The sequence below is a fragment of the Triticum aestivum genome, chromosome 1B, assembly GCF_018294505.1.
Source record: "Triticum aestivum cultivar Chinese Spring chromosome 1B, IWGSC CS RefSeq v2.1, whole genome shotgun sequence".
Lineage (NCBI taxonomy): Eukaryota > Viridiplantae > Streptophyta > Magnoliopsida > Poales > Poaceae > Triticum > Triticum aestivum.
The window spans coordinates 675665313-675737401 of record NC_057795.1 but is presented as its reverse complement, the minus strand read 5'-3'; the positions used below and the strand labels follow the sequence as shown (position 1 = coordinate 675737401).

At 48.3% G+C, this 72089-nt stretch overlaps 2 protein-coding genes and 1 pseudogene across 4 annotated transcripts; 1 reads left to right on the top strand and 2 right to left on the bottom strand.

Annotated features, from left to right (window-relative positions):
• Positions 1 to 4546: 4546 nt before the first annotated feature.
• Positions 4547 to 6101, top strand: LOC123148065 (uncharacterized). Its single transcript, XM_044567425.1, has 3 exons — positions 4547 to 5355; positions 5459 to 5593; positions 5691 to 6101. Exons 1-3 carry the CDS (start codon positions 4954 to 4956, stop codon positions 6069 to 6071), a joined length of 918 nt encoding a protein of 305 aa, XP_044423360.1. The 5' UTR covers positions 4547 to 4953; the 3' UTR covers positions 6072 to 6101.
• Positions 6102 to 27780: 21679 nt separating this feature from the next.
• LOC123148038 (disease resistance protein PIK6-NP) lies at positions 27781 to 52167 on the bottom strand. Of its 3 annotated transcripts, none has more exons than XM_044567397.1 (5): positions 49209 to 52167; positions 46967 to 47497; positions 46115 to 46789; positions 37224 to 37868; positions 27781 to 30084 (listed from the first exon to the last, which is right to left on the bottom strand). In XM_044567397.1, exons 1-5 carry the CDS (start codon positions 50259 to 50261, stop codon positions 27958 to 27960), a joined length of 5031 nt encoding a protein of 1676 aa, XP_044423332.1. In that variant the 5' UTR covers positions 50262 to 52167; the 3' UTR covers positions 27781 to 27957. The 3 variants fall into 3 exon arrangements, with proteins under 3 accessions (XP_044423332.1, XP_044423342.1, XP_044423339.1); XM_044567407.1 differs by having other exon boundaries at positions 51906 to 52167; XM_044567404.1 differs by lacking the exon at positions 46115 to 46789.
• Positions 52168 to 55292: 3125 nt separating this feature from the next.
• LOC123082316 (disease resistance protein Pik-2-like) lies at positions 55293 to 65482 on the bottom strand (annotated as a pseudogene).
• Positions 65483 to 72089: the final 6607 nt, after the last annotated feature.

The window sequence follows — 72089 nt, the reverse complement described above, 5'->3', positions numbered from 1 at the left end:
TTTGGTTAAAGAGAAGGACAGTGATATTTGGCAACCGTGTGACAGATTGCAAAAGTACCAACCCACCTCCCACCTTGCGATCCAACGTCCTCCCGAATAGTCCGCCTCCTTCCCGATTTTCTGGGCTGCTTGGATCCCGTGTCCTTCCCGTTTTTCTAGGCTGCTCCTGATCCCCGCACAAAAATAGGTAAAAGAAACGGCGACCTCCTACCCTTCGATACCACGTCCTCCCGAACAACCCCGTGCTTCGATCCCGCCTGTACCCCATGTATTAGGACTATACACCCTAGTTCCATATATTTTTCTACATGTTTCACACCGGTTGACAGAGTTCACAAATCCGAGCGTCCCTTTCCCTCCTTTCCAGATGCAAAATACCATGGTGTCTGCACGTTTATCATGTATGGGGTTCATCTTTTATCATGCTAATTACATAGAAGTTACCGGGGTATATTTTTGGTCAAATATTACCGTGGCGTTTGTACTTAAGTTATTAGGTATGCGGTTCGTATATTAACATGCTATTTAGATACAAGTTTTCGTGGTATATTTTCAACAACTCCTTCCCCCCTCCCCACAGTAAAAAATGTTACCGCAATGGTTGTACTTAAGTTATCAGGTATGGATTTGGTTTATTACCATATAGTTTACATAGAAATTATCAAGGGTATGTTTTTCAACAACTTTTCTCCCTTGGTCAAATTTACCGTGGCGTTTGTACGTAAGTTATCAGGTATACAGTTCATATTTTACCGTACTATTTTCGTACAAGTTACCGGGGGGTGTGGCTTTCAACAACTTTTCCCCCTTTGGTGAAATTTACCTAGGTATTTGTATGTAAGTTATTGTCCATGTTAACAGGGGTATGTTTTTCAAATAACTTTGTTCGTTTGGTATCCAGTGGCATCTTGAACACCTGCATGTGGAGCGCTGAATTTGTTTGAGCCGCGTCCAGACATGGGTACGATGGTGCCATTCTAGCAACAATGCTCAACTTCCCCATCTGGGTATCATTGTACTTGAACAGCCGCGTCCAGACTTGGGCAAGATGGTTCACCCACGGCCGCTCGCGAGCCCTCTAGCACTTCCGTCGTCAACCTTCCGCCGTCTCGAACCCTTCTCGGCGCTTGTGGCTGCGACCACCCTCGATCACCTCCGTCGCGTCACGAGGGCGCGGATCCGGACCTACTACAGTGGCCGTGGTGGATCTAGCCGCCGACTGACCTGGATGCTCGATTTGGGGCCTCGGATAGGATGATAGGGTGAGGGAAGGGGAGGTGGAGATGCTAGGGGTAGCGGCGGAGGACGGCGCAAGACGGTGAGGTCGCCGGCGTAAGCGATAGCTGTTGGTTTGGGGTTGGGAAGTAAATCGAAAGAGAGGATGAAGAAAGTGCGCGGCTGGGTTTCCCCCATGAATCGAGCGGGGATGGAGGAGGCAGCGAACATCGTGTGGATCTAGCGATCGGGATCGAAGGGCAGCCAGGTCATTCGGCAGTTTTGTCAAAACGATGTGGTGTGCCAGATAGATAGTTTGTAGATGTTATTAGGGGATATGTTTTTCAACAAATTTTTACCTTCTTGGTTGAAGTTACCGTGATTTTTGTATGTAACTTATCGGGTATACGGTTTGTAAATTACCGTGTTATTTTCACATATGTTATCGGGTGGTTATATTTTTCAACAATTATTCACATCATTGGTTAAAGTTATCGGGGTATTTGTATGCAAGTTATTGGGTATGCGGGACATATATTACCATACTATTTACACGTAAGTTAGCCAAGGCATGTATTTCAATAACTTTTTTCCCGTATCAAAAAGTTACCAAGGTGTTTGTATGTAAGTTATCGGGTATGTGGTGTTTATATTACCATATTATTTACACAAATTATCGGAGGCACGTTTTTAACAACACTTCATTGGGTCAAAGTTATCGATGTTTGTATATAATTTATCAAGTCTGTGAAGCATAAAATACCATGATATAAGCTTAAGTTAGAGAGGTTATTCCCCGCAAAAAAAGTTAGCGAGGTTATGCTTTTCAGCAACTCTTTCCCCGGAGTCAGTGTTACCACCGGATTGGTGTGTAAGTTATCAGGTGTGTGTTACGTACGTTATCACACTATTTATCCAAAAAATGACAGTGGATATGTTTTCAGCAACTCTTTTTTCTGTGTCAAAATCGTCCAAAGTTATCAATGTTTGTACATAATTTATCAAGTCTATGAGGCATAAAACTACCATGATATACGCATAAGTTAGCGAGGTTATTCCCCGCAAAAATAAGTTAGCGAGTTATGCTTTTCAGCAACTCTTTTCTTAAGTCAAAAGTTACCATGAAATTTGTGTGTAAGTTATCAGGTGTGTGTGTACGTATATTACCACACTATTTATTCAAAAAAATGACGGTGGATATGTTTTCAACAACTCTTTTTTCTAGGGTCAAAATTGTTACCACAGTAATTGTCAATAGTTTTTTTCTCGGGGCCAAAATGTTCCTCATTACCTACTGTTCTTTTTACCACCCACAAACTGCTCAACACCAGCATGGCAAAAAAAATCAGAGATACAAAAAAATTGGGCAAAACTACGAATCGATCCCTGGTGGTCTAGGCTATGATTCATAGCACTAGCCACTTGGTAGTAGTTAGTTTCATGTTGTTGTATCGGCGCGAGGTTTTTTATAGCAGACAGGCACCAGGCTTCACTTGGTCTGCAGCCATGGCTGCTGCTTGCAACGGAGCTTCACCCTGAATTACCAGGCTTCACCTTGGCATCTTGGGGGTGCGCAGGGGTGCGGATGAGCACATGCATGGTGCAGCGGGGCGCGGCCTTGCGTGCCTGCTGTGTGTGCACCGGCCGAGCTCCCATGCTCGAGCTCAAGCTCATGCATGGCGGCCTGCGCTCGGGTTCATACGACCAGGGCGAGTGGAGGAGGAACGGCGATTCTCACTGTGCTCGAATGCGAGATCGACTTGGACAGAGACAGACGAGGAAGCCGGTGAGGAGACACTGATTGCCGGAAACGGCTCCGCCGAGGAGAAAACAACAATGGCGTGGTCAGGCCCAAGCTCCTATGGACAGGCTGTTGCGCAGGAGGACGACGGACGTCGCAGCGGAGCTTCCCGTCGACGAGGTGGAGGACGGAAGGACCACAGCGGCGAAGCGAAATTAGCCCCACGGGTCAACGCCCAGGCCACTCACGCCCGCAGTCGAGCAACTGCCCCCGTGCATATCGCTAACAGTCGCACGATCCCAATCGAAGCACCCCGAGGTCGTGTGGTAGTTTCGCAATCTGCCACACGGTTGCCATATACATATTTCGTAAAGAGAATTATCTAGTCGATGGAAGCGACATTTTAATGTTTTTAAAGTAAGCGTAGCATCGCATAAATAGAAATTTCTTTTAGTAAAATCTGTAAAATCACAACATGTTTGTTTGCCATGGAGGCGAATTCACTGTAGATGGAAGCAAGTTTCACCGTGGAAGCAAAATATTTGTATAATATCCACACTTCCGAGATGGAAGCAAGTTTCTATAACATCCACAAAATGTAGATCGATGCAAGTTTCATGGTGCAGCCCAAGACAATATCCAGGGATTCCCTGCAGATATATATATCAGGCCTGAATATTAATTGTATCATATTTTGTTGTAATGTGTTGTGATTGTATTTAATTATAATTTGGTTTCATGGAAGCAGATTCCCTTTTCTTTGGAAGTAAATTATCGTTTTTTGTGGAAACAATGTATAGCTACAGTGGAAGCAAATATATTTATCCTGATAGAAGAAAAAATGAGTTGCAGCGGAAACAAATCGATGAGTCGATAGAAATAAATTGGTGCTCGGTTGGAAGCAAAATAAACATTTATAATCACACATTTTCATTAAATTGAAACAAACTTGGTTGTACGCTCATGACGCATATTATTAAGTTGATGATGGAAGCAAATATGGTTGGCTCAAAAAAGAATATCTAAAATAAAGAAATAAATCAGGTGGACAAAATGATGCACCAATCCTCTTTTTAGATGGAATGATGCATCAATCTTGGAAGCAAACTAATTGCACGGAGCCTATATATTAGGAAGCAAACAATTTGTTTGAAAGAAGTACATCAGTAAAAAAGGAACGACCACCAGGCCATGCATGCGCACGTAGCAGTTATGAGGAAGCAGCCAATTGAGGCTTCAATCCAGCAAATGATGCACGGGGTTTGCTAACAGATCGAGCGTTGGGTATAAGTTGGATCGGATGGTCTAGGACTAGCTAGTCTGATGCCAAGAGATCATCTGTAATCTGATGCCTGGCGCTTCCCCTTTCTTTTTTCCCTCTCCAAACGGCCGCACCACCTCCGATCCGCTCGGAGGCGAACCCTACCCCGCCGGCGATGGAGGTGGAGGCGAGCGGCCCGTGCTCGAAGAAGAGGAAGTCGGCGGCAGAAGGGCGCGGCCCGGAAGCTACGGCGGATCCGCCGCTGGACGCAGCGGAAGGTGGCGGGCCGGCGACCGCATAAGCGGCCTCCCCGACGGCGTCCCCGGGGACATCGTCTCGCTCCTCCCCACCAGGGAAGGCGCGCGCACGCAGATCCTCTCCTCCCGGTGGCGCCACCTCTGGCGCTCCGCCCCTCTCAACCTCGACTACCGTCCATTCTTATTCCACGCGGAGGGCCTCGACGCCATTGTGTCTCGCATCCTCACCTCACACCGAGGCCCCGGCCGCCGCTTCTGCGCGCCCGTCTACCACCTCCCCGTCGACCGAGCCGACGCCTGGCTCAGATCCCCCCGCCCTCGACAACCTCCACGAGCTTGAGCTCTGCAGCTTCAACTACAAGTACAGCTTACCGTATCCACGGGGAATACCGCAGCCGGCGCCGCTGCCTGCAGCTGCCTTCCGCTTCTTTGACACCCTCGGCGTTGCCACCATCGGAGAGTGCCACATCCCTGACAGCATGGCCCAGGCGCTTTTCTTCCCTAAGCTTAACAAGCTCGGGCTTGAAAATGTCACCATATCCGAATCCTCACTACAAACCATGATTGATGGTTGCCCCGCTCTAGAGTGCTTGCTGATTCGCCGCTGCTCTGGCTTCCGTTGTGTCCGAATCAACTCCATCAGCCTTAGAGGCATAGGTGTGGAAGCTTATCGGGGAGAGCTCATCATATTAGAGGAAGTCATCATCGAGAATGCCCCTTGTCTTGAAAGGTTGCTCCTATTTGGCTCAGCTGAATCCCGACATATATCGGTAATCTCCGCACCTAAATTGGAGACCCTAGGCTGCCTATCTTCCCATTTATCTGATTTTTGTCAACATGATTTTAGTACCACACTCACGCTATACTCGACAGTTATTCAGGTACCACTTGCCTTCTAGATCAATTTCTGCACTTATGGTGATGAATTATGTAATTTCTGCACTTATAGATGGTTTATAATGTCATCTTCCATGCTTCATCAAGGGATTGCGTGTTGATAGCTTGACGAAGACGGTGCGCACTGTCAAGATTTTATCTGTTCGTATGATTGCTCTTAGTTTGGATGTTGTTATTGACTTGATGAGATGCTTTCCTTGCTTGGAAAGGCTGTACGTTGAGGTAACAATTCTTCCTTAATGGTTCATAGTATTCATTTCTCATATGATCTGCTTATTGTTCTGAACTGGGCGTTTTTCATTTGGTTATGTTTTGTCAGTCAATTCAGCCAGGGAAAAAGAATTTGTGGCGCCGTAAACACCAGAATCTAATAAGATCTCTTGACATCCGTCTGAAGACAATTGACTGGCGATATTATGTGGGCACCAAGTCAGATGTTGACTTTGCCACATTCTTTTTACTAAACGCGAGAGTGCTAGAGTTAATGACTCTTCAGGTTTATCATAGTAATTTCAAAGAGGAGTTTTTTACACGGCAACGTGAGAAGCTTCAACTGGATAAGAAGGCCTCAGGAGGTGCTCGGCTTCATTTTACAACGGATAATTTTCATGGCAGTTTTACGGATTTCTGTGTCCGTGATTTGGATCTAGCTGATCCCTTTGAAAGGAGTTATCCGTACCAATTTCATACTTTGTCCTAAAAAAGTTTAGTTCTCATGTTTGTAATTTGTTTAAGTTTGTATTATCCTGGAATCTAGTGACACTTAAATATGCTATTTAAGCTGTTAGTTCTGTTGAAACCAGCTTGTGACGATGTACACTTATTTTATGAGAAAATACAGACCTGTGTGGCTTCTGAACGTCAAGTGTGATGTTATCTGTTAAGCCGATTTTAGGAAGCCACGCGAATTGATGGGTCTGAGTATCGGTATTGCTCCATCTGGTGTGCCAAGCACTTCCTCAGATCAAGGTAAAACTGTGGTGCTATATCGTGTGGTGTCTCCGCTTTACATCAGCTGTCTGCCTGTTTGGTGTGCGGATCTACCGCTTGTTAGTCGGAACGAAGAGAAGAAAGGGGTTTCACTGTGAAGGCAGGGAACTATTTCTGTTTCCATCATGAATTGTCCAATGGTTCTGATGTTGAACTGCTTTTGACTCTTTGCTTGATGCTTTGCCGGGAAGACCGAGTTGAGTCGCCGTTTTCTTTGTCTTTGCCCCGTTTGTATCCATTGCTAGAGTTCCTTGTACCGCATAATCTATCTGGCAATTTGTTGGATTCTGGTGTAACTAGATGGAACCTGTTATTGTGTCAATTGTGAATAGTATATGTATTATTGCACTTGTCAGTGGATCAGTAGTACAGGGTATCTATCTACACACAATATTTCTAGTTTTTGTTTGCTGTGGTCATTGCACGACCGTCCTGAATTACCGTAAGCAATACTGGTAGACCCCAAACATGTGGTAAATCAATCAGGTTAATCTACCAGCACCTAGGAAGGCCAATGCGGCGGTGCCATTGACAAAATCAGGTTATACAAAACTAATCTCTCTCCAGGATCTCCCTACCATCACATAAACACACGCAAGTAAGTTCACTGTTCCAAGCAAGAAGAGGATCACCAGCCAGATAAACTGGCAAGCTGTCCAGAAAATTGTTTCTTCAGAGGCAATTGCACTGGGGTACACATACTTGCACTATGTTTGTCCCTGCACATCCCATGGATGCCCAACTAAATCTATCTTCGCTTCGGGTTTTTCTGGTCTTCCGCTGGCGAATCCATTTCTCCAACCATATACAGATGACAAAACTCCACTTTGTTAAAAAGGATAATGAAATAACCACAAATAGCAAATATAAGTGGCCAGAACACAAACACAGACACCATAAGGCAATCAATTTCTTTGTCAGAAGTTCATACTCCTATAGGAATTGTTACAAATTTACAAGTGCAGAAATAACACATGATCAGAGAGCCTATCAGGACGAGCGGCGCTGCGCTAGCTTCAGGACAGGTTTTTATTTATGCTCAGAAATTTGCTGTTGCAACTCTTGCTTGAGCTCGTCGCCGGACGAATCCTTTAGCCACACTTCGTCGAGACCACACAGATACGCTGGTCCAGAAATCCGCAAAGACGCCCTACCAGAGCAGTGAATCTTCAGCACCTCAACTCGCACCCAAACATTACTTGCAGAAGTTACCTGTAACTTGGAGGCGCAATCGATCTCTAGGACCTGCAATCTCCAAATGTTAGCATCTCCCAGGGTGCTAAAATGGAGTTCACCATCTTGAATCGGCTTCTCACAAAGGCAATGTAAGCAACTTCTATTTGGCCATCCGCGAAGGGAGTGCATGTCCTCTTGCAATAGTATATTGTCAACTCAAGATCAAACTTCTATTTGGCCTGCTGATGAAAGAGCATGGAGCATTTGTCCAAGCGATGAGGGGCTGGACTGGGAGGAATTGTTGCTCATGCCCAGTGCTACGTGATGCTATCCAAAGCAATGCTTGCATGTGATCTAGCAAGGCATTCGCGCCATTTTCAGTGACGCAAAGAATCTGCTGCTAACCAACTTTATTAGCCGTTTGTTTTCTCCCTTGCCCAGTGGCACGATATGTGTACAACAGTTTGTTGCGGATTCGGAATGTTGAGCGATGTCTCATCACCTGTCAGTCGGAACAAGGAGGAGATGGGGCTTCACCGTGGAAGTAGGGAACTTTTTGTTTTCAACATAAAGGTCCAATGGTCCTGATGTTGAGCTGATTCAAGTTGTATTCATTGCTAGAGTTCCTTGGACTTGTTAGTGGATCAATAGTACAGTACAGGGTATCTACCTACACTTTTTTTGGTTATGTACCGTTAGTGTAAATAAGCCCCAGACATGTGACAACATATGCGTCGGCACAGCCAGGGAGGCCGTCGGCATAGAAAAGCCGTCGGCATATATGATACGCCGACGGGGGCCGTACATCTATACCGACGGCCCAGGCCGTCGGCAACTATCACGCCTAATGGCGACGGCCGTCAAGTCTGCCCAACGAATGGTCGCCATGTGGCGACCAGCCACTGCTCTAGGACCAGGGCTATGCCGACGGCCTGGCCGTCGGCATAATTTGAACTAAGCCGACGGCCTGGCCGTCGGCATAGTCCTTCATACAGTGCTCCCAGTAGCCGACACGTGGCGCCTATGCCGACGGCCAAGCCGTCGGCACAGTTTTTTAACTAAGCTGACGGCTAGGCCGTCGGCATAGGCGCCACGTGTCGGCTACTGGGAGCTCACGCTAGCCCTATGCCGACGGCTAGGCCGTCGGCATAGTTTGCATTTGCTTTTTTCTTTTCTTTTTTCTGGTTTTTTTCAAATCAATTCAATTCAAATAACAGCACATATCAGCAGATATATATGATGGGATAGACATATAAAACACAACGGGATATCATCCGGCACCATCACAACAATATATGCATAAGCATCATCACACACAAGTCTCTAATGAACATCATCACAACCAACATAAGCATAGTCATATGGAGAAGCACACAAGTCATCTAAATGATCATCACCACACACAAGTCATCTCAAGCATCATCACCACACACAAGGATCATCGAGCACCACGGAGGTCGTCACCGCCAAGAGGGCCGAAGCCCAGGTCGTCACTGCTAGCGGCAGCGCTACCGCCAAGACCGCCTCCACCTCCGCCTCCGCCTCCGTGGATCGGAGTGGTCGGGCTCCGTGACTCGTGAGTGCTGCGAAGACCACCGCCAACGGTAGATCCACCTGTTCCCTGGATGTTGAAAAGACATATTAATGGGATATATGACTGTGTTGAAAGGCATGACATGCTTTGGTGAATAGATTGGGGATGAACTAACCGGCGAGGGGCCAGCGTTCTGTGCCACAAACTCCTCAAAGCTTATCAGCACTGGTTGTGCTGGAGGGCATTGTGCTGGAGGTAACCCCACGAACCTGCATCTGGCTATCCCTCTGCACTTGGTGTTCATAAAGCCTCTGATGCCATGCAGCGGTCTCCTGGCATGTGTACTCCAGGTAGGCCTACGGTATGACATGATGGAACTCATAAAACTACTAAATGCGGAAAATAAAGTGAGCAATGAAGATAAGAGGGAAAATACTTACAGATTGTTGCTCCTGAAAGAGGGACTGTGAACTGGTCACTGGCTGGCTCGTGCGCTGGGTCAGGCTCGGGTCGATCCGACGAAGCTGTGTGTAGGAGATACTAGGAGTGATCACAGCATCGAGAACTGCCTCCCGACCGTGCTCCTTGGGCCCCATGCTCACCACCGCCATGTCGTCCAGAGGTGCCGCAATGGGGTTAGGTGTGTCAGGATGCAACTTCAGATACGCTTCAGAGTAGGCCTGCTTCCTCCCCGCGGTATGCTTGCCGTAGTACCGGGGCTCGCCAGGCTTGGAGTCCTTCCGCGTATGGGCGATCTCCCATGCCTGCATGTCTGAGAGTGGCCGCTTCAGTTTCTCCTCCTGCACCACCAAACAGAGGTTAGTCATACATAAGAAAGTGATGGTAAATAGAAGAAGAAGAATGTTTAATGGGGTTAGTCATACATTAACTGCCTTGTGGAGATAGTGGTTTCGGTTTCCCTGAGCATGTACTCCCTCCTTCCCTCGGTTAGCCTTATTTTTGATTCTCATAGCCGCCCAGGCTCTAGTCGGGTCACACCAATGATCCACCAATGCCGCCCAGGACTCGTCTTTTCCATAACACCAATTTGGACACACCTACATAATAAAAGCATAATGGCATGTAGGTGTGTCCAAATTGGTGTTATGGAAGCATAAAGCATAAAGCATAAAGCACCACAACGTAATGAAAGCATAATGAAAGCATAATATATGAAAGCATAATGAAAAATCTTTTATACTTACCGCCAAGAACTCGGGCCTCTCCAAGGTAATGCCCATCCTCCGCGCTTCTTCCTTGGTCATCTTCACACCAAGAACGTCGTGGTAGTATGTGGAGATGGCCACATAGCGCACCTCGTACTGCATCTGGCGGGCCTTCTTCTTGCATTGGCGTAGCACGATCTGGTCCGCTCTAGCCCTGTGCTCCGGAAGAACTCGATAGAATTTCTACAATCATGCATGAAAACAAGAATGGAAGAAGCCATGAGTTAAATCATTTTCATGAAACTAGAATGGACTTGTTCTTCTGAAGAGAACTCACCCAGAAAGTAGTGATCACGGCCTTGGCATGGGTCTCATGGTCCGCGTGGCGGGCCGCTTCCCAGTGGTCCCAGCTCGTGGCCAAAACCCGACGGTCCGGCTGCCTGACTGGATCCGGACAGTACAACCCCGGCCAGTATAACTTCAGCAAGACGGTGATGAGGCCGTTGGGAATACGGACCCCTTTAGAATATATCCAGTTGCTGCAAAAGAATGAACTATTAGCATGTGACAAGCAAAATAAATAACAACCGGAATAAGCATGTGACAAGCAAAATAATGAACCACTTACTCTTTTCCCGTGGGCTCAATGAGCCACTTCTGCTCCTCAGTAGCCGGAACCTGCTTTGGTAGCTTTGCGTTACCACGCAGCCACCCCTTATTGTCAACCCCCTTCCCGTCACCACCATCATCCCCGCCACCACCCTCCTCCTCGCCTTCCTCCCCCTCCCCAACCTCCTCCCCAACCTCCTCCTCCTCCTCCTCCTCCTCCTCCTCCACCTCCTCCTCATCCTCCTTAGAGTGTACCTCACTAGAGGAGGGTACCTCACTAGAGGAGGGCCGCGAAGACAACACCCCTAAGTCGGTGAGGGTGCGCTCTTTCTGGCCGCGACCCCCTGTAGTGGCTCTCCCGCCAGCACCTCGTCCTCTAGAGGCTCTCCCCCCGCCCCCTCCTCCTCTAGGGGCACCTCTCCCTCGACCTCCCTGTGAGGAGTCATCGTCAAGTAGCCGAGGGGGAGGATTACGTGCTCGACCACTCCGACTAGGCATGCCGACGACCTTGCGTAGGAAACCCACGCCGTCGGCCTTCCCCTTGCCCATGTTCCACGAACCTGCATTGAAAAGAGAAGAAGCAATTAGTAAATTAATGAAATGAATGAAAAGGCATGATAATAAACACATTAATAAAAAGGCATAAAAAGGCATATTCCTAAACTATAGAAAAAAAATACTTGAAACGTACATCTGCTAGAACCCATATGAATCATCACTGTTGTAACCTCTTTCTCGGTCCGTCTCATCATCACTATCAATCATATCATCTTCGTTGTCCGACGGAGGTGGAGGCTCTTCCTCGTCGTCAGCGTCTTTGTTTAACTTTTCTAGCATAAGTATGTCATTTTCATTGACAATGGTCTCACCATCATTCCGTGCATCGTCGACGTTTGGGTCCACATCATCATCACTCAATGGTCTAGCGTCATCGTTTCTAACCACATCATCATCATCATCATCAGGTTGCTCTTGATAGAACACTCCCTCGTATGTCATGGGGTTAATGTTGTAGTAATCGTCTTCATTCGGGTCTGGTAGCTTACCATGTGGCGACACCTTGAACACAACTTCCCAACCCTTTAGATACGCTTTTTGGCATGGGTAAGGCAGATAATATACTTGTGTAGCTTGGGTAGCCGCAATGAAGAGATCGACTCCGGCATAGACGGTTGATGGTTTAACTTCGACCAAACCAATGGAAGGCGTATGTTTTACCCCCTCCCGCGGATCAAACCATCGGCATTTGAACACAGGAAGACTTAGGGTCTCTCGCCCCTGGCGGAATTGAACCTCGTATATATTTTGTACCCTTTCGTAGTAGTCTACTGAATTTTGACCGGGGGTGTACACTCCAGTATTTATAGTTTTGGGATCGGGGCGGCTGTTTTGGTGCTCCTCTGTATGGAAGCGATACCCATTCACATCATACTTTTTACATGTCATGACGGCAGGGTCAAAACCCATGGAAACCCATCTCAATTCATCATCCATAGATATGTTCGGATCTTTTCCCTACAAGTATAATGGAAATTATTGCGTGCATTAGTTCGGTTAACTAATAAATGTTGAAGTAGGTATTTAATAGGGGAGTGTGGAAAATTACTTTCTCCATGAACCAAGCAACAAAATTTTTACGTCCAGGGTTTCCATGACGGAGAAGAGTAAGTGCCTCCGCCTTAGTAGGAGGATTCACTCCCGTCCATTCCTCTTGAACGAAATCACTAAAAAAAGATAAGCGGTGTTAGACCGGGACTAAGTGAACATGAAACATGATGATGTGGAAGACATAAAGGAATGGTGTAGTGGTATTACCTCATCCACACTTCCTCAACTTCCTTGATGTTGTGCAAGATATAGAACATGAGGTCCTCCCACTCTTGTCGTGGCATGTTATAAGATTTCGGGTCCCCAACCCTCCCACCTTGCGCGTTGAATAGATCGAGCCTGGGTTGATACTTGGGCTCTTCTATATTGTATCGAGGCACCTTGTTATGCAGATGGGGAATGTGGTCTGGATAGTATGATGTCCTGAGGTCTGACACCTCCTCCAGGATAACTGCCTCAGCTATGGAAGCTTCAATCTTAGCTTTGTTTCCACATTTTCGTCGGAGATGCTTGTTCTGCCTCTCAGGGCCGTACTGCCAGCGATTCTGCACAGCCCCCCCCCCAACAATACCTCGTTCGCGAGGTGCAGAATGAGATGTGTCATCGGAGTAAAGAAGCCTGGCGGAAAGATCTTCTCTAGCTTGACTATCAACTCCGGTGCCTTCTTATGCAATTTTTCAATCACCTCTTTACTTACTTCTTTAGCACAGAGCATGCGGAAGAAATGGCTAAGCTCGGCAAGCACTCGCCAGACATGCTCGGGGACATAGCCTCGAACCATCACCGGCATTATCCGCTCAATCCATACATGGTAGTCATGACTCTTCAGGCCGGTCACTTTGCCCGTTGAAAGATTGACTCCCTTACTTATATTCGATGCATAACCATCGCTGAACTTCAAAATTTGTTTCAGCCAGATAAGTACTTCTTTTTTTCTGGCGGTTTAAGGACAAAGTCAGCATCTGGCTTGAACCAGTTTTTTCGACCGCCTGTGGGAGGCTTCATGTTCAGGCGTGGTCTATCACAAATTCTCTGTTGATCGGCTCTAGCTTTTACGTTATCCTTCGTCTTATCAGGAATGTTGAGGATCGTGTGGAAAAGGGACTCTGCCACATTCTTTTTGGTGTGCATCACATCAATATTGTAAGGAAGTTTGAGGTCCTTGAAATAGGGAAGCTGCGAGAAGGGGGTAATGTGCGTCCAGTTGTGCGTCTCACCATATCCCTCGAAGCCTTTGGCTTTGGCTTTGCCTTTGCCTTTGACTTTAGGCTTGAGAGCTTTTAGCTGAGCAAGAACATCTGCCCCCGAAAATGTTGGAATCTCGGTTACTTCATGAACAACCCAGCCTTTTGTGAAGTTCTTCTTGTCTTCCCTGTCTGGATGGTCTGGAGGGAGGAACTGTCGATGCAGGTCAAAGGCTACATACTTGCCACCCTTGCTCAGCCAAATCATTCGCAGAGCCTCCATGCACACTGGGCATGGCATCTTACCACTTGTACACCATCCGCAGAATAGAGCATAGCCAGGAAAGTCATGCATGCAATAGTGCAACCAAACTTTCATCAAGAAATTTCTCTGCAGATCCCGGTCGTATGTCAACCTCGGAAAGTACCAAGAATGGTGCAAAGCATCCACAAGCAGCTGCATAAACACACCCAATTGCTTCCCCGGGTAGTCAGGCCCCGGAATGATGAGTGACAAGAACATGGTCTTCCGTTGCATTAGGGCACCGGGAGGAAGATTGAGCGGAATTACAAACACAGGCCAGCAGCTGTATGGATTGGACGACATACCATATGGATTCAACCCATCACCTGATATGGCTATTCTGACATTCCCAGCCTCAGCTGCTTCCTCGGGGTATTGTTCATCGAATTACTTCCATGCTTCCCCTCCCGATGGATGTGCGATTTTTTTTGGATTGCACCTTATACCTTCCTTGTGCCACTTCATCATTTTGGCTGACTCCTTCGTGATGAAAAGGCATTGCAGTCTTTTTATAAAATCAAGATACCGAAGAACCTTAACGGGGATGGTTAGCTGCTTTTTCTCACCATCCTCACCGACCACCTCAATGTACCGAGACGAACCGCACTTCCTATAGTACTTGTCAACCGCATACTCGTGCCTAAACAAAAGGCAATTCTTCGGGCAAACATCTATTTTCTCATAATCCATAGAGAGTGCCTTCATGATTTTCTTTGTATCGTACGTGCTTTTCGGCAGTTCATGACCCTCAGGGAGGCTGTTAGCCCATACTCCCAGGAATGCTTCGAAGCATTTCTGGCTACAGCCGTACTCAGCCTTGACTGCAATCAGTTGCGAGATGGCATCCAACTGAGATATTTTCGCACCCGCATAAAGAGGTTTCTTCGACGAGGCCAAGACCTCCAAGAAGGCCTTTGCGGTTGACTCCGGCTCCTCCGGTTCATTCTCTGAAGGTGTCGCATTTGCCGTTTCTGTAACAATGACATCATCTAGCATGTCCCTGACCCCGTCGTCCTCATATCCATCGATGCGTTGTCGCATCACCTCCTCTCTACCACGGTCCTGCTCGGCTATGTTTATCGGCGGCATGTCAAAGTTTGGCATATATCCGTGCGTGCGAAGGTGCTCACTCATGTCCGTTTGATTTCTACGGTGACGTCTGGCACATCTCGCACAGGGGCATGGTGGGATAATTCTCATTGGACGACGGAATATCTCCTTCAAATACACATCGGTTTTCGCGATCCACTCTGATGTTACTCGATTCTGACGGATAAAACCACTGTACATCCACTGATTATCTGCCATCCTCTGCTTTTTTGCAACCCACACAACATAATTAAGGATTCACTTAAATTAATGGCATCAAATTTTCAGTTTCTACCGCGTTTAATCCACCTACATCTCTAATAGGTAAAGATGGGTCCTAATCCCACCCGAGGATGTGTAGATTGAGTATGTTCTCCATTCTACCCCGTTCCGAGACAAAATTTTGGCAGCACCTCCCCGCTGTTCTCCAGATACACGTCTCGGCAAATAGCCGAGAGAATGTGCTCCGGAGAACAATGGGGAGGCGCCGCCGAAATCCTGTCTCGGAACGGGGTAGAACATGGAGAACATACCCAATCTACACATCCTCGGGCTGTCCGTGGAAAACGCTGGACAATCCGAAAGAGCTGCGGTGATAAATATGCAATTGAATGCATATTTATCCATGCAACCCTTTCGGACGGGAGACGCCTAGGTTATGTCAGTTGACTTGAGAATGAAATCTAGTGATGTGAAAAAATGGAGGAGATGGACTTGTAGCTCACCCTCGACTGTAGAGGAAGTAGTCGAACAGCAGAGGGATGCTCAGGGGGACCAACGCGTCGTACAACGGTCACTCCGATGAAATGCGACACCACAAAGCCTGCAAATTCCATCGCGGCAAAAAATTAGAACATCACAACTCATAGAACATCACAATATCATCATCATCGTCTAACAATCATCGAATCATAAAAAAACATCAACATCATCTAAAAATTATCGAAGCATAAAAAAACACCATCATCTATCATCATCATCATCATCTACCAATCATCTATCATCTATCATCATCATCATCATCATCTACCAATCATCTATCATCATCATCATCTCAAAATCATCGAAGCATAAAAATCATCATTATCACTTCTCATCTAACAATCATCATCATCATCTCAAAACAAATCCGTATGAACAAGTTATCTATCTAACTACCATCTATGTGTCTAACTATCACATTTAGTCCTCTTATCCTCTGCAAAATCATGAAAAAACAAAAAAAATCTGGGGAGGGAGCCGGACCTAACGGAGAGGAGGTCGAGGCGGCGGCGGGGTCGCTGCATTGCGGGGGGGGGGGGGGGACGAGGTCGGGGCGGGGCGGCGGCCAGGGCGGGGACGAGGTCGAGCCGGGGCGGGGGCGTCGGCCGAGGCGGAGACGAGGTCGGGGCGGGGACGAGGTCGGGGCGGGGAGGGGCGTCGGCCAGGGCGGAGACGAGGGCGGGGCGGGGCGTCGGCCGGGCCGGGGACGAGGTCGGGGCGGGTGGGTGGAGCAACGGCGCGGGGCGGGTGGGTGGAGCAGCGGCGCGGCGCGGGTGGGTGGGTGGGGACGGGGCGGGTAGGGTGGAGCGGCGGCGCGGCGCGGGTGGGTGGGGACGGGGCGGGTAGGCGAAGCGGCGGCGCGGCGCGGGTGGGTGGAGATGGCGGTGGCCGGTGGCGGGGCGAGCGGCTAGGGGGGCGTCGACGGCGCGGAGAGGGTGGCGGCGGCGGTTGGGTGTCGAGGAGATCGAGGGAGTTGGATCGGGGTCGAGGAGAGAAACGAGTGGAGGAGGAGGGCCGGGGTGACGAGGATAAGGTGGCCCTATGCCGACGGCCAGGCCGTCGGCATAGGAGTGGTCCCACCTGACAGCGAGAGGGCGCACGAGTGGATAAGGGTGGCTCTATGCCGACGGCTAAGCCGTCGGCATAGATACTTTGCATTTTTTTGTTACGACATTTTTTTATTTTTTATTTTTTTGTTACGGCATGTGCTGCACCCCCCAACACCATTGCGGCCCAAACCACCCAAAGATACCCTCCGTGTCGTCCCGACGTGGCTGTTTCCCCCCTCCGGGACACGGCGGCAGCCACGCCCGTGAGGTCTACACGGCAGGACGGGGGCCCTGGGGGAGTAGTAATGCCACCGGAGCGTCGCACCGGGCCCTCATACATGCGGGGTGGTGTGGTGGCATGTCCGAAGAGGCGGCACGCGTGTCCGGGCCCTCATACACCAGTGCCCCGTCCCGCCTAACCCTCTAGCGTTTGACCACACGATCTAGCCCTTTAACTTTCCACGGACGGGCTTTGACCAGTGGACCTCCCCACCCGGTTGTGTCAGTTCGGCCCATAGGGACACCTGGGAGCAACATCCGGGCCAAACCCACAGCTACATCCACTCCGTGTAGACCCGACGCGTCCATTTCCCCCCTCCAGGTGCCGGCGGCGGCGCCGTCCGTGAGGGGGGCCACGCACCGGAGACGTGTCCCGCCTCTTCGGACATGCCACCACACCACCCCGCATGTATGAGGGCCGGGTGCGACGCTCCGGTGGCATTGCTACCCCCAGGGCCCCGTTCCCGCCTAACCCTGGAGCGGTTGACCACGGGATCTAGCCCTTTGACTTCCCACGGACGGGGTTTGACCAGTGGACCTCTCCACTCGGTTGTGTCAGTTCGGCCCATAGGGACATCCGGGAGCAACATCCGGGCCAAATCCACAGCTACATCCACTCCATGTAGACCCGACGCATCCGTTTCCCCCCTCCAGGTGCCGGCGGCGGCGCCGTCCGTGAGGGGGGCCACGCACCGGAGACGTGTCCCGCCTCTTCGGACATGCCACCACACCACCCCGCATGTATGAGGGCTGGGTGCGACGCTCCGGTGGCATTGCTACCCCCCGGGCCCCCGTCCCGCCTAACCCTGGAGCGGTTGACCACGGGATCTAGCACTTTGACTTCCCACGGACGGGCTTTGACCAATGGACCTCTCCACTCGGTTGTGTCAGTTCGGCCCATAGGGACACCCGGGAGCAACATCCGGGCCAAACCCACAGCTAGATCCACTCCGTGTAGACCCGACGCGTCCGTTTCCCCCCTCCAGGTGCCGGCGGCGGCGCCGTCCGTGAGGGGTGCCACGCACCGGATACGCGTCCCGCCTCTTCGGACATGCCACCACACCACCCCGCATGTATGATGGCCGGGTGCGATGCTCCGGTGGCATTGCTACCCCCCAAGGCCCCCCTCCCGCCTAACCCTGGAGCGGTTGACCACGGGATCCAGCCCTTTGACTTCCCACGGACGAGCTTTGACCAGTGGACCTCTCCACTCGGTTGTGTCAGTTCGGCCCATAGGGACATCCGGGAGCAACATCCGGGCCAAACCCACAGCTAGATCCACTCCATGTAGACCCGACGCGTCCGTTTCCCCCCTCCAGGTGCCGGCGGCGCCGCCGTCCGTGAGGGGGGCCACGCACCGGAGACGTGTCCCGCCTCTTCGGACATGCCACCACACCACCCCGCATGTATGAGGGCCGAGTGCGATGCTCCGGTGGCATTGCTACCCCCCAGGGCCCCCGTCCCGCCTAACCCTGGAGCGGTTGACCACGGGATCTAGCCCTTTGACTTCCCACAGACGGGCTTTGACCAGTGGACCTCTCCACTCGGTTGTGTCAGTTCAGCCCATAGGGACACCCGGGAGCAACATCTGGGCCAAACCCACAGCCAGATCCACTCCGTGTAGACCCGACGCGTCCGTTTCCCCCCTCCAGGTGCCGGCGGCGGCGCCGTCCGTGAGGGGGGCCACGCACCGGAGACGCATCCCGCCTCTTCGGACATGCCACCACACCACCCCGCATGTATGAGGGCCGGGTGCGACGCTTCGGTGGCATTGCTACCCCCAGGGCCCCCGTCCCGGCTAACTCTGGAGCAGTTGACCACGGGATCTAGCCCTTTGACTTCCCACGAACGGGCTTTGACCAGTGGACCTCTCCACTCGGTTGTGTCAGTTCGGCCCATAGGGACACCCGTGAGCAACATCCGGGCCAAACCCACAGCTAGATCCACTCCGTGTAGACCCGACGCGTCCGTTTCCTCCCTCCAGGTGCCGGCGGCGGCGCCGTCCGTGAGGGGTGCCACGCACCGGATACGCGTCCCGCCTCTTCGGACATGCCACCACACCACCCCGCATGTATGAGGGCCGGGTGCGATGCTCCGGTGGCATTGCTACCCCCCAAGGCCCCCCTCCCGCCTAACCCTGGAGCGGTTGACCACGGGATCCAGCCCTTTGACTTCCCACGGACGAGCTTTGACCAGTGGACCTCTCCACTCGGTTGTGTCAGTTCGGCCCATAGGGGCATCCGGGAGCAACATCCGGGCCAAACCCACAGCTAGATCCACTCCATGTAGACCCGACGCGTCCGTTTCCCCCCTCCAGGTGCCGGCGGCGGCGCCGTCCGTGAGGGGGGCCATGCACCGGATACGCGTCCCGCCTCTTCGGACATGCCACCACACCACCCCGCATGTATGAGGGCCCGGTGCGATGCTCCGGTGGCATTGCTACCCCCCAGGGCCCCCGTCCCGGCTAACCCTGGAGCAGTTGACCACGGGATCTAGCCCTTTGACTTTCCACGGACGGGCTTTGACCAGTAGACCTCCCCACCCGGTTGTGTTACGTCAGCCCATAGGAACAATTGGGAGCAACATCGGGGCCAGACCCACAGCAAGATCCCCTTCGTGTAGACCCAACGCGTCCGTTTCCCCCCTCCAGGTGCCGGCGACAGCGCCGTCCATGAGGGGGGGCACACCCCGGAGCCCCAAGATGGGCGTCTACGCATGCATGAACACTTTCACATATGCATCGGGACTCGTGTGATGTTTCAGTGACATAGCTACACCCCGAATTCCCCGACTAACCAGAATTCCTTCCGTGCCGACCGTTTCCCCCCTCCGTGACACGGCGATAGCGACGTTCGTAACGGGGGGCAATCGATATACCATCGGGTATGTTTTTTTATGCAAAAGCAAAAACTAAAATAAAGTAAAAATAATAAAACAAAGTAAAAATAAAAAAATAAAGTAAAATACATGTATGCCGACGGCAAGGCCGTCGGCATATCTGTGCACACACGCAGGTTGTCCCACGGATCGATGACGTAGCGTGGCACACGGATCGATGACGTGGCGAAGGGGCCTATGCCGACGGCTATGCCGTAGGCATACCTCTGCCACAGATAAAATAAAAAATTAAGTAAAGTAAACATATGCCGACGGCAAGGCCGTCGGCATATCTGTGCACACGGATCGATGACGTGGTGTGGCACACGGATCGTTGACGTGGCAGAGGGGCCTATGCCGACGGCTATGCCGTAGGCATACCTCTGCCACAGATATGCCGACGGCCGCCGTTACCGCCCGTCGGCGTAGGATAAACACCGTCAAATGGTCAGCACTGACCGGGGTGGTGGGCCCTGGCTAAGCCGACGGCCTGCCCTATGCCGACGGGCCCCGTAGGCGTATCTCGGGCGGTCCCGACGGCCTCGTCTATGCCGATGGCCCCGTCGGCATAGATGTATGTATGCCGACGGCTTTTCTGCGCCTACGGCCTACCCTTGGCCGTCGGCATAGGTCCGGCGATGCCGACGAGGGCCGTCGGCATAGATTTGGCCGTCGGCAAACCCAGTTTTTCTGGTAGTGTGATAAATCATCATCAGGTTAATCTACGAGCAACCTAGAAATGCCAATGCCATGGTGCCATGATAAAATTGCTCCAGGATCTCCCTACCATCACATAAACACAAGGAAGCAAGTTCACTGAAGCAAGAAGAGAGTCGCCAGGTAACCGGCAAGCTCATTGAAATTATGTTTCTTCAGAGGCAGTGGCACTGGGGTACAACATATACTTTCGAGTTTGTTCGCCTCCGCACATCGCATGGATACCCAACTAAATCTATCTTTGCTTCGATTTTTCTGGTGTTCCGCTCACGAATCAATTTATCAACCCACAAAAATAGATACTAATAGAACTCCACTATATATGTTACAGAACGACAATGAAATAAATACACAACAAAGGCAGTTTCTTTGCCAGAAGTTCGTATACAGAGTGCACTATCGATGCGCAATGCAGAACTGTATTCCTTCCTACAGGACTTGTTACAACTTACAAGTACGGAAATAACAAATGAATAGAGAGAGAGAGAGAGCCTATCAGGACGAGCGTCGCTGCACTAGCTTCAGGACGGGTTTTGTTTTATGCTCGGAAAGTTGCTGTTGCAACTCTTGCTTGAGTTCGTCACCATACGAACCCTTCAGCCACACTTCTTTGAGATCACTCAGATGCTCTAGCCCAGAAATCCGCAAAGACGCCCCATCAGAGCAGTGAATCTTCAGCACCTCAGTTACACAAAACACTCTCTCTACAAAAGTTACGTGTAACTTGGAGGTGCAATCGATCTCTAGAACCCGTAATCTCCAAAAGATAACATTACCCAGGGTGCTAAAATTGAGTTCGCCATCTTGAATTGGCTTGACACAAAGGCCACGTAAGCAATATCTATCTGGTAATCCACCAAGGAAGTGCATGTCTTCTGGCAATAGTATAGTCAACTCAAGATCCAACTTCTTGAGATTATCAAGTTGCTTGATCCAAATCGGCAGTTTGTTTACATGCCCGTACAGCTTGAGGCTCTTTAGGGTCTTGGGTGGCTGGGAAATCATGTCACCAAAACAAGCAAATAACCCCTGTTTATCCTTATCGAGTCGTAGTGACAAAGACTCAGATGGGCATGACCGGAGATGAAATAACACAATTCTTGTAATAGTTTGATTGTTTATGCCAGACACGCCGAGCTTGCGCAGTTGTGTAAGGTTCTTAAGCTCCTTTAGGATTGCCTTCCCATTACAAATATTGGCATTGACAACACCAATAGTATGCAAGGCTGTCAACCTCCCAAATCCTATAGGAACCTCAACACCATCATTATGAAATCGGCGTCTATGCAACTTGGGTAACCAGCTAGAAACCAAACTACATGGCCGCACTAGTAGAAAAAGGGTCAAATGTGAAGCACAATAGTGCCGGTTGGAATTTCAGCCGGCACTAATGTGTACACTAGTGCCGGTTCGTGGCGGCGATCAATAGCAACGGTTCGTGGCGAACCTTTAGTACCGGTTCATGCCACGAACCGGTACTAAAGAGGCTGTGTCAGCCTGCGGTCAGGCTATGGCCCCACCATCACCATTTAGTGCTGGTTCGTACCACGAACCGGTACTAATGAGGTTATGGCAAGCTGTTTTTTAGTTCCACCTCGCGAAGTGAGAGGGACTAGGAGCGGTTTATAAGCCCTGAGTGAAGAATAAAATTATATTTGCTATTTTTCAATCGTTTACAAAATGACCATGAAATTGAAAATCACTACAAAATGAACTCTGAAAATGTTGAATTTTGGCAAACTAGATGAAAAACTACTCACAAAATGAACTCTGAAGAGGAAGAAGAAGAAGGAGAAGAAGAGAAGAAGAAGAAGAGGAAGAAGAAGGAGAAGAAGAAGAAGAGGAGGAGGAGGAGGAGGAAGAAGAAGAAGAGGAAGAAGAAGGAGAAGGAGAAGAAGAAGAAGGAGGAGGAGGAGGAGGAGGAGAAGAAGAAGAAGAAGAAGAAGAAGAAGAAGAAGAAGAAGAGGAAGAAGAAGAAGATGAAGAAGAAGGAGAAGAAGGAGAAGAAGAATAAGAAGAAGAAGGAGGAGGAGGAGAAGAAGAAGAAGAAGAAGAAGAAGAAGAAGAAGAAGAAGAGGAAGAAGAAGAAGAAGGAGAAGAAGGAGAAGAAGAAGAAGAAGAAGAAGAAGGAGGAGAAGGAGGAAGAAGAAGAAGAAGAAGAAAATAAAGCAGAAAAGAAATAACTATATAAAAAACGTACTCAAAAATAAATAGAAGAAAATAAATAATGCAGAAAAGAAAAAAAATTATATAAAGCAAAAATATTCACAAAGAAACTAAATACGGCAAAAAACTACTCAGAAATAAATAGAAAAAAAAGCAGAAAATAAATAACTATATAAAAAATTACTCAAAAATAAATAGAAGAAAATAAATAATGCAGAAAAGAAAAAAATTATAAAAAAATGTTGGGGCGCTGCCCTGTGGGCCTGCCAGACCTTGGGTGTGCAAATACATGCCCAGTAGGGCCAGCAGACTCACAGGGCAGCGCGCCCTAGTTAGGCCCAGAAGCCTGCTAAATAGAGGAGTTCGAAAGGGCAGCCGCGGCTGGCTTTATAAACCAGTGCGGCTGCCCTTCGCTCGGCGAGGTGGGACTAAACATAGCGCACTGCGGTGGCAGCGCACGGCCTTTAGTACCGGTTGGTGGCTCCAACCGGTACTAATGTGTTGCCCTTTAGTACCGGTTGGAGCCACCAACCGGTACTAAAGGCCCTCGTTTCCCGCCGCTTGGGCTGGCCAAAATTGGCCTTTAGTACCGGTTGGTGGCTCCAACCGGTACTAAAGGCCCCTCCTATATATATGGCACTTACGAAAATTCAGTTATCTCGTCGACCACTTCGTTCCACTCCTCGCGCGAGAGTCCTCTCAATCTATCGTCTCCGGCGCCGCCGCCGCGCCGCCGTGCCGTCGCCCTCGCCGCCCCCGCCGCCCGTCGTCGTCGTCGCCGCGCGCCCCCGCCGCCCGTCGTCGTCGCCGCCCCTGCCGCCCGTCGTCGTCGCCGCCCCCGTCGCGCGCCCGTCTCATCGCCATCGATCCCTGCCGCCGCGGGCCCGTCTCGTCGCCGTCCCCGGCCGCCGCCGCCCGTCTCGTCGCCGTCCCCGGCCCCCGCCACCCGTACGCGCCCGGCGGCCCACTCCATATACGTACACACACACGCATACACGCATACACACACACACACACACACTACACACACACAGACACACACACACACGTGCATACACACACACTACACACACACACGCATACACACACAGACACACACAAACACACACACACACTACACGTACACTACACACACACACATACACACACACACACACGTATACACACACACACATTTTTTTACTTATTTTCTGTTTTCTATAATGTTTAGATGAATTAGAACTATCTAGTTTATTTTTAGAATGTTAGAAATGTTATCATCCATGAATTAGAAATATGTTAATGTTTAGTTGAACTAGTGAATTAATATATAGAACGAACTAGTTTATTTTTAGTAAATGCTTAGTTGAACTAATAGAATTAATATAACTAGTTTATTTTTAGTAAATGCTTAGTTGAACTAGTTGAATTAATATATATAACTAGTTTATTTTAGTAAATGCTTAGTTGAACTAGTTGAATTAATATAATAACTAGTTTATTTTTAGTAAATATAATGCTTAGTTGAACTAGTTGAATTAATATATAGAACTAGTTTATTTTTAGAAAATGCTTAGTTGAACTTGTTGAATTAATATATATAACTAGTTTATTTTTAGTAAATGCTTAGTTGAACTAGTTGAATTAATATAACTAGTTTATTTTTAATAAATTCTTAGTGGAACTAGTTGAATTAATATAGAACTAGTTTATTTTTAGTAAATGCTTACTTTGAACTAGTTGAATTAATATAACTATTTTATTTTTAGTAAATGTTTAGTTGAACTAGTTGAATTAATATATAGAACTAGTTTATTTTTAGTAAATGCTTACTTTGAACTAGTTGAATTAATATAACTAGTTTATTTTTAGTAAATGTTTAGTTGAACTAGTTGAATTAATATATAGAACTAGTTTATTTTTAGTAAATGCTTAGTTGAACTAATTGAATTAATATAACTCTTTATTTTTTGTAAATGCTTAGTTGAATTAATAGAAGTAGTTGAATTAATTGAATTAGTAAGTGTTTAATGTTTCGCCTAATATGAACATAGAAAATGTCGTCTGACGACGGAAAAAATTTCATTATGTGCCAATACTGTGAAGACCAGCGCGGCCAGTGCGACAGAAATGTCCTTGTTGATGGTAGGCGATTCAGCATCAAGCTGGATGAGACTTTCGAATTTGATACAGTAAGTCACAATGACAAGTCTGTTTTCGTAATTAAGCATGACTTATATATGCTTCATTTGCCTGACTTATAATTTTTAATTTTCACTATTCTACTAGCGCATCCCCTGCCATGCAAGAATTTTTCTCTTGGATAAGATAGGTTTCAAAGATATGGAAACTATGGAGGTAAAGAGAGCTTACCTGAAAACTGAGCATGATGGTTACACTTTCAACGTCAAAGTATACAATACACACACATACACCTATTTTGAATGCAAAACTTGGCAAGCACTATGCAAGGCTTATGCATTTGAGCCTGGTATGGTTATCACCTTTGATATTCGTCCGGAAGATGATATTGAAGGTAATAGAGACATATGGGTCGATGTGTAGACGCCTCCAGTTCTACCATTATGTGAGTTCTTCTCAATTATATTTTTGTCTTTGATATTGCTTATTTCAAAAATAACTGACAACTAATTTCTATTGACAGCTTATCTCCATTCAACCAAACATGTCCGGCGCTTGGTAGACAGGACCTACTACTGTCCCGGAGCTGAACTAAACTGCGAGGAGATAAGTCATTATGTTTCATGGCCTGAGGATCTTCATACTGTCAAGACAAATTTTCTTCCTGCACTTAGAAATGTTAGTACTCAAAACGTACGACCAATAGTGATGGTATTGAACTACGGTCACATCTATTTAGGAATGATGGTAAGATATTTACTATTTGTCCTCAGTGCATATTTTGCATACATATTTTTTTGCTAAACTTTCATTGCTAAGTATATTAATTAAGTACTATACGATGTTCTTTAACAGGGACTCCCGATGACAGTTGTGCCTCAGGGGATCGAGACTAAAGGTTAGATGTCAATTGTTAGCTTACGGCCAAGATATCCTGCATTGCACATGAATGCATTCAGGATTTCTAGAAGCGATGAATGCTTAATAGTGAAAGATTGGAGGAAAATTGTTAATGATCGCAGAGAAGTACTAGGGGGCAGCAATGAGAAGCGCAGCCCACGATTAGGAGACAAGTTCATCGGCATGCTCTAGTATGATCAATCAGGAGAGCTATACATGTTCTATGCTATTTTACCAGAGAGAGATAGTAGCTAGCAGGAGTGATTCAGCTAGTTCTTCATGCTGCTCTTAATTAGTACTTGTCCTTTCATGTCTGTGTTCTTCGTTTTGAACTTAAGTGATTTGCTTTTGTGGTGTTATATATGAACGCTTATAATATCATGACAATCATGTTGAACTCGATGATTGGTTCTACTAGAAATTCTGTTTATATATATATGCATAACGTGTACAATGTGTAGTATCGTAAAATACCAGTAAACGAAAAAGAATTAAAATGGAAACACAAAATTAAATGAAAAAGAAATCATAAAACTAAAAACCCACCAAACCTTATAGTACCGGTTGGTGTTACCAACCGGTACTAAAGGGCTCCGGGCCCCCGGAGCTGGCTCGTGCCACATGGTTGCCCTTTAGCACCGGTTCGTGCTGAACCGGTACTAAAGGGGGGGGGGGGCTTTAGTGACCATAATTTAGTGCCGGTTATGTAACCGGCACTAAAGGGCCTTACGAACCGGTGCTATTGCCCGGTTCTGCACTAGTGCCGGCAGCTCCATGACAACGATGTTGATGCCTGAACCTCCTCTGCCATTTCTGGTAGTGCTGTGACCATGTCATCACAGCCCTTCAGTGGCGTTGATGTCATACATTTGGTGTTGGTATACTTGAAACAGATTCATCGCCTTCATCAAATGATATGATGGTGCCGGCACGAACGTAGTGCAACTTCTGTAGCTTAATGATACACAATGGTATAATGACTATTGAGGTGTCTCTGACATCCAAAGTTTGCAGCTGCCTCAGGCCACCATATGATTCTGGTAGACGGCTTATCTCTTTGCATCCTCGTAGAGAAAGGAACTTAAGACGAGGTAGCACCTTCACAATTTGCTCAAGGTCACCATCTAGTATACCTGATGTTTCCGCCATATCTAACACCCGAAGTAGACTCATGTTGGAAGAGAGGAAGAATGGCATCCACTTCCCAAACACGGCGCCATTTTCGGTGGCGCAAAGTATCTGCTGCTAACCAACTTTATCGGCCATTTGTTTTCTCCCTTGCCCAGTGGCATGCTATGTGTAGAACAGTTTGTTGCGCATTTGGAATGTTGGGCGATGTCTCCAGTTCACATCACCTGTCAGTCGGAACAAGGAGGAGATGTGGCTTCACCGTGAAAGTATGGCGCAATGTTGAGCTGATTCAAGTTGTATTCATTGCTAGAGTTCCTTCGACTTGTTAGTGGATCAATAGTACAGTACATGGTATCTACCTACACATTTTTTTTGGTTATGGACCGTTAGTGTAAATAAGCCCCAGACATGTGATAAATCATCATCAGGTTAATCTACGAGGAACCTAGAAATGCCAATGCCATGGTGCCATGATAAAATTGGGTCAATCTCGCTCCAGGATCTCCCTACCATCACATAAACACAAGCAAGCGAGTTCACTGAAGCAAGAAGAGAATCGCCAGATAAACATGCAAGCTCACTGAAATTCTTTTTCTTCAGAGGCAGTTCGCACTTTGAGTCTGTTCACCTCCGCACATCACATGAATACCCAACTAAATCGATCTTTGCTTCGATTTTTCTGGTCTTCCGCTCACGAATCAATTTATCCAACCACAAAAATAGGTACTAATAGAACTCCACTATATATGTTACAGAACGACAATGAAATAAATACACAACAAAGGCAGTTTCTTTGCCAGAAGTTCGTATACAGAGTGCAACGTCGATGCGCAATGCAGAACTGTACTCCTCCCTACCCTACAGGACTTGTTACAACTTACAACTTTACAAGTACAGAAATAACACATGAATAGAGAGAGCTTATCAGGACGAGCGTCGCTGCACTAGCTTCAAGATAGGTTTGTTTTTATGCTCGGAAAGTTGCTGCTGCAAATCTTGCTTCAGTTCGTAGCTGTAGGAACCCTTCAGCCACACTTCTTTGAGACTAAGTAGATGCTCTAGTCCAGAAATCTGCATGGACGCCCCACCAGAGCAGTGAATCTTCAGCACCTCAGTTTCCCAAATCACCCGCTCTACAAAAGTTACCAGCAACTTGGAGGTGCAATTGATCTCTAAGACCCGTAATCTCCAAAAGATAGCATCTCCCAGGGTGCTAAAATGGAGTTCACCATCTTGAATCGGCTTGACACAAAGGCAACGTAAGCAATATGTATCTGGCAATCCACCAAGGAAGTCAATGTCCACTGGCAATAGTATAGTCAACTCAAGATCCAACTTCTTGAGATTATCAAGTTGCTTGATCCAAGTCGGCAGTTTGTTTACATGCCCGTATAGCTTGAGGCTCTTTAGGGTCTTGGGCGGCTGGGAAATCATGTCACCAAAACAAGCAAATAACCCCTCCTTATCCTTATCCTTATCGAGTCGCACTGACAAGGACTCCAGATGCTTGTGGCCGGAGATGAAATTACACAATTCTTGTATGTTTTGCCTGTTTATGCCAGACACACTGAGCTTGCGCAGTTGTGTAACCTTCTTAAGCTCCTTTAGGATTGCCTTTCCATTAGGAATATTGACATTGACAACACCAATAGTATGCAAGGCCGTCATGCTCCCAATCCCTGCAGGAACCTCAACACCATCATTATCAAGTCGGCGTCTACGCAACTTGGATAACCAGCTAGACACCAAACTACATGGCCGGCAGCTCCATGACAACCGTGTTGATGTCTGAACATCTGTTGTTTCCGGTAGTGCTGTGACCATGTCATCACTGCCCTTAGGTGATATTGATGTCTGAACCTCTGTTGTCGTTTCTGGTAGTGTTGATGTCTGAATCTCCTCTTTAGTTTCCGGTAGAGTTGTGACCACGTCATCACTACCTTCAGGTGGTGTTGATATCTGAACCTCCTCTGTAGTTTCCGGTAGTGTTGTGACCACGCCATCACTGCCCTCTGGTGGCGTTGATGCTCGGTCGACATTTGTCGTTGGTATACTTGCAACAGAGTAATCATCTTCATCCGATGATATGATGGTGCCAGCACGAATGTATTGCAACTTCTGTAGCTTGATGACACACAATGGTAGCTTGACTATCGAGGTGTCTCTGACATCCAAAGTTTGCAGCTGCCTCAGGCCACCGAATGATTCTGGTAGATGGCTTATATCTTTGCATCCTCGCAGAGAGAGAAACTTAAGACGAGGTAGCACCTTCACGATCTGCTCAAGGTCAGCATCTAGTATACCTGATGTGTCCGCCATATCTAACACCCGAAGTAGACTCATGTCAGAGGAGAGAAAGAATGACATCCACTTCCCAAACACAGTCAAGGACCGTAGACGTGAGAAGTCCATGGTCTTAAACACTGTGATGTCCCTGTCCCAGTCCTCCCTTATGGTGAGGTGTTGACCTGCATGTTGCGAGTTCGGGCTGCAATTCCCCTCAAGTGCAAAGACGAGGTTGTCTTCCATTCGCCGTGAAATGATGTATTCATGAAAGAAACCATTGACTTGGTATAGGCACTTCATTGTCTTCTGACATCGTTGGATTATGCTCAAACTAACGAGTTCCATGAACAATCTCTTCCCATTCTCCTCTGCAGTAGCATTATATGTGTCCCTGCAATAACCCTCAGCAATCCACCGCCTCAACAAATGCCTCTGCCTTAGCTTCTGCTCTGGAGGGAAGATTGACAGATAGAAAATACATGGCTTGAGGGAATCTGAGCAACCATCAAAGTAGGACTGCATCCAAGAGAATAGATCCCTTAAACTGTGAAATTCTTGATCGGTCTCCAACTTGTGCATAAAGTCAGCATTTATGCCCTTCAACAAATCTGTGGCTGATATAGGCCAGTGCCTTCTAGCGGCATTCTCTTTGGTGAAGAGTTGGCCTATAGTAGCAATAACTTTAGGAATCCCACCACATCTGCCTACGGTAACTTTGGAGAGCTCCATGTCGTCAGGAGTCAATTCCATCCCATCCTTTATTATCTAAAATCCAGAAATAAATTAGCTTCTAAATAGTGTAAAATCTCTATTTGGACAATAGTAGTTATCATAAGTTATTCAGTATCAACATAAAAAATACAGATTTGCCTACCAAATAAGTAATAAATTTGAAATTAAACTTTGAAAAATAAAATCAAATATTGCATTTGTTTTCCATGCTTGACATGACTGAACCTTGTTTTCCTCAATATCAAAAAAATAAAATTCCAGATTTACTATCAAATAGGCAACACTAATGTTGTGCACTATGGTTTTAAGTGGTGTTATATGCCGGCTGGGACTTGAGTCTATTGGCATATTAGCTAGTAGTGTTAAGACAACTGGAATTGTTGGAGCATCTGCTGGTCAGGGTTCTAGATTCAGGAGTGGTTTGATTGCATGGAATTGATAGAATATTTGGAGGACTTGGATTTTTAGGATTTTTTCCTACATAGGTCATTTGATTCACAGGAATGGGATCCTTATGAAAAATTCCTAAGGATTGATTTGATAATGCACTCCTTGTTGTCGACGAACATGAGCGCATGGGCAATGTCTGGATTTAGCATCTCGCTGAGAAGGCGAGCCAACCAGATTCCCTGACATGCTTTGTAGCTGTCGCAATTACTCTGCCTCACACGAAGAAGTTGCGACAACCTTCTGCCTCATTGATTGCCAGCTGACCGGACTCCTTCCGAAGAAGGAAAGTATGCCAGAGGTGCTCTTTCTAGAGTCCAGGTCACCAGCATGGGCGGAGATGCTGTAGCCGACCAGGTTCTCGCCATCGCCATGTTGATACACGCATTCGTGCATGATCGTGCCTGAGATGTACCAGAGCAGGTGTTTGACGACAGCAAGATGATAGCTTCTCGGGGCTTCCATGAACCTGCTCAGGAAGCCGACAGTGAACGAAATGTCCGATCGGGTATGCACGAGATACTTGAGGCTCCCAATTATGCTGCGGTAGAACATTGCATCCACCGGCTTCTCGGGCCTCTCCTTGCTAAGCTTGAGTCGTGCCTCCATCAGAGCTTGCATGGTGTGGCATTCAGACATGCTAGCTCGCTCCAGCATCTTGGTGGGGTAGGTCACCTGTGTGACCATCATGCACCACGCTCCTGGTTTACCTCCAACCCGAGGTAGTATTGGAGCAACCCGAGGTCGCTCATGCTGAAGAGACGTTGCATCTCTCCTTTGAAGCATTGGACCTCGTCGGGCTCTGCCTCGGCGATGACCATGTCGTCGACGTAGATGCCGACGCTGAGCAGTATGTTCGCGGTGCCACGCGGGTACATGCCATGCTCAGAAGCGCTATGGGAGAACCCAAGTGATGCAAGGCTCACATCCAGCTTGGCGTTCCACGCCCTACGGGCTTGCCGGAGACCGCACAAGGCCTTGTGTAGCCTTTACACGCCCTGCTCGTGTCCTTCAGCAATGAAGCCAGGTGGCTGGGAGATGTAGACGTCCTCCTCGAGATCACCGTTAAGGAACGCCGACTTGACGTCCAAGTGGGGTACCACCCAGCCTCGATGTGCCGACATGGCAAGGATCAGTCGAACAGACTCGAGCCTGGCCACATGTGCGAAGACTTCCTTGAAGTTCACTCCTACGCGATGCGCGTAACCTTTTGCGATGAGGTGTGCCTTATGCTTGACAATGGCGTCGTGCTCGTCCTTCTTCACCTTGAACACCCAGTTGAGCCCGATAACTCGATGCCCTGCAGGCAGCATGGTGAATGTCCAAGTGGAGTTGTTGTTGATTGACAACAGCTCATCCAACATCTCTCAGCGCCAACAATCTTCTTGCTTAACGTCCACGAACAAGGTCGGCACCTCGTTGGCCATCAGATGCCAGAACGCCATCATCGTCGCTATCATCCTCGTTCTCGAAAAGGTATGGTTGTCCCGCGGTCTCCTCGAGAAGATCCCCGATAAGGCAGTACCTATGTGGAGCGGCAACATTGACGTTGCGTCGAACATGTCTGACCTTGTTGTTCGCGGGGACACAGATTTCCCGGGATCCACCTTGAGTTGTTGTACCCCGGGACAACATTCTCGGGGTCTCCGTTCCCAATAAAACACTTCCCGGCTCCCAACTCCCGGGGTTGCAGTTCCCGGTGTCACTGCCTGGCATTGCACTTACCGAAAAAGGGTTTCCCCCGCTTTGTATTCCAAAGCAAACCACCATAGTACACAATGCTGGGGCGAGCAGCACAACAAGCCCAAAGAGAAAGAAGAAGAAGAAATGCCAACAGCGGCAGTTCGACAAAGTGCAGAAGACCCGCGACCGCTGCGCCCTCCAGAAACAAACCACCACAGCCCGAGGCTCCGGTCTACCGCGAACTAAGCAGCACCTCCAAGAAGGGATGCGACGCCGACGACGCTGCTGCCCGGACAAGTCCTAGGGTTTCCCCCAGTACGCGGAGGGAGGTGGGGGATAGCCACTCCCAACACCCTCCAAGAAGGGATAGTGGCACCCGCCGGTGTCACCGCATCGGAGCCGGACGAACCGGCAAGGATTTCTCCCGCACGCCAAACCCCACCAGCCAATCGGAGCCGACCAGCCAAACCACCGCCCAACTATGCACCATCACGGTTGCGCCGCCACCAACACCGTCTCGCTGCGAACACCACCACGAGGCCAAGAAGACCGGAGAGAAGATCCGAGCGACGGGAGCAGCAGCATTAAGGCCGAGCGGGAGGGAACCACCTCCACCGCCGTCGTGCAGGAGGCCCGCGCCTCCGGCACCGTCGCGGTAGCCGTCCGGACACGGCAGCGGGGCATACCAGGCCACCCCCGGCCCGGCCAGGTCCGAAACGGGCCCGCAAAGCCCCGCCGGCCACGCTGCAGCAAGCTGGCCTCGACGCCGCTAGCACCCTGCCGAGCATCGCTGCTCACCACCGCCTCCTGAAGGCCACGCCGACGCCACGCGAGTCGCCGGCCCGCCCCGACCCAGATGGAGCCTGAAGGGCCCAGATCTGGGCCGGGCGGACACCGCCAGCCCGTGCCGCCGCCCAGAGCTCGCCCCCGCCGCCGCGCAGGACCGCCGCCGCCTGAAGATACCGCCCGGAGCCGCTCCGTCCCGCGCCGGAGGAACCCTAGACGGGGAAGGGCCGGGGGCCGCCGCCACCAACGTCGCCCGGGCTAGGCCCGAGGCGGGCGCCGGCGACGGCGGCAGGAAGGAGGAAGAGAGAGGGGGACGGGCGCTGGGGAGGAGGGGAGGCGCGGCCGGCCGCCCGCGGGGGCGGCACGGTCGCGGACGAGCTCTTTTCTGTGTTGTTGAGCTGCACTTCCCCGGACACTCCTTCCCGGGGAGCCGAAGTACACCGGGTACTGAACTCAACGGTGAAGGAGCTGCTTGCTGCAGTCTCCCCGGGTGCCTCCCAGCACCAGTGTGTGTCCTAGTCAAAGACAACATCCCGGAAGACGGTACACACACTTCACGATGGGGTCATGCATATTGCACGCCTTAATTGGACCTTGTCTCCTAGCCCATGAACACTATTGAAGTGCTCCTGTCATCAAGCTTCTTCAGTTGTGGGCGTCTTGTCTTAACGTGCCCAACACATCCGAAAGTGCAGAGGAAGCAGACATCCGGCTTCCTCCCGTACCAAGCCTCCTGAAGGAGCGGTTGAGGATGAAGATGGACATGAGCATGGCCTCCTCCTAGTACGTGCTGGGCACCTGCTTTACCTTGAAAATGCAGCGCGCCATCCAGAGCACAGTCTGATTCCTTCGCTCGACAATGTCATTCTGCTGCAGGAGTACGTGCCGTGAGATGTCGTTGTACCCCTTTGTCATCCCAGTATTTGTTGAAGCTGGTCGATGTGAACTCGCCGCCACGAACCATACACAACACTCGCAGCTTGTGGCCGTACTCCAGCTCTGCAGCAGCTTGGTGCTTTATGATGGCTTGCTCCGCCTCGTCCTTGGAGGCGAGGAAGTATCGTCCACATGAACCTGTTGTACTCATCGATGAGCAACAGGATGTAGCGACACCCGCCTGGCTTTGCTGGGTGATCGGCCACAAAGGTCCCCGTGGCCCAATTCTAGGGGCTCTTTGCCCGGTACCTTGCCTTCTTGGGAAAGGCAGACGCCGGCGCTTCCCGACAAGACATGCATCACACAGTTCGTCGATGTGCATGATGTGCGGCAGCCCACGCACAAGACCGCCACGAGCCATCTTTTGCAGTCTATCAAAGTGCTGGTGTCCGAGCTAAGCATGCCAACGCCTAGCGTCGGAAACATGGCCCACGGCGAGGCACACAAGATGCACGGGGCGAATGAAGAACTTGTATAGGAGATTCGATCCTTGGTTTCCTCGATGAGCAACCGCCCGCGCTCGTCTTGCACGGAGAGCACTCTGCGGTGGATGGTGATGTCGTACCACCTCTCATCGAGCTGGCCGATGCTCACGACGCTACTCTTGAGTGCCTTGATGAAGAAGACATCCATGGACGCCCTATGGTCACCCCATTTGTTGGCGAAGATGATGGTCCCATGCCTGTGGATGTCGTCCACCGAGCCGTCCGTGAACCGCACCTTCCTAGTGATCGAGCGGTCCAGCTCCGCAAACACGTCGACCATAACAGTCATGTGGTTCATGGCGCCGGTATCGAGGAACCAAACCTCGCAGCGCTTGTCTCCAACAAGCACGGGTGTGGTCACAGCTCTCTCCTCGTTGAGGACGATGTAGCCACACACACCTCCGTTTTCAGGGAGCCATCTCCTACCAACGTGGTGGACCCTGACACTTGGTTGTCAAGGTATGGCCGACCCGAGTCATTGTGCACTCCTGCACAGACTTGATGATCATCAACATCATGGTCGAGGCGTGACCTGAGTCGTCGTGCACTCTTGCACGGACTTTGCAGGACCTGACGTTGTATGGGCCATGGTTGCCGAGACAAGAACCAGCGTCGCTGGGGACTTGGTTGTCGGGGCGTGGCTTTCCCACGCATGTGCCTTCATCGCCTCCCAGTCAATAGGCCCCGAGAATGACGGTGTCGGGTAAGCTCCCAACACTATAGGGATGGAGTCTGCTGACGGCCTCCGTGTCGCATGCACGGAGTCTGCTGACGGCCTACGTGTCGCATGCACGGACTCGACAATTGCTGAGATTGTGCTCGTGGGAGGCGTTGTGCCCTCCTGCACTGTTTGGGCGCAAGCCAACATCCTTTTTGGCCCACCGTCTACATCAAATTGGACGAAGTTCACCGCGGCCGCGATAGCCTCGTCAGTTATCCTCTTGCGGCAATCGCGGACCCAGTGGCCCTTTATGCCGCAGTACCGGCACTTGTCCTGGTGGTCATTGTTGCCAGGACCGCGTGCTAGCCTGCCTTGTTGTTGGGGCTACCCTGGCTTTCACCGGCACGTTGAGCCCGGCCTCCGCCTCTACCGGGGTTGCCCTGGCTTCCTGAGGCGCCACCGCCGCCACCCTGCTGCTTCTTCACTCCCACTCTCTTTATGTGTGAAGGAGTCGTCTGTCACCAGAATTCTCGCGACAACCATTGAGGTGGTTCTCGGCCACTCTCAACCAGACCGTGAGCTCCTCGATGGAGAGCGTGCATAGGTCAAGCAGAGTATCGATGGCAGTTGCTACCTAAGCAAAGCGATAGGGGACAATTTGCAGGAACTTCTACACAATTCTCTCATCGTCGGTGGTGTCACCGAGCAAGCGGAGTTGTGTCACGAGGTTGTCGATCCACATAAAGAAGTCATCGACACGCTCTCCATCCTTGAAGACGATGTTCTCAAAGTACACCCGCAGCCTCTGCACGCTCGCCTCGTGCATGCGGTAATTGCTGAGGCGCTCGGTCCTGATGGACGCCCATGCCTCCTTGGCGCTCGTCTTCGCCGCGAGCATGCCATTTATCTCCTCCGGGGTAGAGCTGATCAGCGCAGCCACCATTTGCATGTCCTCCCTCCTGGAGACGGTGTCGTCCTCCATGGGGAACCATAAGTTTGCCGCCTATAGTTTGCACTCCATGATCAGCGCCCACTCGTTGTAGTTCGAGCGAGTGAGCATCGGGAAGGAGATATTCGTGCCGCTACAACCTCCAATGATCTCGCGCACAATCTCCCTTACCACGATGTCACTGCGGTGGCCACGCCGTACCAAACTGCAGCCTCAACTCACCGAGCGATGGCGCTCCCCCTGTGGAGGCGGTGACTTGGAGCCGCCCGCTCGTGGTCCGCAGTTGCGTCTCTAGCAGCGTCTTGGAGCCACCCGAGGCGGAGGGCTTCTTTGTGTCACCTGACATGACCACTTGAACGAATCTCAAACTACTATGGAAGGTGTGTACTATAGGTGCTAGGGGTTCTACCTTACGAGTGGTAGGAGTCCTGATTTGGAGTGTTAGGGCCTGTTTTGTGAGTGCTAGGGGTCCTACACTATGAGTGGTAGGGGTGCCCTGTTTGTGGTAGGGGTCATATTCTATGAGTGCTAGGGGTGCCCAAAGCTGAGTATATTCACTCACACACAGGTACACTTGCACAAGTAGTACTAAGATTTGAAGCTGAAAGTTTTCTCTCGAGGAATGGCTTGATTATAAAGGAGAGATTACAAATCCTTTTATATGACAAATGAACCGACTATAGACTGCATAGTACTAGTGTGTGAACAAGAAGCAAAAGTCCTACTCACGCTGTCGCGGTAGCGGAGTATACCAGTTACTTTCCCACTGTTGTGCTCTGTGGACTGCAGTGTGGCCACTATACTGGTCCGCTACGAGCTGCTCTGCCTCTACAGGTCCACTACAACATCATTCCTTCGCTAGGTCAACAAGATTTTCTTCTTTTCATGGCAAATTTTAGCATGCTCCCGCTTATCTCCTCTTTTTACATGTGAGATAAAAAGATAAAACTTAATCGATCACTAATTAATAAGATCAATGGTTCAGATCTATTATATACTCTTACCTCTCATGTAAAAAGAGTAGGTACGAGGGACCATGTTAAATTAAATCATTTTCATTGTTGATGTTTTAAATATACACAATAATCTCAAAAGCATGAGTGTTTTTTCAATGATGCTGCCCCCCTATTCGCATTGCGGTATGCTGATCCCAGTATGGGATTTTAAACTTTGTATACCTTGATTGAATAAAGATTAACAAATAAATGGTTGAGAGCACACACACCTGTTTGAAGAGAATGAGCGCCATGTCAGCTTCAAGACCTTTGACATTGACCGCTCGATCTTTCGTATCTACACAATGTGTAGCGACGCTTGCTTCATTTGTAATTACAATGATACTTGCATTCGTAGAATCGGGTACGAAGGCGGCTTTTATCAAGTCCCAATCCTCTCTAGACCGTAAGCCATCGATAACAACGAGACTTCTGTACTCACACAGAATTCTACGACACTCTTGAACCGGATCTTGCCCTTCAGTGATACCAATTGCTGCCTTTTCCTTAGCTTGAAGATCATCTGAATGAAAATCCAAGAGCAAATGCCAAGCCAAGTCGGTCAAATTAAATGGATGACGCACGTCTGCCCAACTGCACATTGTAAATTCTGTTCCATGATTAGGGAACTCGTGTAGGCTGCCAAACTTGCAACATTGGTCCATCCCAAGCATCAGGTGGCAGTACACACTTCTGGTCACGGCAGATTTCCCAATACCAGCAATTCCCCATAATGAGGTCATGCTAGGACCTGAGGAATCTAAACTTCTGCGAAGGCGAGATGCTGTTTCATTCTGACGCCCAAGAAGTCTAAATGTGTTGATCAAGCGACGTGCCTCTGCACTCCTGTTGGAGAATACGCGAGAAACACAACCCTGCAAGTCAGATGCAGAACTGTTAAATTAGCACAAGCCATGCCCGCCGGTTGTGGTTTAGTATGTGTATAAATTACTTGTAATACATTTTCAATCAGAACAAATAGATAGACATTTTATTTGTAGCTGTTCAAGCTACACATAGACCAAATAGATGCATACAAAATTTATTTTTCTTCTTGGTTCAACTGATAAATTCTTTTAGCTGTTTTCCACTTTTTTCATACGAACATAAGATCGCGTGGCTGGAGTCAGGCAAAAGTTTTCTCTCTATTATCTGAATAAGAAAAGATCACCTAGCCTTCTTGATAATTTTGCCCATCTGGAAGTCCTTGAAAACCCCCAGTATGTAATAATTACCGAAATAGGCTCACGCCCCGCTATATTGATATAGCAACCACCAATACAACAATCCGATCCACGCTGGTGCAAACAGCACAAGCACGCCCAAAAGAAATAACAAGAGAAAATAAGAGAAGAAATGCCAACAACGCCGGATCAACGAAAGCTACGGCACACCGCGATCGCTGCGCCCACCGAAGATAACCACCACGCTCCAAAGCCAGCGAGTTGCCGTGTACCAAGCACCACCTTCAAGAAGAAGGAATGCGACGATGACGACGCTGCTGCCCGGACGAATCCTAGGATTTCTCCCGGTACACGGAGGGTAGAGGGGGGAGAGGGTCACCCGACGCCCTTCAGGAAGGATGGCGGCGCCCGCAGGCGTCACAACGTTGGTGCCGGCAAGACCCGACATGGATTTCTCCCGACCTCTCGCGCCCACCACCCAGGACCAACCTTCGGCTCCACCACACCCGCCGCCCACCAACATGCGCCAACAGTCACGATGACACCGCCGTCGTCTCACCACGGCCAACGAAGCGAGGCCGGCCGGATCCAAACGAGACACCCGAAGACAAGGCCCGGCAGCACCGCAGCCACGAGGAAGGGAACAACCTCCACCGGCTAGGCGGCAGCAGACCGGGCATAGCAGCAGAGGCACACCAGACCCCCTGTCCGGCCAGGCCCAGCGTGGGCCCGTGAAGCTCTGCCGCCGTGCTGCAGCAGTCGCGGCACAGCAGCCGCCGTCCCTGTCGCGAGGAGCTCACCGGAAACCACTGGAGAACAGCCCACTGCGGCCACCCACAGCAGGCCCGCCCCGACCCAGATCGGGCCCGTAGGGCCTAGATCTGGGCCAGCCGGGCGCCGCCGGCCGCCGCAAGCCATGGCCGTCACCGCCGCCAAGGGGCAACGCCTCCGCACCGCAGCCGTCCAGATCCGCGCCGGAACGCCGCCGACCGAAGGGCTCCACCGCCAGGACCGCACGCCCGAGCCGGGGTTCAGCGACGGGGGAAGAAGGAGGGCCGCCACCGCCGGACTGCGGGGCGCCGCGCGGGCAACGCCCGGCCGCGCCCACCGGCGGCAGCGGCGAGGGGGAAGGTGGGCGGGGACTCGCGGGGAGGGGGATGGGTGGGGAACCGCCCCGGTCGCCTTGCTCGGGGAGGGCGACGAGGGGGGCACGCGGGGGGGGGGGGGGGGGGGGGTCTCCATCATGTAATAATTCTCCATAATAGATGTGCCGTGCACATAAATTTAAGCTAAAATGACAGGGGATCAAAACGAATTCATGAACCGGCGTACAAAGTATTTGCTTAAATGGACATACAACAGAAGTGAAAGTAACACTAGCACAATAAAACAGTTTGTGTGTTTCGTACAAAAATTTTATGGAAAAATAAAACTTTATTTTCAACTAACGGGTATGGTGAGTCCTTTACAAACGAGAACATTAACTGTAACCTGAATTCGAGACCTTGTCATATATCTAATCCAGGTCAACTAAAGAGTGCATGATTGATTGGCAAAATAACTCAAGAAATTTCGTCTGAAATTCAAATTGCTGTATTTCAAACTCAAAAATATTTATTCGCTACACAGTCAAAATAGGCTGAAATATTTGGAAACCATCATCTGTAGGAATTTTAGACAAACATTACGGGAAAAATAGTCCACTGTTTCGATTTCTAGTTTGAAAAATAGTCCACTGTTTCGATTTCTAGTTTGAATACGGGAAAAACAAGCCGGATGCGCTTCGGAGAGAGGAGGACCTCCGCGCGGAGCTCGACTCCCGCCGCGCGCACCGGCCGCCGCTCCCCCCCCCCCCCCCCCGCCCCGCCCGCCGGTCCCCTGGCTGGGACGATCGCCGCTCCCGGTCCCTGGAGCGCCGCTCGCCTCCCCGGGCCGACTCGCGGGATCGGGGCCGTTCTCCGGTCGGGGGGTCGCGGCATTCCTCCCGGCGGCGGTCTCCTTCCCCGCCGCGCCGTCGGGACCGGTCCCCGTCGCCCTGGCCGCTGCCTCTCTCCTCCGGCACCGCCAACCCGCCCACCAACGCCAACCCCAACCGCTACCAGCCCCCCCCCCCCCCGCGCCCAAGCCTCGTTCCCTCCGTCCAATGGGGGCAACGGGAACCAGGGGCGCCAGGGTGCAAAGAAGAATAAGAAGAAGGGCCCTCCCCGCCCCCGGCCGCCACTCCCGCTGCCGGCGCGGTCGCTCCACCTCCGGGCTCCGCTTCCGCCTCTGACGGTCCGCCGTGCTTCAACTGCGGTCTGACCGGACACTTCCAGGTGGCGTGCCCCAACCCGCCGATGTGCTATCTCCGCAAGGACTCCGGACACTCCGCGATTCTTTGTCCGGACCGTCCGGTGACGGACGAGCTCATGATGTACGGGCACGGCATCGAGGACATGGGCTTCTTCCACATCGAGGTCCCGGAGCTGCCTCCTCCCTCCCCCTCGCTCCTGGCTCTCGTCACCATCGTTGGCGAGGCCGTCGCCACCCCAGAGCTGATTGAGGCCGAGCTCAACCACTTATGCAGATGCAAGTGGGATTGGCAGGTGATCGCCTCCACGGCCAACTCCTTCACGGTGATCTTCCCCGACACTCTGAGCATGGGCTTCAGTACCCGCAGCGACAACATCACCTTGGCCCTCAACGGGATTGTGGTGAACATCTCCGAGCCGAAGTGGGATCCCAAGGCCGTGGTGGTCCTCGACACGGCTTGGATCCTCATCGCTTCGAAAGTTACTTTTGCTTCTCTCGGGTTTTTTTTACTCTCCTATTTTTTTTCTGTCATATTTTTTTTCTCCTCCTATTTTTTTCTGTCATATTTTTTTTCGCGTCCAAGCTCCTGGGCAAGGTGGTGGTGGTCGACGAGCTTTCTCTCCGCAAGGAGGAGGAGGTCCGGGTCAAGGTGAAATGCCTAGACTCCTCCAAGCTCCATGCCACGATTCGGGTCTTCTTCAACGACGACGGCTACGACCTCAAGATCTGCCCCGAGCCTCCGAACCACATCGGCCGCCCCCGCTTCTCCGACGACAGCCACTTGGGGGGCGGGCCTGCTGCCGACGACGGCGCTCACCGCCGCCGGTCCCGCCATCCATGCCTCGAGGATCCCGATGATGACGAGGACCTGTCCGAGCGCTCTCGCTCCCCATCCCGTGAGCCCGCCAACCCACCTCCGGGCCGGGGCGGATCCGGGGCTGGTCGCACCCGTGTGTCGGCCACTAACCTCGAGGCGGCGCTCCGCCTGGCCTCTGCTCCAGCCGCGCCTACTTCGCCTCCGTCTGAGTCGGCCAGTGACATCTCCAGCGTGGGCCTGCTCGTCATGCCGCCGTCGTCGCTGCGCTCCCCCTCCGTCGTCTCCGCCCTGCTCTCCTCGCCGGCGGCCCCGAACCCCCCGGCCACCCCTAGGTCGACCTCCCCGGTCCTCATGGGTGGTGGTGGGGACCCCCCCCCCCCCCCCCGCCGGCGCTCCGGCTCCGCTCTCCCCACCTGCAGACGCTGCGGATGGCGACACCCCGGTGCCCGTCGCCCCGCTCCCTCCGCCGGTGGCCTCCGGCACTCTTCTCGCTCCTCCCACCTCTCAGGCCGCGACGGTGGTTGTGGTCGTGACCTCCCCGACCGCCGCTCACCCTCCTCCGACGGTCGCTTACGTCCGACGGCCCCGCTCCACATTGAGGCCGGTGACGGCGTCCCGCCGTAGCGCCCGCCTCGATGCGACCCGCCCGGCGGACACCCCGGGTCCATCCATCGCTGAGCGTGCGGAGCGCCGGGCTGCGGTCCGGAACCTCGAGTCAGGTGTGGATTCCGTCCCTCCCAGTTCTTCCTGTTGCTCCTTTTCCGCACTTGAGGCCGTCCCTCTTGGCCACCTCGCCAAGGTGGCCACTGACTCGGCCATAGTTTTCAGGGGGGAGGTTGGACCCCCCTTAGAACATATTGCGGCCATTAGGGCTCGCGAGATCTTAGACGGCAAGCTGGCTGAAACTCGGGCACGTTTTCTCTGGCCCTCCGTGGATTCGACCGCTGCACCCGTGGGCTTGGGCCCTCAGGTGGCTGATGGTGTGATACGTGGCCGCACTCGTTCTCGCACTGCCGCTCTCCGCGCTCAAAGCGCCTCCCGTGTCTTGGGGTCAAGCAGCCCCCCTATGGGGGTTTAGATGCGGGCCCTTTTCTGGAACATCCGCGGCTTCGGCCATGATGGTCGCTGCCGCCAACTCATCGAGTACATGCGAGACGAACACATTGACATCATTGCCATCCAGGAAACCATGCGAACTGAATTCTCCCTCCAGGAGCTAGAGTGTCTTAGTCCCCACCTCTTCGCCTGGCATTGGCTCCCTTCTAGTGGGACCACTGGTCATTCTGGCGGCATCCTGTTAGGCGTGAAGGATGCCACCTTTGAGGTTGGGGGCATGGATCGGGGGGAATTCTTCGTGAGTATGGAGATCTTCGAGAGGGCCCTCAACTTCAAATGGCAGGTCGTGATTGTGTATGGTCCGGCCGATCATCGCCGCTCCCCGGTCTTCTTGGAGGAGCTTCATTTGAAGATCTCCAACTCTCTCCTCCCAGTCGTTGTGGGCGGAGACATTAACCTCATCCGATCCCCGGATGAGAAGAATAACGACCGGATTAACCTCCCCCGGATGCAGTTATTCAATGACTGGATCGCGGAGCTGGGTCTCCGTGAACTGGACCGGACGGGTGCCCGGTTCACTTGGACAAACCGTCAGACTGACCCGACGCGATCTGTTCTGGATCGCGTCCTAGTTTCCCTGGAATGGGAATTACGCTGCCCCCTAGCCTCGCTTCGTGCGATTACCAGGATCGGCTCTGACCATGTCCCCCTCCTCCTCTCCACCGCCGACGAGCGCCCCCCCTCCCCGCCACACTTCCGGTTTGAGCTCTTCTGGCTCAACCAGGCCAGCTTCCGGGAGGCTGTGGCTGCCCACTGGATCTCTGCCCGTTCTTCCCCGCATCGCACCATGTCGGCTGTTGACTCGTGGCACTTTTGTGCCAAGCTTGCCCGCCAATTCATGAAAGGGTGGGGGTGCAAACCTTGGCCGGGATCTCCGAGAGCGGAAAAAGGCCCTTCTGCTGGCGATTCAAGCTCTGGATGCCCGTGCCGACACATCTGGAATCTCCCCAGATGAGTGGATGTTGCGATATGACCTTGAAGACTAGCTTTCAACCATCTACACTGATGAAGAGGCCTACTGGCATCTGCGTGGTACCCAGCTGTGGGTACTCCGGGGAGATGCCAACACCGCATATTTTCAGGCGGTGGCGAACGGCCGCCGACGCCGCAACTCCATCCACTGCCTCTGGGATGGAGAGACCCCTCTCGTCCGCCCCGCGGCCATCCGCTCCCATGTGGATGGATTTTACAAGGCCCTATTTACCCCCACCCCTCGGGGTGGGGCTAGTCTCGCCCTCGACATTTGGTCGGGTGCACAATTGGTCTCTGATGCGGCCAACGCCGCTTTAGTGGCCCCCTTCGCCGAGGATGAGGTTTTCCAGGCTATTAAAGGGATGAACCCCGCCTCGGCCCCGGGGCCGGATGGCCTGCCAGTAACGTTTTTTAAGACGTTCTGGCAGATCATCAAGCCAGAGGTCATGGCACTGTTTGAGGAATTCTTCTCGGGCACTATGGATCTTGGGCGCCTTAACTATGGCATCGTGACCCTCATCCCCAAGGTCCCGGGTGCCTCCGACATCTGCCAATTTCGGCCAATCACTGTGATCAATGTGATTTTCCGGATCTTGGCCAAAGGGTACGCCAATAGGGTGACCCTGCTCGCGGATGCCATTACCCACCCGAATCAATCCGCCTTCATTCAAGGCCGATTTATTCTTTATGGGGTTCTGGTATTCCACGAAGTCCTTCATGAGGTCCGGCAGAGACACCATCGGGCGGTGTTTCTGAAGCTTGACTTTCTTAAGGCCTACGACACGGTTCACTGGCCCTTCTTGCGGGAAGTGTTGCTTCGCAAGGGCTTCGACGACCGTTGGGTGACTAGGGTCATGCAACTTGTCTCCTGCGGACGGACTGCTGTGAACATCAACGGGGACATTGGGCCCTACTTCCCCACCCTCTGTGGGGTTCGTCAGGGGGATCCTTTCTCCCCCTTTTTGTTCAACATGGTGGTAGATGCTCTGGCGTCCATCCTTGATAAGGCCAAAGATGATGGCCATATTCATGGCATCGTCCCTCACCTCGTCGGAGGGGGAGGGGTCTCCCTCCTCCAATATGCGGACGATACCATTATTATGGTGGAGGGCTCCGCCCATGACATCGCTAACCTCAAGTTCCTCCTCCTGTGCTTCCAACAGATGTCGGGCCTAACCATTAACTTCGATAAGAGCGAAGTGATGGTGCTCGGGTTCCCCCCTGAGGAAGCACAGTCCATAGCGGACCGCCTTAATTGTAGGTTGGGTTCTTTCCCCACGACATACTTGGGGATCCCCATCAGTGACTCGCGCCTCACCGTGGCGGACCTCCGCCCCACGGTGACCCGTATGCAATATCGTGTTGAACCCTGGAAAGGGCGTTGGCTGTCAAAGGCTGCTCGGGTGATCCTAATCAACTCTTCGCTCGCTAGCCTTCTATGGTTCCTCATGAGCTTCTATAGCCTCCATGAGACCCTCCATAAGGAGATCGACCCTGTTCTGGCTTGACCGATGGCTTGGGGACTCCCCCTTGGCCGCACGATTCCCTGCGCTCTTCACAATTGCAGTTGACCCTCGTATCTCTGTCGAGGCGGCCCTTATTGACTTAGGGCGCCTCGCCTTCCGACGCCCCTTCGGCCCTCCAGAAGTGGCTGCCTGGGACACCCTTATGCAGGACATCGCCCTCCTCCCTATGGATGGAGTTGGCTCCCCGGATATAACGTCTTGGCGGCTGGAGCCTTCTGGCTGCTTTTCCACCAAATCCCTCTACGCGGCCATCGCCCCCTCGACGGCCCCCGAACCCTTTAGTTTGATCTGGGATATCTGCCTGCCCTTGAAGATCCGGATCTTCTTATGGCAGTGGATTCGCGGCCGCCTCCCAACTGGCGTGGAGGTCCGTAAGCGTAATGGACCTGGGAACGGGATGTGCCCCTTGTGCGACACGGTGGAGGATGCTAACCACATCTTCTTCGCGTGTCCTACGGCCCAGTTCCTCTGGTCCTGCTTCCGCGAGACAGTTGGGGTCAGTGGTGTAACACCAACTTCCCTGACCTGCTTGCTGAAATCATGCTCCCCCCTCCCCCCCCCCCCGCGCTACCGCCATCTCAGATGGCTCTGCGTTGGGGTCCTCGCCTGGACGCTTTGGACCGTCCGCAATAAGCTTGTCATTCAGAAGGTCCCTCTTCGACGTGCTACTGACGCCATTTTCAAAATGTGTGGTTACTTGCAGCTCTGGCGGCCGCTTAGCCGCCCCCAGGACCGGGACGTCATCAACAACCTCATCGCCGACCTTCGATCGATGGCCTTCAGCTTGGCGCCCCCGCTCCCCCCGCCACCTCCGGAGCCAGACTAGATGCTGTGCAGCACCCTATTTGTGCGTGCCTTTTCTGCTTTTCAGGGCTTGTTGAGTTGTGCCCTCAGCATTAACCCTATGACTTCTTGCCATGGTCAGACTTGTGCGTGTGTGTGTGTTGTGGTCGAACTATGTTTGGAGGTTGGGCTTTATCTATAAAGCGGGGCGAAAGCCTTTTTCGGTAATAAGTGATCATCAAGCATATATACGATCTAAATGAGCAGGTTTAGAAATTAAAGTTTAGGCACTAAATTTAGAGATTAAAGCCCCATACTCCATTTGCACCATAAAATGGAAGTTCTTCTAAATATAAAGATGTGTCAAGGAAATTAATCCATAGATTATTGGCACAGTAGAGAATTAGCTCTATTATAGGAAGTTAACACACCTTTATCGGGGGACCAAGGGCCATGTCAGCTTCTAGACAATTTATCTTGATCACTCGATCTCCCTTATCTAAGCAATGTGTGGCAACACTTGCAGCATTTGCAATGACAATAATATGGCTGGTAATTGGGTCAGGTAATACGGCAGCTTTTATCAAATCCCAATCATCGGTGGACCGTAGACCATCAATAACGACGACACATTCGTCATCACTCAGAATCTTAGAACACTGTTGAATTGGGTCTTGGCCTTCCATTATACCAAGTGCTGCAATTTTCTTGGCTTGAAGATCATCTGAATGAAAATCCAATAACAAGCGCCAAGAGAAGTCTGTCAAGTTGAAAGGATGGGGCACATCAACCCAGCTAAACCTTTTAATTTTCTGTTGAAAGATAACCGGTACCGGCCTCTCTTGATATTCCCACTCCCAAGAAGCATCAGACCTAAGCATTAGACTATAGTACAAGATTCTAACAAGAGTTGATAACCCAGCACCAGCAGGTCCCCACAACGAGATCACACCAGGATTGTCTAAACGAAACCAAAGGTCACACACTTCTTCCTGATACATGTCTCCAAATTTTGTGAACCATTCACGTGTCTCCCCCAATCTGACGGAGAAAAGGCGACCCCTGTGAGTAGCCTCCTTTCCTCTAATTCCATAGTTTTGGCAATCCTACAAGTAAAGATACATAATAGTTAAAACGATAGGTGCAAGAGTTTGACATGCTGCTAGGAAGACCCTCCGGTGGTCCGATCGACCTCCATCAATATGATTGTTGCCCATCAATGAGATGGTCGATGACGAAGAGAATTGGGCTCAATTTAGGTTGAGGTTTGGAAGCATGCATACCTTTATCAAGGGGCGAAGCATAGTGTGGGCTTTCAAATCTTCGATGTTGAGAACCCCATCTTCCTCCTCTACGCAATGTGTGGCAACACTTGATTCATTTGTAATGATAAGAATACATCCTTTAATAGGCTCGGATAAGAAAGCAGTTTTTATTAAGTCCCAGTCATGTGTAGACTGCAGATCATTAATAACAACGAGGCAATCATCTTCATGCAGAAACTTGCAACACTCTTGAGTTAGGCCTGGCTCTTCCATCATACCAATCATTGCAATTTCTTCGGCTTGAAGATCTTCTGAGCGGAAACTTACAAGTAAGCACCGAGAGAAGACCTCCAAATTGAAAGGAGCGGGCACGTCGACCCAGCTGTGTCGTTGAAATTCAACTCCATCGAATTGTTTACTCTTATACACTATGCTGGTGTACACTTTATTGATGAGTGATGATTTGGCATCGCTAATCCCCCATACTGAAATCACACCACGACACCTTATTTGCCAAATAAGATCATGCATACCACTGTGACGCCCTGCCTGCAAGTAAGGGCCATAATTGTTAAACTAGAAGGGCAGGACTTTAAGCTTCAAATTCCCATTAATCCACCTGTGCATTCAACTTTAAGCTTCTACTTGAAGTGCTCCTTTTCCCCCTTTCACAAAGTACACGCTTTTCTTTGTTCAGGGTTGGGGCTTTCTTGGTGTGTGAGTGGGTGGGTGAGGGGGTTCTTACAGGATCATTACAGTTTTGTTAATAATGTAGTTAACATATTCTACCTATTTTTACTAGGATTAACTTATCCTACCAAATTCTGAAACTAGATACCCCGTATTGCAGCAGTTAGTCTCCATGGATTCTGTTTTACTACTATTCAGTACCTGTGTCAGGGTGCACTACCTGGGTTTGACTAGGAATTAGTACGTGACAAAATTCAATTTGATTATATATCGAGTCCATTATTTAAACCTAGTCTAGCTTCTTGTTTCTTTAGGAAAAGTACATTGGATTTTATTGTAAAAACTGAATGGTGGTAAGAAATCCTATTTCCTACTAGTGCAAGTGTTTTGATTGTTTTCTAGAAAATTATGTAAGATGTCCCACATTTCATACAACACCATAAGATGATAAAAACGACAGCCAAATAAACATCAGATACATATAGATAATTACAAGTAAATCAAATTTGCAATAATCTACTAATATAGCCCATATTTCTTTCGGATTCAATATAGTACATTTAATATAATGGAAATCAACCACTTAAATCCAAATACAATGTGCTGTTAGTTCGTCGTGAGTACGAAGTCCAAGCCAATTAGAATGCATCATTTTTAAAGAATAAACCACATGTATTTGTTACATATGTATTTTAACCATTTTGACATCCAGATATTAGAACTCTGGATGCTTTGGAAACTGATGGACAAAGAATAAATCATAGATATTAATAATCCATCCCTTTGGAAAGAAGATTTCCTACAAGGAGCAGGTGAACCTCTGTAGTCTGACCATTCATATACATAACAAGATATTTAGGTTGATTCAATGGAAATGCTACCATATATTTGCCATCAAAAGTAGATTCATAGTATCACAATTATATATACTACCATCTGTACCTTAATATAAGATGTTTTTGCAGTTCGAATTGAACTGCAAAAACATCTTATATTAAGGTACATAGGTAGTATTTTTTAACAATGTATTTATATAAAAAATAGAATATCTCTGCATGGAACAATGTGCCAGAACCTAAAACGACATGTATTGTATAAATGCTGGAAACAATATAGGAGTACTAGCTATTATGTCTACAGCCAACTAACAATGGTCAATTAAGTGAGATATAATTTGCATCCATTGTTTGGTATTCCTTTTGAGAACCTAACTTTACAACGTCCTTAATGGAGATACTGAGTAAGAAATAGACCACAAACCTATGATTAGTCTAGTACCCCATCTGTTCTAATATACTTAGCACTTCACAAAGCATGGTATAAATTTTGTTTATCTTTGTCAACTATTTTATGTGACTATTATTTCTGTTCTAGAAAGTATGTAATTGCTGTGATTGATTAGATGAAAACAGTGCTATCAGATTTATTACTTTTTGTAATAATTTATTACATATTTGTATAAAAACTAAAGGTCAAATTACACATTGGAGTCCTTTAAAAGTCAAAAGCTTCAAGTATTTTGGAATGAAGTATAGTTTGGAAGTAGAAGACGTTGTTCTGGGTTAATTACCTTCTTGGAGAAGGCACAAAGAGATTGATCATCAGAGAACCTCCTAAGCTCTGAAACTTGGTACTCCCCACCCCCTGTGCACAAGAGTGCATTCCTTAATTGCTTTGTGGACACGATGATTCGGCTGCCATTCTCATTGTCCGGCAGGTACTCTCGGATAGCATCCCAGTCCGCCACACCGGATACTTCTTCAAGAATGATGAGATACTTGTGCACCTTCACTTGTTGCATGAGCTCAGCCTTCGTGAGATGATCTACATCTATGTTTTCTTGGTGAGATCTCACGTAGAACTGAGTCAGCAAACTCTTGAGGAACTCGTCAGGTTTAAAAGGATGCATCAACTTCACCCATGCACGTCTTCTGAATGCTCGGCAAATATCTGGGTCACTATACAGCATGCTGAAAATGGACGTTGTCCCAAGATCAGCTGCCGTACTTTCCCATACAGAGATCATTTGAAGGTCACTGCCTTCACCTAGGATCAACTTCTGTAGGTCGCTCATGCCGCGTCGCCTCCCAGCAGCCTCCCAGACCTCAGTTAGCATGTGGAATGCTGATGGGTTGGTGGTGGCCAGGGCAGCCAGCTGCTCGGTCGGTGTGGCGGTCTTGGCATGGGAACCGGAGTCGCTGATGAGGTTGTAGCGTGTGTTCCTCTGGCTTACCTCCTCAACCCTCGCCTTCAGTTGCTTTAACTCAGCAACCGCCCTGTCGAGGTCCCGAGTCCGAGGTGGTGCCATGCAGGACGGGACCAGGCGCCACAACCAGATCAAGGCCGAGTTGTTGTCCAGGTGGACAACAAACTCAACACAGTCTTCGACATCGAAGGCAAGGTCTCGGAGCTGCCTCACCCAGGTCTTCACCACTTCATTATTGGCACGCTCCTTGTTGGCAACCTTGAGGAAGGACTGCATCATCTGGAACTCGCCTGTGATGTACCGCAGGTCTTGCTTCGCCGTCACCCTCAGCTTGTTCTCTTCATCGATCGCCAACTGGACCCTGCTCAGCGTCCCCTCCACCGCCGTCTTGGTCAAGCCAAGCGCGAAGTCCGCCATTGTTTGTTCTCTCAAGGGCTCTAGAGTTTGTTCCCTTCTTGTATACTAGTATGGGTGGAAGGCAGCGCAGGTGACCCGCTAATCTGCAGATGGTTTATAAAGAGGGAGAGAAGATGGAAGAAAACCATATCCAGAGGAAGCATCTATTCGTTGAGCAAGCCAGACATTTTGGATAGCATCGGGTGCGCTGCAAAGCTGATAGCCTTGTGCATTAGGTCACCTTTGCTCGATGCCTTGCCTCTTTTCCGTCTTTCGTGTTCAACACAGCGGCATCAGGTAACAGAGCTTCATCCACCTCAGAGAGAACTTCTTTTGTGGTGGCAGGTAGCCTTCTTTCACCAGGGAATCATGCATTTTCCATCAGGTCCACAAGTTAAAGACAGAGGTGCCCGATTCCATGCTTGGACATGAGGAGCTAGCTGTCCTCTTTCATCAGAACACAATACTCTTTCCATCCACTAATTAAAGAATAAAGACTAAAGGCATAAGTGACTGCTTTCTCAGCTGCATAACTAATTAAAGACTAAAGAGAGAGAGGTGGATGATAAATCTGGTCGGCGTCGTTGATTCTGTTCCATCTTTCGTGTTCAGTAGCTCATCTCAGACGGAATAAAGCCTTTTCCGTCAGGTCCACAATCTAAAGAAGGAGATGTCCCATTCCGTGCTTGTAAACAGCCGGGGAGTCCTGTGGTCACAACCCAGGCTGTTGGTAAACATGAACTGTTTCTATACTACAACATCTACCTTAGAGCCCAGTCCGATGGTACTTAAAAGCCCATAACTGACACATGTCAATCTGTTTCAATACCGTTTCTAAATCATGACACAACAAAAACAAGAATTGATTTGAGTCCCAGGGATCAACACAAGTAACAGAACTACGGGGCAATAGACAGCACAGTTAGCATGTACTGCATACAAAAGGATAATTATGGGCTCGAATAAGCTTATGAACTAAAAGTGACACCAGTAGAGGTTGCGTAAAACAGACCGGAGCTCAGGAGTCAGAACGGAGATAAATATGACAAAGTAAAAAAAGAGTAACACAAGTTTGATATTCAAAAAGGATATCTATTGCTCATTAAATTTGCTAAATGTGACATACAGTAGAAAGAAGAATGATTCAGTAAAGCAACTCCACATCTACTCCTTTTCTTGTGTCACGGTCTATTCGTTTTTCAGAAACTCAATGCCTTTGAACTGTAGACCTGTAGCGTATCAAACTATATGGATCAAAAACATACTCACGCTGATAGTGAAATTTCTGTTTATAATCTTTCAGATTGTGTTGATGCCTAACCAACCGGATTACTCATCATATGCCAATTTTTTTTTCTGATGCGAGAACTTAAAATTAGAACTTGGCCTTGTAAAAGAGAGAGGTTCTATATTCTGCCGTGAGGCAAAAATGGGAGACCCGCTAGAAGGACAGCGCCCAATCACATAGGCCATGGAAATAATGTGCATTGCTTGCTTAAATCTGGCGCTAAATGTTGGCTTTTTGGCCATGCCTGGCATCAATCACATTGCAGCAAATAGCAAGGAGGGATTCACTGATATAGATTCCAAATCTTGGCAATGAGTGAGGAATGATGGAAGCGATGTGGGGAAGATCGAGGGCGGCGGACGCTAAGAAGGGCGGACCTGGGTGGGGGGAAGTAGCGGATGACGTTGGCCTGGCTCCCGGAGCACGCCGACGAAGGCGTCGGCGGTGCCCGCGTAGGGCCGCATGAGCCTCCCGCGGCGCAGCACCTCCGCTCTTTGCCGCCGCGCCGCCCATCGCGAAGTCCGCGGCCACCCTTGACGGCGACCTAGGAGGGAGGATGGCGGCGCTTGTCGGTGCTCGCCGTCCTGGACGGCCCGGCCGCGGTCCACTGCTGGACCGGGAGAGACCGTGCGTTGTTGGGTAGTGGGCCAAGCCTGATGGAGGTCATCTGGCCCAACCAAGCCAGCAGGCCTGAAATGAATTTCAGGGGCATAGCCCATGAATCTCTCTACCTTTATGAAGCTCTGCTTATTTTCCTGAAAAGAAAAAGGAAAGAAATAAGCTCTCATGCTTGCACTGTTGGTCATTTGGTGAGAACAAACATGAGTTTAGTATCCCACCACCTACCAGAGCAAGAAAGGGCATTAGATGCAAGCAAGAAATGATCGAAGAAACTACAAGTGTCAAACAAGAGGAAACTCGAGAAAATACTACTCCCTCCGTAAAGAAATATAAGAGCGTTTAGTTCACTTACTAGCCAACTTATACATCATATATCTCCTTACATGCATGCTGTGAGTGAGAGCTGATCTAGGAGAACAACGCTCGCGTCGCCTCCAGGGGGGCGGCTCGGGCGCCCTAGCCGCATTCTCCGCCGCCGCTGGAGGAGGCCGGCGAGCGGATGGCGGACCTTCCTCCTCTCCTCGCGAGGGGATCCTCTGGCCGAGACGTGATGGCGAACCTGGTCGCCCGGCGTGGAGGCGGAGTGGGCGTGATGGGGCGGCGGCCCGATCGGATTCCGACGACGGTTGTGCCTCCACGGCTGCGGGGGCAGCGTGGGGCCAGCCATGGCGGCTGGCGGCGGCAGATCTGGGGCCCCCACCTCAGATCGGTTCCCCTCCAGATGGTGTGGGCTCGGGCGCCGGCCTGGCGGCCCTGAGGGGCGGTGGGCGCGCGCCGAGGTTGCCCCCACTCACCGGCATGGTTGGGGGTGGCCAGGGGTGTGTGCGTGAGGTCGGCATCGCTCAGAGTCGGCCCTGACGTGCGCGGCGGTGGGAATCTGGCAGGCAGCGGCCAGCTGTGAATCCCGGTAGCGTCATCTCCGACTCGATCTGCTCCGGTTCATGCTAGTTCCAATACCTACCCGATGCTGGCTAGACGGATCTGGCGGGTGGGCATGGATCCTGGGGAAACTCCAGGCCGGCGTGGCGGCCGCACCAAAGTCGACGCCCTCGGCACCGATTCCCTTCTTGGAGGCTTCGGTGTGGATCCTATGCCCCCACCTCTGCCATGAGCGCAGGCGAAAGCCTCTGTTCTTCTGTTTGGGCGATGATGGCACTTTGGCGTCGTGTTCCTTCCTGAAGGCGTCGGCCGAGGACTGCTCGGGGTGGTGGAGTTGCTGGTAGTTCGGAGTCGACGCGAGATGGCATGTAGGTGGAGCGGTGTGGCATCAGCAGTATCATCGACGATGGGTCTCGGCAGCATGGCGCAGTGGAGACTCGGCGTCCGATGCGCGGAGATGGACTCGCGCAGGAGGAGGAAGTTGTCTGACGTCATGGTGGCGTCGACGACAGCTAGACCGTGCAAGGTAGATGCGGCAGTACAGCTCTAAAGATGGATTGGTGGCAGGTGGTTGCGGCGGCCTCATACCCGGCAGGCGTCCTGGTTGAGGAGTGCGCCGGACCGGTGGGTGCCCCATTCCCGGCAGGCGTCCTGGATGGGACCTCTGGTCTTAGATGTTAGGTTTGGCTGCAAGGTCTGTTTGGTATTAGGCCCAGACTATCAACATCCTTTCATCATTTGGATAGGAATAGCGACAGATGTTGCCTAGACGGTGGCTTTAGTCTTATTGTTGTATTACTTTGTGATGTCTTATGTGAACAATTAATAAAGTGGCTGCATGCATCGTCCAGATGCAAAGGCCGGGGGTCCTTCTCCATTTCTAAAAAAATGCATGATGTGAGTGGATCATCTACTTCTAACACACCATGTGTAGTTATCTCCGCGGGTGGCATCGATACCGTGGCGTGGCTCCCATTGTTTCAGGAAGCCAACTGTATTTACAGTGGCAGGAGGTGGCTCCCTCCTATCAGATATCTCATACTGAATGCACCTTCCACATTGCTAAACACCAATCTGTACACCAACTTCGAGTGCTTTACTTGCCCAATCATGATATCATTATCATACTGGGGTATGACTGGCTGTCATAGGCACAGCGCACTAAAATATGGTTCGGTTTCAACACCTAGGGATACAGGGCGGCGTCCCGCATAAGCCCGCTGAAATAGGGATTGGTTCAAACCGAACCAAATCGCTAAAGAAAAGCTACAGCTAGCTAGGCTGATCTGTCAACACCGCCGTGAATTATCTGTCAGCAAATATGACCAGGGGACAGTAACATTTTAAGACATGTGTGCAAATAGCAGCAAAATCAAGGAAATCCAAACGTGCTCCCTGCGGTTAACACACAACACAACATCGACAATTCAACTAGCGGCGCGCAACGGCTTCTTCACTAATTTGCTCATGTGTTCAGTTAACCAACTTCCTGCCGAAACCCACCCGCAGCCGCCGGAACCGTCACTTCCCCGCCGCCTCACGACCCCAAATCGGCCAAAAATGACCGCCTCGAAGCCGCTCCGCCGCCGCCCTATTCGGAAGCAGCACCGCCCGAATCCACCACCGCACAAACTCCGCGGCTCCATGCCGCATTTTGTCAGGTATCGATATTAGGCACGCTGAAGTTATTGGGAGTTGCCAACATGTACAGGGCCGCCCCCTGACCCTATCTATGCCTTCTAGTAGTACTGATTCAAGTTGTACTCGTTGCTGTAGTCATTAGATCATTGTGCTCAAACTGGTGTAAGCAGTACTCATAAGCCCCAAAAATGTGATAAATCAATCAGGTTAATCTACCAGCGATCTACGAAGGCCAGTGCCATGGCGCCATTGACAAAATCAGGTTAATATATCTCGCTCCAGGATCTCTCTACCATCACATAAACACAAGCAAGGAAGTTCACTGAAGCAAAACATTCCTAGCAAGAAGAGAGTCGCCAGATAAACTGGCAAGCTCACTAAAATTTTGGCTCTTCCTCAGAGGAAATTGTTCTGGGGTACGCAAACTTAGAGTCTGTCTGACTCCACACATCACATGGATACCTGACTAAATCTATTTTCACTTCGAGTTTCCTGGTCTTCCGCACAAGAAACAATTTCTTCAACCATATATGTACATAATGAAACTCCACTGTATATGTTACAGAATGATGATGTGATAACAGAATCGACATAAGTGGCCAGAACACAAACAAAGACAGACATCACACGAGAAATATTTCTATGCCAGAAGTTCATACATGAGTGTGAAGTCGATTCGCAATGCAGAACCATACTCCCACAGGACTTGTTAAGACTTACAAGTACAGAAATAACACATGAATTGCCGGAGAGCCTATAAGGACGAGCGTCGCCGCGCTAGCTTCAGGACAGGTTTTCGTTTATGCTCGGAAAGTTGCTGTTGCAACTCTTGCTTGAGTTCATCGCCATAGGAACCCTTCAACCACACTTCATCGAGACCACTTAGATACTCTAGTCCAGAAATCCGCAAAGACGCCCTACCAGAGCAGTGAATCTTCAGCACCTCAACTCTCATACAAATATTACTTGCAAAAGTTATCTGCAACTTGGAGGTGCAATCGATCTCTAGGACCTGTAATCTCCGAAAGTTAGCATCTCCCAGGGTGCTAAAATGGAGTTCACCATCTTGAATCGGCTTCACACAAAGGCGACGTAAGAAGTATATATATGGCAATTCACCAAGGAACTGCATGTCTTCTTGCAATAGTATAGTGAGCTCAAGATCTAACTTCTTGAGATTATGAAGCTGTTTGATCCAAATCGGCAGTTTGTTTACATGTCCGTACAGCTTAAGGCTCTTTAGAGTCTTGGGTGGCTGGGAAATCATGTCATCGAAACAAGCAAATAATCCCTGCTTATCCTTATCGAGTCGCACTGACAAGGACTCCAGATGGCCGTGGCCCGAGATGAAATTACACAATTCTTGTATGTTTCGCCTGTTTATGCCAGACACGCCGAGCTTGCGCAGTTGTGTAAGGTTCTTAATCTCCTTTAGGATTGCATTTCCATTACGAATATTGGCATTGACAACACCAATGGTATGCAAGGCCACCAAGCTACCAATCCCTACAGGAACCTCAACACCATCATTATCAAGTCGGCGGCTGCGCGACTTGGATAACCAGCTAGACACCGAACAGGATGGCTGACAGCTCCGTGACAATGGTGTTGATGTCTGAACCTCCTCTGTTATTTCCAGTAGTGTTGTGATCATGTCATTGCTGCTCTCCAGCTGCGTCGATGTCCAGTCTACATTTGTTGTTGGTGTACTTGCAACGGAGTAATTGTCTTCCTCCGATGATATGATGGCGCCGGCACGAATGTATTGCAACTTCTGTAACTTGATGATACACAGTGGTAGCGTGACTATTGAGGTGTGTCTGACATCCAAAGTTTGCAGCTGCCTCAGGACACCGAATCATTCTGGTAGATGACTTATCTCTTTGCACCCTCGGAGAGAGAGGAACTTAAGACGAGGTAGAACCTTGCCAATCTGCTCAAGGTCAACATCTAGAATATTTGTGTCCGCCACATCTAACACCCGAAGTAGACTCATGTTGGAAGAGAGGAAGAATGGCATCCACTTCCCAAACACAGTCAAGGACCGTAGGCGCGAGAAATCCATGCCCCTAAACACTGTGATGTCCCTGTCCCAGCCCCTCCTTATGGTGAGATGTTGTCCTGTATGTTGCGAGTTCAAGCTGCAATGTCCGTCCAGTATGAAGACAAGGTTATCTTCCATTTGCCGTGAAATGATGTATTCATGAAAGAAACCATTGACTTTGTATAGGTACTTCATTGCCTTTTGACATTGTTGGATTATGCTCAAGTTGACGAGTTCCAAGAACAACCTCTTCCCATTCTCCTCTGCGGTACCACTATATGTGTCCCTGCAATAACTCTCAGCAATCCACCGTCTCAACAAACGCCGATACCTTATGTTGTGGTTCGGAGGGAAGATTGTCAGATAGAAGATACACGGCTTGAGGGAATCTGAGCAACCATCAAAGTAGGACTCCATCCAAGAAAATAGATCCCTTAAATTGTGAAACCCTCGGTCGGTCTCCAACTTGCCCATAAAGTCATCATTCATACCCTTCATTAATTTTGTGGCTGAAATAGACATCCCCCAGTAGAAACCTCCATTGGCTATTTTTTTGGCGAAGAGTTGGCCTATAGTGGCGATAACTTTAGGAATCCCGCCACATCTGTGTATGGTAACTTTGGAGAGCTCCAACTCCTCAGGAGTCAGTTCCTTTCCATCCCATATTATCTAAAATTCAGAACTAAATTAGGTTCTAAAATGTATAAAATCTCAATTTTGCAAACAGTAATTACCATAAGTAATTCAATCTCTTTCTAAAAAATATATCTCAACACCAAAAATAAAATATCAGATCGTCTATCAAATAAGAAATGAATCTGAAATTAAATTGTAACAAATAGATTTAAATATGGAATTTGTTTTCATTGCATGGCATCGCCTAACCTAGTTTTTCCTTAGTTTGATTCTTTTTGAAACTCAAAATCAACATATTGAGTTGTATCCAATTCAAGGTTCTTTTCTATATGATTTTTCTCTCTTTTGTTGATGGATAAGCAATTCCAGACCCACAAGATTTTACTCTTTTCATATCTTCTATTTCCCAACGAATTTTACTTTGACATTTTAGAGCGATGTAGAAATACCACCTCTTACATCCACTAAGTTTTTAGGATCATTAAGTACTAAGAATTTTTAATTTTATGGAATTAACACACACTGACATCAAACTCGCTCGTATATTTTCGTTGGGAGCATGCTTTACTACTCTATTACATACGTGTATTGACCAACACGTTATGGTGAACATATATAAATGATGATTGGTCAAATTGAACATAATTTTCTTTGTCAATGTTCCAAAAATATACATAATAATCTCAAAATCATGAGTCCCTTTTCAATTCTGCTGCCCGCTATCCGCAATCCGCTATTTAAAACCTTGTACATGAATAAAAGAAAGGCAATTTACCTTGATTCAATTAAGTATAGTAATGCAATGGTTGAGAGCACACACATACCTTTTTGAAGAGACTAAGCCCTGCGTCATCTTCAAGACCTTTGACATTGATCACTTGATTTTCCTTATTATCTACACAATGTGTAGCGACGCTTGCTTCATTTGTAATTACAATTATACATGCATTAGTAGAATCAGGTAAGAAGGCGGCTTTTATCAAGTCCCAATCCTCACTGGACCGTAATCCATCGATAACAATGAGACTTCTGTGCTCACACACAATTCTACGACACTCTTTAACTGGATCATGCCCTTCCATTATACCAATTGCTGCCTTTTCCTTGGCTTGAAGATCATCGGAATGAAAATCCAGAAGCAATTTCCAGGACAAGCCTGTCAAATTAAAGGGATGACACACGTCGGCCCAGCTGCACATTGTAAATTCCGTTCGGTGATTAGTGAAGCTGTGTCCGCTGCCAAACTTGAAATATTGGGTCAGTCCAAGCATCAGGTGGCAGTACAGACTTCTGACCACAGCTGATTTCCCAACACCAGCAACTAGGACCTGAGGAATCTAAACTGTCGCGAAGGTCAGATGCTGATCCATTCTGACGCCCAACAAGTCTAAATGTGTTGATCAAGTCACGTGCCTCTGCATTCCTGTTGGAGAATACGCGAGAAGCACAACCCTGCAAGTCAGACGCATAATTGTTAAATTAGCACAAGCCACGCCCACCAGCTCTGGTCAAGTATATCTATATAAACTTATAATATAGCTCTAACCAGAACAAATTCATAAACATAGACATTGGATCCATAGATGTTTAGGTTACACATAGACCAAATTGATGCATGCGAATTAGTCCATTTTTGCGGTTTCTTGTTTCAATAGGTGATCATTAAGCATATATACGATCTAAAATGGCGGGTTTAGAATGTTTAGGCACTGAATTTAGAGATTAAAGTTCCGGACTCTACTTGCATCATTAAATGGAATCTTTTCTAAATACATATGTGCATCAAGGAAATTCATCCATAGATTAACGGCAAAGTAGAGGATTAGCTCATCATATATAGGAAATTAATAGACCTTTATCGGGGGACCATGGGCCATGTCAGCTTCTAGACAATTGATCTTGATCACTCGATCTCCCACATCTGCACAACGCGTGGCGACACTTGCCAGATTTGTAATGACAATAATATGGCTTCTAACTTGATCAGAAAGTAAGGCAGCTTTTATCAAATCCCAATCATCAGTGGACTGTAGACCATCAATAACAATGACACATTTGTCTTCACGTAGAAACTTAGAACACTCCTGAATTGGGTCTTGGTCTTCCATCATACCAATTGCCACAATTTTCTCGGCTCGAAGATCATCTGAATGAAAATCCAGTAACAAGCGCCAAGAGAAATCTTTCAAATTGAAAGGGTGGGGCACATCAACCCAGCTAAACATTGCAATTCCCTCTTTTCGGTAAACTGGACTCTCTTGATAATCCCACTCCCAAGAAGCACCAGATCTAAGCATCGCATGATAGTACACGATTCTTGCGAGAGTTGATTTCCCGGCACCAGCAGGTCCCCACAACCAGCTCACAGCAGGACTGTGTAAGCGTAAGAAAAGATCATGCACTTCTTCCTGATACATGTGTCCAAATTTTGTGAACCATTCACGTGTCTCTCCCAATCTGATAGAGAAAAGGCGACCCCTGTTAGTAGCCTCTTCCCTTCGATTCCATATTTCTGGCAACCCTACAAGTAAAGACATATACATAACAGTTAACCGGCTGCTATAAAGACCCTCCGATGGTCCGATCAACATCAATATGATTGTGCCCATCAATGAGATGCAGAGAGATTGGGTTCAATTTAGGTTGAACTGTGTAAGCATGCATACCTTTACCAAGGGGCGAAGCATAATGTCGGTTTTCAAATCTTCGATGTTGAGAACTCCATTTTCCTCCTCTACACAATGTGTGGCAACACTTGATTCATTTGTAATTACAAGAATACATCCTTTAATAGGCCTGGACAAGAAGGCAGATTTTATCAAGTCCCAATCATGTGTGGACTGCAGATCATTAATAACGACGAAGCAATCATTTTCACACAGAAATTTGCAACACTCTTGGGTTAATCCCGGCTCTGCCATCATACCAACCACCGCGATTTCTTCAGCTTGGAGATCTTCTGAACGAAAACTTACAAGTAAGCGCCGACAGAAGACCTCCAAATTGAAAGGAACTGGTATGTCTACCCAGCTGTGTCGTCGAAACTCAATTCCGTCGAATTGTTTATGCTTATACACTATGCTGGTGTACACTTCATTGATGAGTGTTGATTTGTCATCGCTAAGCCCCCATACTGAAATCACACCACGACACCTTATTTGCCAAATAAGGTCTCGCATGCCACTCTGACGCCCTACCTGCAAGTAAGTGACATAATTGTTAAACTAGAGGGACACGAGTTTAAGCTTCAAATGCCCATTGACCCAATTTTTCTCATTTTTCACAAACTATATTCCTTTCTTGAAATCACAACAGGGGTGTTGGGGGCGCGGGGGGTGCAGGTTCTTCGGGGTTATTGTGCTTAAATTAGTATAGCTAAAGTACTCATACCCCATATTGCAGCAATTAGCCTTCCCACATTCTCTTTTACTATTTAGTACCTGCGTTAGGGTGCACGTTGGGCTGACTAGGAAATATGTGAAAAAAAAAACAATTTGATTATATAGCTATCCCATTATTTAAATCCAATATGTCTTCTTGTTTTTCCCACACAAAGTACATTTTATCAAGAATACTTGCATGGTGATAAGAAAGGCTATTTCCTTTTAGTGCAAGTGTTTTGATTGTTTTCTAGGAAGTTCTCCAAATTGTCCCACATTTTCACACAACACCATCAGATGATAAAAAGCATTGTTTATAAGGCGGTAAGGCGACCTAAGGCGAGCACCACTCGCTCTAGCACCTAGGTGACGCCTAAGCACCTAAGGCGGGCATATTTGTAAGGCGCTGCCAAGGCACCTTATCGCCTAAGCGTCCAAGGCAGGACCAACATAAGATACATATACATAGTTACCGTTGAAGTGTAAATGTGAATTGCCTAGCCCTTTTCATCATTTCGTACTTTTGGTTGCGTTGGCTAGTGCATGAAGCTTAACTTGGTATCATGGCCTAAGGCCTTGAGTTCAAGTCCTGTCTTTCGCAGTTTATCCAAAAATTGATGTTGTCCCCCTCTATGTCCACGTATAGGCCTCTTAAGCCATACCTTTGAGTCTATTCACGTGTTGACTTCTCGCCTCACACGTGCGAGGGGGTGTTGAAGTGTAAATGTGGATTGCCTAGTCCTTTCCATCTGATCGGACTTTTGGTTACGTTGGCTAGTGCATTAAGCTTAACCGTTACAAGTAACTCAAATTTACAATAATCTTCCTATGTAGTCCATATTTATTTAGGATCCAATATAGTGAATTCAATATAATATTCCCTCCTTCCGAAAAATATAAGGCACGGTAGACTTTTTCGAGTCTTCAACATACAATTTTAACTATGATTTTCACTTATAGTATGTGCATAGAATTAGTATAAAGATATATGAGATAAAACTATTTTCCAAGACAAATACAATGCTATCATTTATACATGCTAGATCCATATATATATTAGTGGTCAAAGTTGTTCATTAAAGACCGTACAAAGTCAAACACGCCTTATATTTTGGAAAGTAGGGAATAGAAACCAACTACTTAAATCTGAAAACAACGTGTTGTTAGTTTGTTGTGAGTAAGTTTACATTGCCAATTTTCGCGAAGCCCACACATAAAAATAAAGTTCCAGAGCCAACTAGAATGCATCATTTCAAAAACAAACTACATGCATTTGTAACACATATGTATGACCGTTTGGCCATCCAGATATTTAGAACACTGGATGGTTTGGAAACTAAAGAACAAAGTATGAGGTCAGATACAAAATTCTAAAGAATAAACCATAGATATTAATATTCCCTTTCTAAAGAAGATGTGTCCTACAATGTGTGCAGTTGAACTTCTCAAGTTTTGACTATTCATATAAGACGTTAGGTTGATTCAATGAAAATGGTACCATTAGATTTGTTATCAAAAGTAGATTTGCAATCTTATAAATTGTTCAATAATGCATTCATATAAAAATATAGAATCAAATTCGTGCATTAAAAAATGTGCCCAAACCTAAAACGACATGTATCGTAAAATGCAGCAAGCAATGTAGGAGTACTAGCTATTAGGTCTACAGAAAATTACCAATGGTCAACCAAACTAAGTATGACACAAATTAATTCCAGTATTTGCTATTCCTTTTGAGAACCTAACTTTACAACAGCATTAGTGGAGATATTGAGTAGAAATACACCACACAAGGGTTGTGTGCATCGCTTGATGCAGAGGCCAAGGATGATCCTCCTTTTAGAAAAAAAAAGAAATACACCACAAGCCTATGATTAGCCTAGTACCCCATCCGTTCTAAAATACTTGACACTTCAGAAAGCATGGTATCAAATTTCTCTATCTTCAACAGCTAGTTTTTAATGGTATTTCCCTTTCACAAAGTATGTAATTATTGTGATTGGTTAGAATAGAGAATAGTGCCATCAGATTTATCCAAAAAAAAGGTATAATAATCCGTTACATAGTCGAATAGAAATTAATGGTCAAATTACAAGTTAAAGTCCACGAAAAGTTAAAAGTTTCATGTATTTTCGAATGGAGTATAGTTTGGAAGTAGAAGAGACGTCGTTCTGGTATTATTACCTTCTTGGAAAAGGCACAAAGAGATTGATCATCAGAGAATCTCCTGAGCTCTGAAACTTGGTATGCCCCTCCTGTGCACAAGAGTGCAGTTCTTAATTGCTTTGTCGACACGATGATTCGGCTGCCGTTCTCATTGTCCGGCAGGCACACTCGGATGGCATCCCAGTCCACCACACTGTATACTTCTTCTAGAATGATGAGATACTTGTGCGCCTTCACTTGCTGCATGAGCTCGGCCTTCGTGAGATGGTCCACATCTATGTTTTCTTGGTGAGAGCTCACGTAGAACTGAGTAAGCAAGCTCTTGAGGAACTCATCAGGTTTGAAAGGATGCATCAACTTTACCCATGCACGTCTTTTGAATGCTCCGCAGATTTCTGGGTCAGCATACATCATGCTGAAAATGGACATTGTCCCAAGATCAGCTGCCGTACTTCCCCATACAGAGATCGTTTGAAGGTCACTGCCTTCACCCATGATCAACTTCTGTAGGTCACTCAGGCTGTCTCGCTTCCCAGCAGCCTCCCAGACCTCAGTTAGCATGTGAAATGTTGATGGGTTGGTGGTGGCCATGGAGGACTGGTCGGTCAGCATGGTGGTCTTGGCTTGGGAGCCAGAGTCATTGATGAGGTTATAGCGTGTGTTCCTCTGGCTTACATCCTCGACCCTCGCCTTCAGCTCCTTTAACTCTGCGACCGCCTTGTCCAGGTCCCGAGATCGAGGTGGTGCCACGCAGGACGGCAGCAGGCGCCACAACCAGGTCAAGGGCGAGTTGTTGTCCAAGTGGATAACAAACTCAACACAGTCTTCGACATCAAAGGCAAGGTCTCGGAGCTGCTTCACCCAGGTCTTCACCACTTCATTATTGGCACGCTCCTTGTTGACGACCTTCAGGAAGGACTGCATAATCTGGAACTCGGCTGTGATGTACCGCAGGTCTTGCTTCGCCGTCACCCTCAGCTTGTTGTCTTCATCGATTGCCAACTGGACCCTGCTCAGCGTCCCCTCCACAACCGTCTTGGTCAATCCAAGCGCGAAGTCCGCCATCGTTTGCTGTCTGAAGGTTTCTATAATTTGTTTCCTTCGCGTGTACTGGCGTGGCTAGAAGGCAGCAGGTGATCCGCTAATCTGCAGATGGTTTATAAAGAGGGGGAGAAAATGGAAGAAAATCATATCAGGAGAAAGCATCTATTGGAGCAAGCTAAACATCTTGGATAGTATCCGGTCTGCTGCAAAGCTGAGTCTTCTACTTACGTGCACACACACACACACACGCGCACGCGCACGCGCACGCGCACACGCACGCACGCACGCACTACACTGACAGCGTTATGCATTAGATCACCTTTGTGCGATGCTTTGCTCTTTGGTGATAGAGAGCTGTAACCATCAACTTCCGTGATGGAGGTAGCTATCCTTCTTTCATAAGAGAAATCTACCAGGGTGGTATTACACTATATTTATATTTTCAATATCATTTTGTTCTTACTTTTTAATTGCTCTTTTTATAATTCAAAATTGTGAGTTAAATTTTTATGCAAAACATTATTGACAAAATTTATGACGTTCTGCGATAGCTAGCTTTTTCTTTGAGTTTAACACAAACTCATTATTTAAGGAAACATAGCTTCTACCTTTTAATCCTTGTCCGCATGCCTTTTTCTCATGAGGTTATACATGTCTATTTAAGTTTTTCAGCACTGGATTGCTGATTGGCCACGTGGTACCATCAAGGCCCACAAGAGCCCTTAGGTGCTTGTGTGCGATTATAAGTTTATAACTGATGATGTATTCCTGCAAAATAAATAGAACTGATGATGTATTAAGCTCCACAACATTTTCCATTTGGTGCATAGTGGACAGCTAAAGCGTGATGATAATGTCAAGAGAGGTCGGCGTAGACCGAACTTGACATGGGAGGAGTCCGTAAAGAGAGATCTGAAGGATTGGAGTATCACCAAAGAACTAGCCATGGATAGGGGTGCGTGGAGGCTTGCTATCCACGTGCCAGAACCATGAGTTGGTCGTGCGACCTCATGCGTTTCACCTCTAGCCTACCCCAACTTGTTTGGGACTAAAGGCTTTGTTGTTGTTGTTATATGCATAATTAATTAGCATAATGACCATTGAATAACTAGCAACAGGAAAGAAAAACAAAGACTGCAATCCATCCCAGAAACAAAGAACACACAATACAAAATCTTTTTCGGAACAAAGCCATTGGTGTTTGTTCGGGCTACAGTTATGTCGCAAGCAGGAACAGCAGTTTAGGAAATCTGATAGCAAACCTAGATGAGGAGGCATGCATGCTTAATTTTCACAAAGTTGTTCAATATTGAAAAAAATATAGATGGAAAGCCATACAGAAACCAGATGGAAAGCATGGAGTAAAGAATGAACCACAAATTAAAGGGATGGAGCGCAAAATTACCTTCAACCAGATGGATGGCTGGTGTGCATTTTGCTCCGGAAGATCTTGCTCTAGCCAGTAGTGCAGCTTGTGGAAGTGCCAGGAACGGAGCTTCGTTTATATAGATAAAATGGGCATTACATTGGAAGTTGTTTGAAGAGACCCTTCTTAAAATGTTAAACTATGTCTTTGCAAGCCAGCTAGTCCTGAGTAGTAGTGTGATTCAACAATTAATAGCAATTGTTTAATTAGGAATGGAGTAGTTGGGAGGGTATGAATGGATATGTTTGGCCAGATTCATGCATGTATCTATCAATGTATAATTTTCCACAAAAAAGTCGTAAATGGAACAAAGAAAACAAGGCTGGCGGGCAGATAGTGATGCTCAAGTTATTGTCAAAGATACACCTGCCTCTGTAGAATGCATGCAACCACATGTACTAGAAAATTATAACTTTCCACATAAAGTCGCAAGTGGACGGCCAACTTGAAATATATATACATAAATGTCAACTTTGGGCTGCTAACAACTCTTGGCAACAAAAGAGAGCGAAAGGATGCAAAACACAATAGACGCTAATTCCCGTGCCTAATAATTACAGGCAACTTTGCTGTGAACGCTGACGTGGAATGATTACTTTTTCATCAATCAATCAGTCACCAAGAGTGGTTGTTGCAGCTGGGGTCACTAAGGGCCTGATTGGATTGTCATTTTCCACACCTTTACACCTGTAGAAGATACAGACCTCAACTCTGGCTGGAAATCACACATGGCTGGTGAAATACACTTGTAAAAGTAATACAGGTGTATAAAATTACCCCTATTCCAAGCGGGGCCCAAGTGGTTTTCTATAGAGTCACAGACAAGCATAACTAGACAAAGGATTCCCAGCCAAAGTTCACAGTAGGATCGCCAAAGTTCACAACGCAAATAGATGTGGCGTACACACAAGTTTAAGCTACCGGTTTGAACTCCCGATGTTGATTTTCTTGGATGAGTTCTCAGATCCCAGCCGAAATTGTTTGCACAGCCTTGTTTCTCTAATGGCTGTTCAACAGCAACACAAATGGGCATCATGAAGATACTCGAAAAGGTCTATATTCATCATCAGATGGTGTGTGCGGTTACCATGCACACACCCATGTTCTTTCCGCCAAGACGGTGAGACTAGAGAAAAAAGGCAAATGCATACTGTAAAACGTTTGGTTAGGTAGTAGTTTCAAGTGCAAACCTTGGGCTTGGGTGCCATACAGGGCACGGAGATCGGCTGATCAGAGTTTGGAGGCTCATCATTAATATCCTATATCACAAAACAATAGGGTTACAGAGTCCTCTTGTTGCAGTAATAATACTAGGAGACAAACAGAAATTGAGAATACCTGGATAACAACTGGCCGCTCTCCCCTTAGTGTCATTTCCATGACCCTGTCAAGAGTTAAGTCCAATATGACAGTTTAGAGACAACTTCTGGTTCAGTATCAACATGTTCAGACTGAACTAAGTTGCACGTGCTAGTGTGAGCCTGTGACAGAAAGACAAAGGAACTAAATGCTTAGCCCACTAGATTAACAAATTACAAAATATTCAGACTGAAGTAACTAAGCTCTCATGCTAGAGTTAGTGCGTGACAAAAATAGCGAACCTCTGTATATAATTTTTGGTGCCGGGGCACCACAGGAGTCACAGTTTCAGGGTCAGGAGTCCTTATGAAAGTAGGAATGAATGTCAGAAAAAAAACGAAGAAAAACGGGCGAATAGCTCCCATGCGACGTCGTTGGTGTGAACTGTCTCTCATGCGACGTCGTTGGCTGTAATAGCTTGCATGCGACATCTTCGTTGGAAAAAATAGCTCCCATGCGACACACCATTTACGCGGCTAGTTGGCTGTCCGTTAGGCTGAGATTTGGTTAGGACACTGGGGGTTATGTGCTCTGACTGGTGGGGTCCACCTATGGCCACGTAGTCAAGAGTCAACCGTCCACGACTCGACCGGCGACTGGGCGAGCGGCGCCGCCGTAAGCATCTTCTCCGGCAGTGGTTTCTTCTCCGCGGTGGTGGAGTGCATTTCTCGGCAGCGGCAGAGCTATTGCGAGGTGAGCCCGAAACCCTAGTCCCACTCCCCGATCTGTGGCCTCATGCTGCCCTCTGTTTCTTGGCGATTTAGAATCGGGCTCCATTGGATCCGGGGGTTGTTTCTTCTCCGCGGCCCGGTGGTGGAGCGCCTATCCCTGCAGCGGCTATTGCGAGTGAGTATTTTCCAAACACTACTCCCATTCCACTGAATTTTGAATAAATCTGGGGTACCCATAAATCTGTGGCCTCATGCTGCCCCTGTTGCTTGATTGGATAGGAGATGGAGCGAGGGCTAGATGAGATGGAGCGAGGAGACGGGCTGCCCCGAGGAGACAGTGCTTCAAATCGGTAATGGCACCCTCTTTTCTTGGCGATTTAGAATCGAACTCGATTTGGTAGTGACTGCCGCCGCTGCCTGCCATTGACAAAACAGGGGAGGTTCAGGTTCTGCCACCACATTCGCAATTAGAGTGGAATTTTTTCCCTGTAAAGCCAAGCTCAGTGATGGCAGTGTCCAAGACATTGATAGAGATACCACCGTGAGGTTGGATGTCGATTTTGCAGATGTTGATCCCCAGGAATTGGAGATCATGAAGGAGAAGGCCGTGGGCAATTTGGTGGAGAGAATTGGGGAGAGTATTGTTTGGGGTCCAGAACAAGAGGTATCTCTGCAACGTTTCGATAACTATAATGGTGAATATGTGAGAATTGAAGATGGAGAATCCATGGTTGCTGAAATTGATCAGCAAGGAGGATGGGCAAGCAAACAAGTAACATTTTATGCAGAGCTAATTGATCTGCAAACTCATTCCAGAGTTGGTTATGTGCCATCAAAGATGGCTGCACAGATGGAAGATGATGAGTGGGTTTCACAAAAGAAGATGTTGGCATTGTTGACTGAACCGACTATAGTAGCTGAAGATACTGGGATTGATGCAGATGGAGAGGAGGGAACCCATGGTGCTAGGAAGATTGTTGTTGACTGGAATGTAGTAGAGTTGAATGAAAAAACAGATTTGGTCATTACACCAATATCTGACATTGATATGGCCGAAATGTTTGGCATTCAAGTTGATGACAAAGATAAGGAGAAGGATGACAGTTCTTTGCCAGCTGAAGGTAACACAGGCCCTAGAAATGCAAATGAGGATGAAGAACACCTGATGAGAGAGGCTGCAGATGATGTGGATGATGCAGATGATAATGAGCTGGTTTGTTTGTATGACAAAGAGAACCCAGTTATTGAGGTGGGAAAGTTGTGGCCAAGCATGAAGGAGTTTAGGATGTCTTTCAGGACCTATGCAGTGAAAAAAGAGTTTGATGCCAAGACTATGTGGACTGATCGAAAGAAATTTTATGCTCGGTGCAAAGGTTATGATGGTGGTGGCAATCCTTGCAAATGGTACTTGTCTGCCAGACTACAACCTGATGGAAGTACAGTAAGGGTAAATCAAATACCACACCAGCATACATGTATGACCACTTCACAGAGAGTTTCAAAGATGACATCACAGCTTTGGGTTACAGAGAAGATTACTCCTATTTTAGCCAAGACTCCAAACACTACTGCAAAGAGGCTTAAAGTTGACTTGGAGAAGTTGTACCCCATCCAGCTGCAATATACCACAGTGTGGAAAGCAAAACAAAGGGCCATGAAATCATTGTATGGTGACTGGGCAAATACATTTAGGATGTTGTATAGTTTTAAAGCAGAGGTGGAGAAGAGGTCACCTGGGAGTGTAGTGGAGATAGATACAGAGGTAACAGAGGATGGCAAGGTTTTATTCAGCAAGTTTTTTATGTGTTTGAAGCCTTGCATAGATGGATTCAAAGCAGGTTGTCGTCCATATTTGAGCATAGACTCATCTTTTTTGACTGGAAAGTGGAATGGTCAGTTGGCTGCATGCAATGCTCTAGATGGACACAACTGGATGTTCCCAATTGCAATAGGAATGTTTCAATCAGAGACAGAGGCATCATGGATATGGTTCATGATGCAACTGAAAAGATGCATAGGGCCAGTTTCTCCTTTGGCCATCCACACAGATGCATGTAAAGGGTTGGAAAATGCAGTAAAAAGTGTTTTCCCCCATGCTGAGCAGAGGGAGTGCTTTGGACATATGTGGATGAATCTGATAAAAAAATTCAGAGGAGATGAATTTGGGCGCATGTGGCCAGCAGCAAGATCCTACACCAGACAGACACATTCCTATCACCTTGGTAAGATATTGGCATCATGTAGTGATAATGAATTTGCTTCATGGTTGAACACCCACCATTCTCTGTTGTGGTATAGATCAGGTTTTAATACTGCCATAAAATGTGATCATATCAATAACAACTTGGCAGAAAGTTTTAACAACAAAGTGAAGCATTTGAAAGACTTGCCTGTGCATGACATGGTGGACCAAATAAGAATCATGATCATGCGTTTGTGGGAGTTGAGAGGAAAAATTGCTAATATTTTGGAAGGGGACAAGCTTCCAGCAGTGGTACAACAGGTGGTCAACAGGAGTAGAAATCTTTCACATCTATCTGTTGAGAAATCTTCCTTGTGGGGTGCTGAAGTTAGAGATACAAAGAGTGGCAAGAGGCATGTGGTAAATACTGAGTTGCATGAGTGCACTTGCCAAGAGTGGCAACACACTGGAAAACCATGTGAGCATTCCATACTTTTTTTGGCATCTAAACCCAGGTTAAATATGCACCCATATTTGCATGAGTATTATTCAGTACAAAAATTCAAAGCTGCATATGCAAGTCCAATTCCTGCACTGACTGACCAATCTCAGTGGCCTGAGGTGGAAATAGAATTTACCTTGTGTCCCCCTGTCACTAGAAGAAAGGCTGGGAGGCCTAAACAGAGCAGATTCAAAGCTTGGTTTGAGAAAGGTGGTTGTAGTAAGAAGGGGGAAAAGGAAAAGGAAAAGAATGATAAGCCCAAAAGGGCTCAAAAGGTAACAAAAATAGGTGCAAGTTGTGTGAGGTACTTGGGCACAGAATTGGTTCATCCAAGTGCATCTACACTCCTCAGAGGCCAAAGTATGTTTATGTTACTGTTTTTGCAAGTTTTTGATTTTGCTACTTGTTCTAGTATCTAACCAAGTCAAATGCTTTATTTTTTAGGAGGAAGCGTGCAGAAAAAGCCCCACCGCTTGTTGTTGAACAATGCTGGCCAGTGAAAAAAGCAAGACTCAGTGGCTATAGAAGGAAGAGCACTAAGCAGATAATGTTTGGTGACAAAGATATGGAGCTAACTGAAACTGTTACTGCTGAACATGAGCTAAGTGTTTGTGTTTTGGACGATGTGATGCATACTGAATCTGTTTTGCAGACGCTAGGGCAATCTGAAACTGTTGCAGATGAAGCAACTGTTGTGCTGCCATTCGAATCTGCTTTGACAACTGTGTTGCCATGTTTGGAGGTTGTGCTGCCAAGTGTTGAGTTGCAAACTGAAGTAGTTGAACAATGTGTGCCATCTACTCAATCTGCAGAAGTGCAAACTGAAGAAGTGAGACATGGTCAGGTGCAAAAGTTGAGGGGGCCAAAAAGCAAGAGCATCAGCATCAACAAACTATGCGCCGTGGAACCAAACGGTGGAAAAAAGCAGAAGAAATCGAGTGGTAGAAAGAAGCAGAAGAAATAGAGTCGAAAACATTCAAATTTGATGTGAAAACTTAAGTTTGTTGTCATTTGATGTGAAAACTTATGTTCTTTCATGTCATAACTTATGTGCTATGATGTTGATTTGACTTGAAATAAAATTCAAATTTGAACCGATATTCAAATTTGAACCTATCTTCAATATTTTTTGAGTTCATTTGTTTGTTCTGTGATGTTGCATCGTTTTATGTACTACTATGCACTTTAGTTCATAAATCCAACCCTTTTTGTGAATTCCAACTCATAGTCACGGACAATGTTGACCAAACAGGCTCCAAAGTAAGGGAAAACGGCCCCATTTCTAAGCAAGTTTTTTTCGACCTTCTCAAAATCACCCAAAAAAGATTTTCTTAGCTTATATTATACCTATATAGGATCAATACGAAGTCTCACCTTTTTTTGAATAAGTATTCATATTATTTAATTTATTTTTGAAAAAACACCCTTTAATACAAAGTTAGCAATAAAACAAGTTTAAAAATTTTAAATGCAAAAATAACTTCAGATCCTCCTTAGTCACTCTAAAATGAAGCTAAGGTGATGTTTTTGATTTTTTTGCATTTTCAAAACCTCAAACCCTCTTCTCACTCCTGTGAACTCCATGCAACCTCAGTCGAGATAGTCCAATTTGTGAAGGTTTTTTCAAGCAAAGATCATTAGATCAAGTTTATCATTTTATATCATAACTATGTAACATAAAAAGGCTATATGCGCAGGTTTTTCATTTTTTAGATTTTTTTTGAATTAGTTATACACATTTGAATGTTCGGTCAAACCTTTCAAAACCCCATTGACTGCCTCCAAACCCCATGTAACCCTAGCGCCAAACGTCCACCGTCGATCTAACCCTAACGCCAAACTGCGGCCGTCGGATAGGCCTTCTAGAAGGATTCCGTGGGGGCGATCCGTGGGCTCCAATCTGATTGGCCACCGTTTTTTCTCTCTGACGAACAGATAACGTTGAGCGGGGGATCATCTAAGTGACCGTTGGGCCGAGCGGATCGGGCCCGGCAGAGCCTGGCGTGCGTG

Bases quoted from the DNA above. Each gene is read 5' to 3' on its own strand.
- LOC123148065 (XM_044567425.1), top strand. From the start codon at position 4,954: ATGGCCCAGGCGCTTTTCTTCCCTAAGCTTAACAAGCTCGGGCTTGAA. The intron at 5,356-5,458 runs GTACCACTTGCC...TGCTTCATCAAG, and splicing joins TATACTCGACAGTTATTCAG to GGATTGCGTGTTGATAGCTT. The intron at 5,594-5,690 runs GTAACAATTCTT...ATGTTTTGTCAG, and splicing joins TGGAAAGGCTGTACGTTGAG to TCAATTCAGCCAGGGAAAAA.
- LOC123148038 (XM_044567397.1), bottom strand. From the start codon at position 50,261: ATGGCGGACTTCGCGCTTGGCTTGACCAAGACGGCGGTGGAGGGGACG. The intron at 47,498-49,208 runs GTAATTAACCCA...CCTTACTTGCAG, and splicing joins TTTGTGCCTTCTCCAAGAAG to GCAGGGCGTCACAGTGGTAT. The intron at 46,790-46,966 runs GTATGCATGCTT...CTTTACTTGTAG, and splicing joins TGCTTCGCCCCTTGATAAAG to GATTGCCAAAACTATGGAAT.